General features: G+C 30.7%; 4 protein-coding genes, 3 non-coding genes and 1 pseudogene across 8 annotated transcripts; 4 read left to right on the top strand and 4 right to left on the bottom strand.

Annotated features, from left to right (window-relative positions):
* Positions 1 to 1,467: 1,467 nt before the first annotated feature.
* Positions 1,468 to 2,258, bottom strand: LOC130976897 (auxin-responsive protein SAUR24-like). Its single transcript, XM_057901854.1, has one exon. It carries the CDS (start codon positions 2,194 to 2,196, stop codon positions 1,900 to 1,902), a length of 297 nt encoding a protein of 98 aa, XP_057757837.1. The 5' UTR covers positions 2,197 to 2,258; the 3' UTR covers positions 1,468 to 1,899.
* Positions 2,259 to 4,784: 2,526 nt separating this feature from the next.
* On the bottom strand, positions 4,785 to 14,824 carry LOC130975554 (disease resistance protein RUN1-like; annotated as a pseudogene).
* A 15,941-nt stretch (positions 14,825 to 30,765) lies between these two features.
* LOC130973060 (uncharacterized) lies at positions 30,766 to 35,667 on the top strand. Of its 2 annotated transcripts, none has more exons than XM_057897435.1 (13): positions 30,766 to 31,145; positions 31,639 to 31,730; positions 31,853 to 31,872; positions 32,202 to 32,418; positions 32,494 to 32,589; positions 32,698 to 32,813; positions 32,920 to 33,000; positions 33,519 to 33,642; positions 34,171 to 34,220; positions 34,409 to 34,499; positions 34,738 to 34,773; positions 34,976 to 35,073; positions 35,158 to 35,667. In XM_057897435.1, exons 1-13 carry the CDS (start codon positions 30,823 to 30,825, stop codon positions 35,272 to 35,274), a joined length of 1,461 nt encoding a protein of 486 aa, XP_057753418.1. In that variant the 5' UTR covers positions 30,766 to 30,822; the 3' UTR covers positions 35,275 to 35,667. The 2 variants fall into 2 exon arrangements, with proteins under 2 accessions (XP_057753418.1, XP_057753417.1); XM_057897434.1 differs by having other exon boundaries at positions 31,853 to 31,899.
* Positions 35,668 to 36,282: 615 nt separating this feature from the next.
* Positions 36,283 to 36,366, bottom strand: TRNAL-CAA (transfer RNA leucine (anticodon CAA)). Its single transcript has one exon. It is a non-coding gene; the product is annotated as a tRNA-Leu (tRNA).
* Positions 36,367 to 37,233: 867 nt separating this feature from the next.
* On the bottom strand, positions 37,234 to 37,850 carry LOC130976672 (uncharacterized). Its single transcript, XM_057901584.1, has one exon. It carries the CDS (start codon positions 37,844 to 37,846, stop codon positions 37,673 to 37,675), a length of 174 nt encoding a protein of 57 aa, XP_057757567.1. The 5' UTR covers positions 37,847 to 37,850; the 3' UTR covers positions 37,234 to 37,672.
* Positions 37,851 to 38,724: 874 nt separating this feature from the next.
* Positions 38,725 to 38,798, top strand: TRNAV-AAC (transfer RNA valine (anticodon AAC)). Its single transcript has one exon. It is a non-coding gene; the product is annotated as a tRNA-Val (tRNA).
* A 10,039-nt stretch (positions 38,799 to 48,837) lies between these two features.
* Positions 48,838 to 48,911, top strand: TRNAV-AAC (transfer RNA valine (anticodon AAC)). The gene has a single exon. It is a non-coding gene; the product is annotated as a tRNA-Val (tRNA).
* A 13,902-nt stretch (positions 48,912 to 62,813) lies between these two features.
* LOC130975553 (zinc finger BED domain-containing protein RICESLEEPER 2-like) lies at positions 62,814 to 65,998 on the top strand. The gene is made up of 5 exons (XM_057900330.1): positions 62,814 to 62,906; positions 63,206 to 63,266; positions 63,783 to 65,407; positions 65,488 to 65,806; positions 65,895 to 65,998. Exons 1-5 carry the CDS (start codon positions 62,814 to 62,816, stop codon positions 65,996 to 65,998), a joined length of 2,202 nt encoding a protein of 733 aa, XP_057756313.1.
* The last annotated feature ends 6,091 nt before the right edge of the window (positions 65,999 to 72,089 follow it).

Below are 72,089 nucleotides of genomic sequence, written 5' to 3'. Positions count from 1 at the left end.
CTGTGTATGCTAAATGCTACCACAAATTTTGGATAGTCTTACTGGATTTTATAGCCTCTATAGTCTTTACTCTTCTATCATATTGCCTTAGGGGCATAGAATAAACAAGAGAAACCGAAATAACAGAAACACAATGAGCTTAAATAATATTTTAGATTTTTATTAATAATAAGTAATGAAACTAATAAACACATTCCACTTTTGCATGAAAGCAAAGGGAGAAAAAAATCTACCAAAGCACTATTGTACACTACAAAATTGGTTTCAACAAAAATATGTTATGTCAGTCTCTTTGCTCCGATGAACAACTTAAGCCAGAACTGATATGATATCTAAGAACATATTTTCTCTGCATGGAATTGTGAGGCCACCCATCGGATGAACATATCCGAATTCTTCTTCTGCTTTACTCAACAAGTCTTGAAAAGAAGGTTGGTTCAAATATGCTATTGGAATCACAAACCTCTTCATGTTTCTTGGAAAGATCTCAAATTACTTGTAGAAGAAGCAAGTTTTTTTAATTCTGATGTTTTAGTTTGTGTTTAAGAACACAGAGTTGAGTGTATATATATATAAATATAGAATCTGAGGTACTTGTGTGGATACCGCTCCTTACGGATTTGAACGGTTAATCAGTTACTTGATGATGGGGTCTGCCGGTTTAGTGAAGAACATGCTCATGAGCCATCACAAGGTGTTGTAGAAGATTTGCTAACAAGATCACTTCTTGAAAATGAAATAGCTTTGCACAGCTAAGAACTTAGTTATTATTTAACCAATGCAATGCCTTGCTTCTTAAGTTCAAGACATGATCAAGACATGTAACATTTTCTATAATATTTATATGCTAACTGAGCTATAAGTATTATATCTTGAAATTTGAAATCTGATATACAATCCATTAATTTGGTTTGTAGCTTTTGGATAATTTCATAGAGAAAGAGAAATAATTGTAGTTTTTGGAGGCAAGAAGGGACAACCCTATTGATGGTTGTCTACCAATCAAAATCAAAGGTGTTATTTGTCACAACTCACAACAGCTTGCATGACAAGTCTTGTGAAGAGTACAGAAAGTACTTCTGAATGTAGTCTCCATCTACATCCTCATATTTTTTTAATCTTCAAAAACATAATTAAGCACATAATTTAATTGGGGATTGAGACATTGCAGCAAGGTAAACTCAGATACTGGCATATCCCTTTTTTTTTTTTTTTAAGTTTCACTTTGATTTCTCTGCTGGGAACCATAGAAGAAAATGAGTTTGATCACTTTTATGAGTTGTACTTGTTCTAAAATGTACCACATACTTGTAATAAACCTTAAACAAATCATCAACTCTTCTCAAATCTTGTCACAATTTAATCCAAATAGCAAATGAGTACTTTATTTGATAAAGCTAGTCATCAGAGAAACATAGCAAAAAGAGAGACACTATGCTAAATAAGAATTCACATATTGCCATCAACTGATGATGTTTATTTCATAAATATAAAAAAATGTTTATAATATTTCTGGAACAACTCAGTGCTCCTATACAAAATTACATAGAGCTGATGGTGCATTTTCAGCTTTTTGATCATCAACTCAAATTCTCACAATCAACTCTATCCATTATGGGATTTTGTGTGATCATCAATTGGATAAAGCATGAAGTGATATCCAAAATGCTTGGTCTCCATTTCAGCAAGATTCAACAGCAGAATGGATTGAAATCTTTGGTTCTAGTCCATCTGAAATGGCTGCAAAGATCATAACCTGATCAATTTGCTCTCAAGCTGTTGTGATCTGCTACTAACTACCACTCGATTCAAGTCGCTTTTGCATTTTTGGTGTTGCATGCTTTTGGCATATCAGTGGAAAGAAAAGCATGTGAAATGAATGATGAACCTGCTTGCTTTCTAACTTTTTAACTGAGAAGTCACACTGCAAAAGATGTCTTCACTGCAAGGAATTGTTAGACCTCCCATTGAGTGATTAAATCCGAATTCTTCCTCTGCTTCACTTAGCAATTGTTGAAAAGCAGGTTCATGCAAGTATGATATAGGAACCATATATCTCTTCTTTTGCTCCTCTTCTCCAACATAGACTGCAAGATACCCTTTTTGCACATTTCCAGACACTTTTTTGCCACCTGAAAGAGAGCGGCCAAGGACACGTTTAGCATGGATCACCGAAGAAGGCAAACGAATAGCCATAGTTTTCTGAGAATGTGGATTTTTTTCCTTTTTTGGAAGAAAGTACTTGTTGATGGATAATGTTGTTGTGAAAACTTGATGAAAGATTCTGAGATGTTGCATGCGTATATATAGAGATAGATTTACTCAGCAAGATTTAGAGATAAGCAACGACATGAAATTTGGTGAGACAATAACATTTTGATGAATCACATGGTTCTGTTGTTCAAAGCACTGTCAAGAGTTAAATTATGATTGAAACTAGAAGTATACATTGGGACATGTACCCAACAATTTTAGTTAAAGATGGAATACTTGGCACCCTCATGTTCTACAAATCTTGGTACAATAATTTGTGGATGTAGGAATTTCCTCTAGACATGGTGGACAGAAACTATATTTTGGATCAAGGGTTAAGATTTTAATTACATGATTTTCCTTTTGTTTTGCTTTCTTTTTTCCCCAAGCAATTATGGTTAGCATTATAGATAGATTTGGCATTATTAAAGCATACCAAACTACTTGATTATAAAAGAGGATATGGTGGATATACATGAAGAGCCTAAGTGATATGTTTTGAGCCTGTCTATAGCATAACAAGTAGGCCATGGCTTTATTTGCATTATATTGGCTTCAGTCTCTAAAAGTCTCTTTCCGAAGATAAAACTATGTTGGCAAGAAACCTCATTGAAGACAAGACAATACCATGTGATCTCATTTGCCATTGTCTCTCCCTAGACCCCATCAAATAGTACATTTACCATTCATTTCTGAAGAGAACTACCTCCACATAACATATATCTGTTATATCTATATATACTCACCAATCACTATGCCATTCTCAAGCAACACAAATCAATAGCAACCATCATTCTTCTTTACACACTTTGAGATCATTTTTATTGTTGTTTGTGTTAAACAACATAAAACAATGGGCTTTCGCTTACCAGCTATTAGAAGAGCATCATCTGCTGTTAGCCAAGAATCTTCCAAAGCTGTGGAAGTTCCAAAAGGCTATCTCGCAGTCTATGTTGGAGACAAAATGAAGCGGTTTGTGATTCCAATTTCATATTTAAATCAACCTTTGTTTCAAGAGTTACTAAGCCAAGCAGAAGAAGAATTTGGATATGATCATCCAATGGGAGGTCTCACTATTCCTTGCAAAGAGGATATCACTTCTTGCTTGAATGGATTATAAGTAATATTAAAGGAAACTCACATAGGCTAGTTGAGAGACAGTTTTGTACAGAAGGCACTTAGACATTTCTTTTTTATCCTTCTTTTGTAGTGGAAACTAGCATCTCAGTGAGAGGTGAAAGATGTAAATATTAGAAATTTCTCCCTCACAATTTCAATGGATTGATACATTTTATCAACAAGTATTTCTAGACTGCTATTGTTTTGTAAGTTCCATATGTTCTTCACATGTTTTTTTTAGCTGCTACTATTGCAGCAAAATAGTGTTTATTAACTAACAATTGAAATTGGAACTGAATTTTGGGATATATTAGCTACCTGGCCTCAATGTTTTCAGCATCTAAATTCCCCTGAATATTTATTCTTACAAATTTAGAAGTTTTTCTTCCAAAAATCCTTAATAATGTGTAATGTCTGAAACGTAAGTATACCCATTGTTGGTTGGATCCTTTAATTGCTTTTATTATTAACCGTTTTTGTTATCAATTTGCTAAATTTCAGAACAATAACAATAATAATAATACCTGAGACTTCATATTTACATGCATGTGACCATTCTTTTCTTTTACTATGTAAGTATATGAATATATCCTAAAAAGACCAATAAAAATACTTATCGAGGATATAGTTAAGGATATTGTAACCAAAATTTAACCAATGTTTTATAGGAAAATTTTTAGCTTAATATATAGAATTATATTATTTGAAATGAATAAACTATAATTGAATATTAAGTTTTGAATCCAATATTTTTAAAAATGGCTGAAAAAAGTATGCACCTATCGAATTAAGGACTTGATGATTGATTTATTTTTTTGTTGAAGTGGCTTAATAAAAAACATCTAAACTACAAGAATAATTTGAAAATGTAAAGCAAGAGCCTCTAGAAAAACTGAACCATTAAACAATAAGATCAGAGAATGCTTTATATTTTTTGGAGGTGTTAAAAACGATACAACTTACAAGAAGTGTTTTTTTTTAAAGTTAATTTTTTAAAGTTTTAATGTATTTATATATTGGAAAAATCAAATTTTCTTCTTTTACTGTGTCAACCAATATCCTTAGGACATTTTTTTAGCTTAATTTTTTATAATTATATGATGTGAAATGAATAAATTTTAATTGAATTTTTTAATCATTTTAAGACCAATATTTTTTAAAATGGCTGAAAAAAGAGTATATACCTATAGAATTAAGGACTTGATTGATTTAGTTTTATGTTATAGTAGTTTAATTAAAAACATTTAAATTACATGAACCCATTTGTAAATGTAAAGCAAGAGCCTCTAAAAAACTGAACCACTAAACAGTAAGAGAATGCTTTATATATTGTGAGAGGTGTTAAAATGTTACAGTGTAGACAAAATGCAGATGCAACATTTTGATTCATTCATCAATTTAAGAATTGCAGGCTACATTAATTGCTCATCTTGAATTGCCAAAAACTTGTGCTTCTTATTGTGAGATGAAGAATTGGCGCTGTACATCATTGTTGGGTTAAATGGTTGCACATCTTCCTTAAATACCCAACAGTAACCACAACTCTTCACTTCTACTACTTCTGGATAAGAAGAAGTCTCGGCAGCCAATTCAGTACCATCAAGATAAGATGCTCCCTTTGAATCCCTTGGACAAAAACCATTGATATTTTTCCGGGATAAAAACATTAGCAACAAATGATCCAATTAAGTTGTGATCAAGTCTTGCTTAAACTGTATTGGAAAAATACAAGTAACGGCCCCCGACCGATTACTACGAAAACAACAATCTAAAATACAAGTAACAGCCCCCGACCGATTACTACGAAAACACCAATTCTACTATATTTCGATGAATTTTATGATACGAAAAATCGATCACTTCGTTAATAAAAAATACATACATATTTTCTGTATTTTAAAATATATTCTCTATCGAGATATTTTTGTACTACATTTTACATTATATAATTTTTTTCATAGTTTTTTAATATTATATATGTTATTGGCCCTATGATAATATTTTTGGATCTGTCCCTGCATACAGTACTCCAAGTTCAACCAAGTTAGCTTGGGAAGTTCCTTGATGCAATGAGGTAGCACAACAATATTGTTTCCACCTATGTTTAGATGTTCTAAACAATGTAACAGTCCAATAGCATCAGGGATTTGAACTAGATTACAGAAACTTATGTCAAGATATGTCAAAGCTGGGAAACGGGACAAACAAGGCACCAATGAACCAACTGAATTGGAACGCCTTCTAGAAGATAAAATATGGAGAGGCCTTGTAAGAGTTTTGCATATCGACGATGTCGTGTGGCTTGTCACACTTTGACCTGAATTCAACTGCTCGTTCTGTCTTGGTTTCTCTAACAACTGATACTTAAATAATTTCGAACATCCAGATAGATTTAAACGTTGAAGAGAATTAAGATGAAATATGCTATTGGGAATACTAACAAGATTTTTGCAGTTTTTCAGATTCAACATACGAAGCTTTTCTAGAGAACCAATAGATGCATCAAGGAGAACAAGTTTATCGCATCCTCCAAGATTTAGCTCCTCAAGATTTGGGGTCCGAGATAAGATGGGTATCTTTACAAGGTTTTTGCAGTTTTCCAGATTCAAGAAACGAAGCTTTTCTAGAGAACCAATAGATGTATCAAGATGAACAAGTTTATCACATCCTGCAAGATTTAGCTTCTTAAGATTTGGAGTCCGAGATAAGATGGATATCTTTACAAGGCTTTTGCAGTTTTCCAGATTTAAGGAATGAAGCTTTTGTAGAGAACCAACAGATGGATCAAGGTGAACAAGTTTAACACATCTTTTAAGATTTAGTTTCTCAAGCTTTGGGACCTGAGATAAGTTTGGTATCTTTACAAGATTCTTAGAATGACTTAGTACTAGTGGAGTGGATCTTACCAGTGAAAAAAAAAAACTGAATGGTGTCAAGTGTTTAATCTTACCTTTTATTGTTCTATTTTTTATTTATTTTTAGTCTCACTTATAGAATTAAAGGTGAGAGATTACCCTTCATTACTTATACATTATTTTTATCACCTATATATATATATATATATTCTCTTTCAACAATTTACACCTTTTTAATATATCATTTAGTTATAATAATATTGTTAAAAATACATAGTGTTGTGATTCATAAAAAAATAAAATGAAAAATTAAATGCTATTTTCGGCTATTGAAACCTTAGCTTATATTCATACTTATATATTTTGCCTAATATTTTCATTTTTATGCTATAGTATTTAAATGTAACTTTAAAAAAGACAAAAAAAAAACAATAAATAAAAGTAACTACTTAAAAAGAACAAAGATAAAGATTATATGAAATCAAATAAATAAACTTTAATTTAATATTTTTATTCAGAAAGAATGTATTCTTTTCAAGTTCTTGAAAATAATCATTATTAACACATTTATATTTACTTGAAACTATATTTAAATTCACAAATAAGTTATTTCATGCAATGGTTGACATACTTTTTTCATCAATTTTTTTAATTTATAATCACAAATATAAATTAAATACAACTCAATTTTTTTCGATTGTATTCGTATATTGATATTATTATTAATATTTTATGAATATCTGTATATAGTTGATAATATCCATCTATCTAATTATAATTTTCTTTTAAAGGGAGATTTATTCTTGTAAATAGAGATTTAGAGAATACGTTACAAAAATCAATAGCATAAATAATTACTTTTAAGTTTTAACTCATAAATGTAAATAATTGGTTAATTTATGCAAGTAATTCTAATTAAGTACAATTTTATCAAATAACTTAACGAATATATATATATATATATATATATATATATATATATATATATATATATATATATATATATATATATATATTAATACTACTTTTAAGGTTTTCTTATTAAATAATTTTTTATATATAAAATTAATTCATTTTAATTCTTTAAAATGTGAGGTCTAAATCTAGTATTAACGAATTGCTTACATTTATAAGTTAAGGATAATTACTTTTACTATTAGTCTTATGTAATTTTTCGTCTAACAAAAAAAAATAATTAGATAGATATTTTTGTGACTATAATTAAATGGATATTATCAATATTTTTGTTATTCATATACAAAAAATATCAATAACAATATCAATAAATGAATGCAATTAGAAAAAAGAAATAGAGTTGTATTTGTATTTATAATTATAGATCCAAAAATTGAAGAATAAAGTATATTAACTATTACATGAAACAACTTATTTGTGAATATAAAATTGGTTTTAAGTAAATATGAATATGTTAATAATGACTATTTTTCAGGATTAGAAAAGAGTACATACTTTCTGAACAAAAACTTGACATTTACTTAAAATTTTACATTTTTAAATTAATTTTCTCTTCCTTAAAATTTTATATTTTTAAATTAATTTTCTGTTTTTAAGATTTTATTCTTCTACCTTAATGTATAAGAATTTAGTTGAACATTTTTAAATTATAAGGATCTAATTATAAATTTGATGATATTATAGATATCAAAAAAATAATTTAATTATAAAATTAATACGAACAAAGACAAGGATATTTGCCATACCTTTATTCCCTTCCAGAGTTCTTTGATGTTGCAGGATTAGTTTAACGAATTTATTTGGCTGAAAGTTTGATGGCAAACATGTGAAAGGATATTTTTCCCATTCAAGATATCCCAACTCATTAGAAAGAAAATGCAGGTATCCTGAGAAATTTAAATTTCTAATTGTAAGTATAAGCAATTTCAGGTTACTCATTTGTGATAAAGCTTCAACTGGCAACTCTTTCCTACTTTCACAAAATTCTTGCAGAACTATGGCTTCAAGGTTTTCTGCTATCTGAAATATTAGAGGTTTTAAAATTATTTAGATTCTAAATAAAAGTGGCAAACTAGAACAATTTCAATAACTATTTTACCTTGTTTTCTCGTAAGACATTGCTTAGATCCTTTTGATTTCATAACCGGCTCCACTTTCTTGGTTCGTGGCGTGATTTTTCTCGAACAATACTTCTACCCAACTCTCTTAACAGATCATGCATAACTATCACCCTTCCAACAAGAGTTATGAGTGATTTATCAATGAGAATTCTTATACCAATATCAGGATGAAATCCTCGAATACATAAAATATCTTTCACGTATTCTTCACAGTTATGTGAAAAGAAACAAGCAATATCAAGAAATATTTCCTTTTTCATATCCTCAAATGCATCAAAACTGATTCGTAGCACATTCAGAATATCTTTTGTTGACTTTTCTTTCAATTTAACCAATGCGCTACTCCACTCTGACACATTTCGTCCAAACAAATATGAGCCCAATACTCTGGTTGCTAATGGAAGTCCATTAGCATATCTTAAGGCAGAATTTGTGAGGCAACTTGACTACATTTGAAAGCTTTTCTGCAAAACAATTGGAAAGCATTCTCATAATCTAAGAGCGGAACTTTGAAAACTTCATCCACTCCATGTTCTCTCAATATATGCTCATCTCTAGAAACTATGATTATTCTACTCCCCCTACCCAACCTTTTCCGTTTTATAGCCAACTTCTCCAATTGAATCCCCTCATCAACATTATCAAGAACTATCAGAACCTTTCTATGGCGTAACCTAGTTTGAATCAGATTATTTGCCACTGAAAGATTGCATGTCGAAAAATTTTCTTCCTTAAAAGCTTGACAAAGAAGTTGCTTTTGTACACCAACTGCACCATCACCTCCGTAAATTTTACTGACGTCATCCACAAAACACGAGGCATTTTTCATATAAAATGATGGTAAGAGTTGACTTTCCTGTGCCGCCCATTCCACAAATCCCTACAACTCGGACATCATCTTTTGAGTCCAAAACTAGAAACTTTTTTAATTCTTGTCGAGGAGAATACATCCCAACTATATCATTAGATAGACTTGATGATGGTTTGGGACTCACTATGCTTATTACCTCTTTCACAATATTTTCAATCTCAGCGGATTGTGACCTAAAACACATCAAGAAAAAAAAAATAAAATTCTCACATAAATCAGCACAAGCCTACATATATAAGGGAAGATAATAGATTATATCCATCTACTTATAATATCTATTGTAATATTTTAAACAGGAGAGACTATAGTTTAACAAGATAATAAATAATAACATCTAAATTTTTAAATTGTCTATGAATTTATCATGTTAACACTAAACTTAGTTTATACAGCAACATAAAGAAAACAATTTATCTATATATCACATTTAGAATATCATAATAACTAGCATCTATATATATGTATGTAACCAATTTATCATCAATTTAATAATTTCTTACATTAAATTCTTCAATTATATAAAATAAATTATATTATAGAAAACATTAGTTTATATAAAGGGTTAGTTTAAATTCTAATTTAGTATGTCATATTTGTTGAATAAACTTTATTTTATAAAATTTTAAAAATTATATAAAAAAGAGATCAAAATAGTATTAAAATAAGATAATGACATAAGTTTTATATGTAACTAATCTATCATTAATTTTACAATCCTTTAAATTAAATTTTTCAATTATATAAAAAATATTAATTTATATCAAGAGTATAAATTCTGATATTTTAGGTCCTATTTGTTGAGTAAATTTTATTTTATAAAATCATGGATATATAATTGTATAAAAGAAGAAATCAGAGCTATATTAAAGTAAACTGATTACACTTAAATTTTTTAAGTTTATATAAAAATTATCGTGTTAATACTAAATTTAATTTGTAACAACATAAGAAAATATCAAATTTATTTAGAAGCATTTAATAATAATGATAATAAAATTTGAAAACCAATTGCATTAATAAATGTGAAGATTGAAAATAATATATCTGAAAAGTAAAAGTTTTATGTTTATTCATAAAAGAATAGAATTCAAAAAAAAAAAAAGTGTTACATATATATTAGTTTCTTCCCCATTATTATAAAGAAATTAAGATCAAAATCTACATATTTTTTGGATAATTTCTAAGTTAATATTTAGAAAGAAAATAAAGCCAAAACACGTTATAATGTAAGTTTATACAAAGTATAAGAATATTTGTATATTATAATACAACAGTATTATACATTTTAAAATTACATTAAACAATTCTATTAGAAAATATATTTTATAAAAATTTTAAATTATTTTATTTCTTAACACGAAAGAATATTTTCATTTATATTCTTGTATTTTTCGATGCATCGTGCAGATTTAAATAAAGTATAATCTAGTAATTTGTAAAAAAATAAATAAATAAAATAATGTTATATTAAAAGCTTGACACATAATGCTTCGTATTATTTGGACATTCATAATCTTACTATTGGCAATCTCTTATTCTCTCATGCTCACTCTTTGTTGTTATACCAACAATTAGAATTTGATAATTAAGTAGCATATTAAAGATAAACAATGATTTTTATGTATGTTATAACCAATTTATTTTAGACACAGAAATTAACAATACTTAAATATAGTTAAAAAGGTCATTCAATTAATTCTCACACTTGATAACTATATAATTTAGTATGGTTATTGTGATAATATTTCCTTATAAAAATCAAGTGAACAAATATAATCAAAATAATTATTTTTTAGGTAAATAACATTAAAGAAGAGATTGTAAAATTTAATTGCAAGTGAAAATATTATTTTATTCGTTGATAAGTAGAGTTAAAATTACTTTATTATTTGATAAAGAAATTAAAAAATAAATAAAATAATATAAAATTATAGCCATTTTCATAAGGACAATCAAATAGTTCTTTTGAAAAGGTTGTAAAATGCAAAAAAGTGATCGAAAAAATCTTGATAACAAGTTAAAATATAATTTTATTCCTTAATAAAAATGCAAAAACACGCAGTTCAAATGATTTTTTTAAAAGGTTGTTTAAATTGAAATGCAAGAAAAATTGCAAAAATTTAATTTTATCCTTTGAAAATTATTATCACAACTTTATTTATTAGAGAATATTAAAAAGAAATAAGGAGTTATATGAAAACATATAAAACTATCTTACAACACAATTACTTACATTTGTGAAAGAGAATATTAATTTAAAAACTTTTAGAAAAAAAAATTATTTTTTAAATTCGTTACTTTGCAAAATGTGAATATATAGTTGTCTTTTACAAGTGATATGCTTGTTTTTGCTTAAAGTTGTATTAGATTATAAATTTAGATTGCTTGGGGTAAAATTTAATAAACTTTAATTTCGTGATTTTAATAAGAACTTTAGCTATGTTTTAAATATTTAATTAATATATAATTATTTCAAAATAAAATTCGTTAAACTATTATATAATTAATATATTATGTAATTTTAATTTAAATAAGTATAAATTCACACACACAGAGACAGAGAGAGATATATAACTTAATAAAAATAGACTGTGACATGTGTTAATTAATGTTAAGAGTGATGATGATCAAATTATTTCAAATAAGGAATAAATAGCAAAACATGGAAGGGGTAACTCACTTATCCTTGAGATCCCAGCCAGCGAGACTGGCTACTTGTGTTAGAGCTGCCCTCCATCTTCCCACTTGCTCCATCATCTCCGCATCTTCTTTGAATCTTTCTTCGTGTTCCACAAAGGCTTTTTCGTAATTTCCTCTTTGCTTTCTGACCTCAGATGGACTCACATCACAGAAAACAGGCAGAACACGGTGTCCCGGTATGTTCATGCAATCAGCTATCTTTGCCAGTTCTTGCAAGCACCATGTGGAAGAAGCATAGTTGATAGAGAAGACAACAATCAGAACCTGTGATCCTTCAATAACTTCCAAAAGCCCTGCTGATATAGGTCCTCCTTTCTGGAGCCTAGTATCATCCCTGAAGGCAACCATGCCGTGTCTGCGGAGAGCAGCATAAAGATGATCGGTGAAATTGAAGCGAGTCTCCCCTCTAAAACTCACAATAACACATCATATTTCCAATTCTTCTCAAGAGACAAGGTGCAATCCATTGTATGTGAATAATAAGGATTTGTTTAATCTGTATGGAAATGAGATGCATATCGAGGACTCGAGGGTATATATATATATATATATATATATATATATATAGTGGCGTCATAATCATTATTTAGCTGAAAATTCTTGCATTTGGATAGCGTAGCACTGAAGCATGAAAAGAAGAGAACACTCCAGTGGGAGTAAGGGTGGCAAAGGATAGGGTAGAATTTGGATACAACTCTCATCTTATTAGCAGGTTGAAATTTTTATATAAATTCAATCCTACTCAATCTGTTGGTTGAGAATATCTCAACCCTAACTCTACCTCTCTTAACCCGCAGATACCTGATCTTATCCACGGGTTATAGAAAAGATACATTATTATTATTATATAACTTGATGATAATTTAAAATAAAACTGATTTTTATGGTTTAAAAATATTAAATTAGCAATTAATTATTTTTTTAGTGGCTAAAGATTTTTTATATTTAGTGAGGGGTCTTTAGTTCAACCTTCACTTAAAACATATTTTTATATAAATATATAATATATACATATATAAAGTGCAGGTTGGTTGAGTAAGATTGAAACTTAACCCGCACCCTACCTTACCCGCTGAAAATCGGATTGACAATCCTACCCAACCGCATAGGATCGGATTAGGTACCCGCATATAGGATACATATTATTACCACCCCTAATGGGACGCAAGCTTAATTAACTTCGAACTACTTCACGCGCATTCTTTCAATTAGGGCGAAGAGAAAGTCTCTAGGCACCACTTTCATTAAAATCTAATAAATATTTAATCATTTAAAAAAAGTATATAATTTTATACTATTAAAAGGATTAATAATAATTAATTAATAATTATAAATTAAAAATGTGTTAGTCTATAATACTACTGTTATTACCAATTTCCCACAAGATGTCAACTCATCTGATGTGGGGACAATATATATGACCATTTTTTTCATATATAAAAATAATTATTTATTAGTAGATATATACATTTTATACATTAAAATAAAATTTATTTTCGTTAAATTATTTGTAAAATTTTACTATCTTTTTTTTCTAGTGAGATTACATGGCAATATTCTAACTATGTTGTAGTTTAAATTAAAATATAATATAATATCTTAATATTGTTATATCTTTTAATCATTAAAATGCATCTACTCTTACTTAAGCATTTTATTATAAGTTATTTTTTATTTTAAATTATTAATTTTATTAGTATTGGGACTATACTAAAAAAAAATTTTAATTTTTGAAGATTAGATTTATGGTAATAAATGTTAAATAAGATAATTTTTTGTTTTTTTTCTAGTAATTATATTACCGTTAGGAATAATAATACAACTATGATGGTTATCGGTAGTTAAGAGAAGGGGGTTGAACCTTTGCCCCTTTTTTCGCTGAATAAATCTTGTTGCCCGTTTAGAATACTTAAGGAGATATTTCTACTTTTTGTCTCGTCACTAGTCAAGAGACTTTTTCTTTTTGTCTCGTAACCAATGAGGAGATATTTTTCAATTTTATCTCCTTCGAACAGAATCAGAATTTGAGTGGAGTAGAAAGAGAGAATCACACCCAAAAGTATCTTGGTTCAGCTGCTAAGTGTAGTGTAGCCTACATCCAGTCTCCATCATAACAATGACGGAATTTCATTATAATCAAACACATTACAGACACCAATTCTCCCTAGGAACTACCCTTCCTATCCGGGGCAAGTCAAGAGTCTAACCCCAATCCTGAACTTGACTTGGTCACCTACCAAGCTTTCAACTGCTAAGTGCTAACCCAACTTGGAAGGGGATTCCCACAGAATCATGAAACACAACACAGATGTACAAAGGACCTCTATGACATCTATGATTTTTTCTTTTAATTTTGTATACTCTGTATTTTTTCGTTCTATGACTTTTTATACAAATCTCACTATTTGCCTTTTTTCATGAGACTCAAGACAGACAAAACTAAACAAAAAAATACAAAATAGAAAACATTGAAGGAGAAGAACTTCTGTTAGCTTGGGTAGCTATGAGAACTCTGTGCTTTCACTCTTTTCTCCTTACTTCAAGCCCTGCCTGTTCTCCCTTATTTATAGAAGGGGAAGCCTCCAAGGTTGAAACTGTTGAACCGAGCTAATCTTCTTCTTCTTCAAACAAAATCGGTTCGGCAAGAGAGAGAGGAGAGGAAACCAAATATAAAATCCAACATGCAATTACCTCTGTGTCATCCCTTCTCACAAAGATTCATCAATCCGGGCCTTTCATCTTGACTTGCTCTCCAAGAAGGATTCCTGACCCTTGATGAGTTCTTGATGATGACAGCTCCATCTGCTCTTACTTCTGCCTCTTCCTCCACGTAGCTACAGTAGCTACCTCATCTGGTGGTTGATCAAAAGTAGAGACGTGTCATGCTTCCAAGGGATCTTCTTCCTCTGACCGAGTTGGATCTTCTCCATTTTTGGGTATGGAGAGTTTGAGACTTCCTCACCACTTTTTACCATAAGTGGAAAAGATCTCAGCCACACCCTACTGTGGATCTTATTTTTCCTAATGCCATCATCACAATGGCTTCTTCCTTGCTACAGTGCCTTATTTCTGATAGCTTGTTTATTCTTCTTCTTTGTGACATGGCCAAGAGTGATGAAAGAAGAGAGAGAAGAGAGAGAATGCTTCCAAAAAAAATAAAGAAAAAAATTAAAATCAATTACACTCAATTAAAGTCCACTTCCCTCTTTCGCAGTAACGTGTGAAGTAATAATAGCAATCAAATCAATTTTAAATTTTCTCTCTCATGTTATCAATGTTTGTATTAACTTCATTTAATCAAATTTTGAATTCCATCAAATGAAGGGTGTAGTAACAGTGAAAACATCCAACTTTTGTTTTTCTTCTTTTTCAATTTTGGACCAAATTTCGTTGATCTTGCACCAAAGAAACAATTGGGCTTGTTTAAAGATTTTTCTGGCCCAATTCACATAATAATAAATTTCAGCCATGTATATCTTCAAATTTTTGCATAAGGCTGATTTTCTTCAACATGTTGGACTGGATATTTTTTCGGCCCAAAACAAAATTTGCACAACAAAATTATTAATTAATAAATGTGAGTTGAAGATTAAATTAATTTAGAGTTTTCCAAACTCATCAAAACTACAAAAATAATTTTAATTGCATGCATTTGTCCCGCTAAAATTTAATCAACTAAAGAGTTTATTTTACAGTAATAATTGCAGTAAACAATTGATTTGTGAATCTAAATATAGTTTAAGCAATGACTAATGTTTTGACAATGATCATTTGTAAAGAAAAAATTGAGAGATATTCTAAATTACAATCTTTCGGTCGTTATTATATTTTTCTAATAAAAACTTATAAATGGATATTCTTTTATTTGAGTATTTTTCCTAATTTTGTTGATAAAATTTCAAATTTAGAATTAAAAATAAAAGAATAATTTTTCTTATCAAAATAACAAATTCATACATGTAGAGAATTCTTTGTGGAAATTTTTAAAAAAATCATATACGCCTATGTTGTCCTTTCTCGATTAACCCATCACCTATGTGAAGCTCTTAGTGGTAAATAATATGTGGAAGGTGGGCACAAAGCCCTCAAGATTTTACTCTTTTTTTTTTCATAACATATCATTTAACTACTTTAAAGAATATTAATATTACTATATATATGTAGAGCAAAAAATAGATGAAAAAATTATACAAAATTCACCATTAAGCTAATGTGACAATAATATTGGTTCGGTGGGTTTTGTAGGGATTTGGATGAGGATTAATAATATGTATGTAATTTGGAGTGGATGTTGGTGAAATTGGAGAAGAAGAGAGAAGTTTTTTGAATTTAGAGAGAGCATAGAGGTTAGCAGAAATGGTGTTGTTATGTTTAAAAAGGGGAGAGAGGGTGAATACACATGGTTACTGGATTAATATATAGCGCGTTTCAAATTCCAATCGATTGGATTATCATACCAATCGATTGGATGCAGATAAAAACTTATTTACGTCACATTTCAATCGATTGAATTCTCATACCAATCAATTGAATTGGAATATGCCATTAGTCACGTACAAACTTTAAAACATAACCAATCAATTGAATTCTCATAACCAATCGATTGAATTAATTAAACCCAGATTGCTTTAATGAGTTCAATTGATTGGGTAATATGACCAATCGATTGATTTTTGGGCAAACCATACTGTCTTGCAACTTTCAATCGATTGTTTTGTAACAACCTGAAGTCCAATCGATTGAGTTATGGAAAACCTGAAATTCAATCGATTGTTTTGTTAATCTAATCGATTGATTTACTAAGAAACACGATTTCACAATCCTCGACGGATGTAACGGATCAAAGATAAATATTTAATCGATTGGGATTGCCAAAAAGTTATTACGAACAATGGAAGATATAATTCGTTATTGTTTTTGTTTTTTATTGTTAATAAACATAGATGAATGATAAAATAATAATTTATAAAATAAAAAATAGTTTTTATAATTAAATAAAATATATAGGGTTAATTTGTAATTAAAATAAGAAAATGACTATTTAGCAACTATTAAAAAACTTAAAAAACATGTTTTGTTATGGGACCATTTAATGGTCCAAACGTTTTGGGACCATCGAATCCGGTACCAAGATATATTTATAATTAATTCGTTTACACTGTAAACGAAATATGTGTTTGTAAGTATAAAAATATAATTTTTTAAAATAACAAAAATATTAATAATTTAATTTTGATCGATTTAAAAAATAAAAATTGATATCTTTTTTTACTATTTAGATCAAATAGAATATTAACAAATATTATAGTTGCATCATTAAATTTGAAAAAATTCAAATATAGGAGCAATTATAGAAATATCCTTTTCTATATGGGTGTTCATAGATAGGTTTGGTGAAATCGGGTTTGTCCTGACTCAGATTTGTCTTAAATATACCTTAGATCTATTTTTTAGACTCTAATATGATCATAGACTCGATGAAACCTAAACATTTTTGAGCCACAACTATACCGAGTCCAAATTGGGTGAAAACCGGGTTTTTAAAGGTTTAACAATAATTTATAAAAAAACTTTTTTTAATAAAAAAAACTTATTTATGATGCATTTATTTATAAAGAAGAAATTCGTTACCGAAAAATTGATATCTATATTTGAATTTGAATTTGTCCATAAATTCTAATTTGATGCTTCTTTGATCTAATTTCTAATTCAACAAGTGTGATTAAAAATAAAACAATAATCTTATAATTAATATAATATAATAATATTAAAATTAATTTAAAACATATATTATTTTTAGTTCCTTTAGGATGTATATGGGGCAGGTAAAATCGGGTTCACTTTGATCGGAAATCGATCCAAAATAATGACCAGGTTTATTTTTAAAATCCTTACCCGATTCTAGACCCGATAAAATCACACCAAATTAGCCCCTAAAATGTTCAAAACGAAATTGAACTATGAACACCGCTACTTTCCAATTATGCAGATTTTCATGTTTTACATTTCCTCTACATGTCAACTAATTTAAACAACCTATGTTCCTTTTTTATAATCCATTCAAATTTTTAAATTCTACAACTTTTTTAAAATATATTTTTATTATTTAATTAGATTTGAAACTGCTCACTATTTTCTAGAAAAGAAAGTGGGATAAGTATTGTTTTGATCCCTCACGTTGAGGGTCGGAATCGAACCCGTCCCTGATGTATATTTTGATTTAAAATCATTCTTAACGTGTTTTTTTGTATTAAAATCGTCCTTTTTTTAAAAAAAATTAATTTTATTTCAAAAATACCCTCTATTTTAATAATAAAAAAATTTATAAAATTAAAAAAAGAAGAAAAGAACACGTTGGGGGAAAGGAAACACGTTTTGGGGGGGGGTGGGGGCTGAAAGGAAATGCGAAGGGGGGAGGGGAGGGAGAGGGGGAAGGGGAAGGGGGGGGAGAGGGGACGGTGCCGGTGAAGCTTGGAGATGTCATCGCCGTCGCTGGAAGAAAGAAGAAAGGAGAGGGGTTGCGACGGGGGAGAAGAGAAGAGGGGAAAGAGAGAGGGAGCGCCGGGAAGAGGGGATTCCGGGCAGCTCTGGTGGCAGAATCCCTATTCACAGAACCGCCTCACGCGTTCTCCCTCACAGGCAGCGGCGACCACCGGCGTCTTCAGTGACGATGGAGGCACGGCGACGGCGCCCCCTCCTCCGACGCAGCTTGACGGCGACCCTGTGGCAGCTGACCCTGACGGATCTGGCAGCATAGGCGGCGATGGGCGGAGCAATTCCCTCCTTCGCAGCCCTCTCTCACCTCAGTCCTGGTTCGCAGAAGAGATGGCTTCTCGGGCAGCAGCAGCAGTGGTTTTGCATCTGCTTCTTCTGCTTCTTCTGATGCATCTGCTTCTGCAGCTTCGACTTCTACATCAGCATCTTCTTCTTCTGCATCTGCTTCTGCTTGAGTTTCTGTTTCTGATTCTATGACTGTCTCTGTTTCTGCATTTGTGATTGCCTGCTTCTGATTTTGATTTGTTATTTTTTGATTTGGTTGTTGAGTTTGGGTTGATTTGTTGAATTTTTTATTTCTGGATTTGTTGAATTTGTATTGATTTTATTGATGTTGTTTTTCTTGGTGGTGGAGGTAAAGGTGATGGTGGTGGTGGGAGTAAAAGTGGTGGTGGTGGTGATGGAGGAAATGTGCTGATGGTAGTGGAGGGCATTTTTGTCCAAAAAAATTTAAAATTGACGATTTTAATACAAAAAAATACGTTAAGGACGATTTTAAATCCAAAATTACAAGAGGGACGATTTCGATTCTGACCCTCAACGTTAGGGACCAAAATCGTACTTATCCCAAAGAAAATAGAAGGAAAAAAAATGAGAGAAAAGAAAATGAGTGAAAAGAAAATAAAAAGAAAAGTAGAGTTATTTGTATATTGTTTGGATTAAGAGAAAATAGATAGAAAGAAAATAGAGAGAAAATTTTTTTGTTTGGATGAAAAAAAAAGTGAAAAGAAAAAATCATAATAGTATAAAATTACATTAATACCTTTATATATTATATGTAAATTATAATATAATAATATATTTAAATTATTTTTTTAATAAAAAAAAGTATTTTTAATTATATTTTAGAATTTTAATATATTATTATTATAAAAAATAATATTTTTTAAATTTACTTTTTTATTTTCTATTAAATATTATAAATTTTGTTTTTAATTTTAATAATGGACATATTAGTAATTTTACTTTTACTTTAAAACTTTCACCAATTTTCTTCGCAAGTTGGAAAAGAAAACTTGGATGTGGGCCCTACGTCACATTTTCCTTTTTCATCCAATTTCTGTGCTGATTCAATCAAGAGAAAATTTCATTTTCCTTCAATTTTTCTTCCTTCAGTTTTCTTTCCTTCTAATTTCCATTGATCCAAACATAGTGTAAAGGAGAAAAAGTGGGAGTACAAGAATTTGAAACACTATTTTTCTAGAAGAGTAGAATCTCTACGTTAATTCAATAGGGAATAATGTGCGAAATCAAAAATCAATAAACGACAAATTTAAATAAACGATGGAAGAAGATGCCAAATCAAAGGACTGAAAGTTAAATAAATTTAAATAAAAATTTTATGTGCTTTTTTAAGTATTAAAAATTTAAATATACGTATTTTTTTATCCGGTACAAATTTAAAAATAAATTTAAATAAAAATTTTTATGTACTGTTTTAAATATTAAAAATTTAGATTATTTTAATTGTATTTTTTTATAATAATAGACATATTTCATTTATACGGTAAATGAGATATATATTTTTTTAAACTCTAAATATCTCATTTGCAAATAAGATACGTGCAAAATAAAACTTTACCGTATAAACAATATACATTCATAATTATCTCATTTATATTGTGAATAAAATAAATCATGTATTACAAATTGATAAATATGTTACAAATTATATATTTTGATAAATAAAATAATTAAATTATTCATTAAAAAAATTCCCGTCATATTCACTAAAATAGTAATAGTTCATTAATATTTTATTGATGAAATATAATTTTAAGGACAAATTAAAACTTTTGTTTAAAATTAAGATAAAATAGGCTTGTAATCTGAAAAATAAAATTAAATTTTACAATAATAATAGTAATAATAAAAAAATGGATAAAAGTATATTCGAATTTTTATAGGTAGACAGATATACTTCTCAATTTTTTAACGAGTCATCTGTACACACGAATATGAAATTTCGTTGTCAATTCTACCCTTTTGTGGTCTGAATAATTTTTTCGAGGTGGAAACCAGGTGGCACGGTATTGTGTGATATGGCCAATTCGAAATGACACAATGGAAAATAGAAATATTACATTATGAAATTTGTTGAAATATTTATAAGAGAAGGGTATAATGGAACCACTGTTCATCCTCTTCCTTCTCCAATTCCTTCGAATTCTAACACAGGATGGAAAAAACCAACCAAAATTGCAATCAAACTCATAAGCCAACATCTCCAATCCTGCTCCTACAATCCAATCAATGCCACAACCCGAAATCCCAAACGTCAACTGAAACATAACTCAACAGAAAAGTGAAGCAAAAGTCCTACCTCCTAATGGTTCCAACAAGAAGGTCAGAATGAAGTGCCCACCCACCAATCTAAGAATAGTCAGAAGAACAGAAAAGCATCGAATAAGAGGCCAGCACCGACTGGTCAAAGGTTTGTGTAAGGAGAAAGGAATGAGGCACCAAAGATCTTTGTTCCTCCTTTGGAACCTGATTCTTCTCATTCATAAACAAAATCAGAATTCACATACCTCAATGAAAAAATAATCTTCCAGAATTTCACTCTATAGACCATTATTGTAGTTGAACTTCTGTTTTTTTTTTTCTATTTTTTGGGGCAGAAGACGAGCCACCACAACCACTGGCACAAAAGTATGAGGTATATTCTTTCTTCATTGAGAGTGTGACATTTTGATACATTAGAGTTTACAAACCCCTGTTACGACAGGCAGATATATAGAGAAAAATGAAGAGAATGAAGGAAGAATTTTTTTTCACTCTGTGTTAGGATTTTTAGGGTTCGAAGAAATTGGAGAAGGAAGAGGATGAACGGTAGTTCTATTGTGGCATTTTCTTATATTTATTTCAATAAATTTAATAATGTAATAATTCTATTTTTCCCTATGTCACCTCAAATTGGCCACATCACACAATACTGTGCCACCTAACCTCTACCACCGTTGGAAAATTAAAAGGGAAAGTATGAGGAGCCAACGAAATATTTATACAATGTGTACAATGGAGGTTTATGGAGTATTAGAGATATAATTATTAATGTTACATTTTTCCATCAGCTAAAGCTTTTGGAATGAGTGGTATCATGACATGGTATTAAAGCGCTAGATCCGAAAGGTCAAGAGTTTGATCCTTGGTGAACCCAAAAATTAAACTAATTTTTCGAGAAGATGTTTATTATCCCTTGTACTCGGATGGTTATTCTAAATAGTATAGGAGATGTTTATTTTATAACTCAATAGCCATTGTACACATTGTACAAATAGTCCATTGTCTCCCTAGCAGGATCCAAATTAAAATTACTAAGGCCACGGAAAGGTAGAATTGACAATAAAATTTTATATTCATGTATGCAAATGACTCATTAAAAAATTGATGAATACATCTATCCATCGTGTAAAAATTCGGATGTACTTTTGTCTATTTTTCTAATAATAATAACAACAACAATAATAATAATAATAGTAATAATAATAATAGTAAATTTGGTCAACGAATTATAATTCAAATGACATAATAAACTTTATTTTTTGTGACTTTGCTTTGTTTTTGTCTGATTTTTTATTTTTTTATTTCTGAATCTTCGCTTTCGAATTTGTTTTTTTTTTCTTTAAAAGAAAAATAAGTAAACCACAAATGTTTTTGAATGATCAAATTGTTCAAAATAAATAGTACTTTTCAAATTTGTTAGTAATAAAATATACTTAAAATATTTTAAAACACAATATTTGATATATTTTTGTAAAAAAAAATTAGAGATAAGATTTTGATGTAATGTAATAATTAGAAGAGAATTTTATTCAAAAAATAATTATATGCGAATCTTTTATATTTTGAACAATGCTAGGGAACCAAAAGGGTATTAGTAAAAAATTAGGCAAATATTTTTGGGTGAATCCAAAATCTCTACGAGTTAATATATATAGATGTTTCTTCTGCTAAGTATCAGAATGTTTCTTTTTCATACTAAATGAATGTTCTTTTATATATTTTTCAAATTTTTTTGTATTGCAAATGTGAATGTCTCTATTTCTTTAAGAATTTCATATTTATTTTTAAATTTAATAAATATTTAATTTATTTTGCTAAAATATAACTAGATATTTCTTTTGTTAAGCATTAGGATATTTTTTTTCATATTAAATGAATCTTTTTTTATATTTCTTGTATTTCTTCTCCAATTAATCCATACATCATTGCCATTGTTTCTCTGGTCCAATACAGTATATCTTGAACTAGTTCACTTTCAGGAACACCTTCTGGCTACATTGGTATTACTATGTACACTGCAAACCTCTCTTTTGCTTTGATCTTACTAACCACCTTGAGTGCAACCTCAACTAAAAATCAGATTTCCATAGCCACTATAACTATCTTTCTCCCACAACTGGCACCCTCCAATGAAATAGTGGTTCTCAATATATATGAACTTATCGGCGCGCCTAATCGCTTCCACATAAGCCTCATGTGTGCTTCTCTCAACAGTAAGCTTTCTAAATATTTGACTAGCAGATACATGATCAATTGACCGATATACCTGAACTTTTCAATCCCTCTCAAAGGGATTACTTCGCGCACCCAAGAGTAAACCACACGCTTTTTCCCGGCGCGTAAAGATCCATGAGTCTCGCCGCTTTAGGGATCTAGCTCAAGTTCAACTATAACTGCAACGGCGGCTCTGATAACACATCTGGTTCACGAAAGGGAAGTGGTTCTTGTCGACGGTGGCGAATTCGACGAGCTAGATGTCGGTGATAGAAGAGGAGTGGGTCGCGGTGGGGAGACAGAGAGGCCTGACAGTGAGAGAAAGAGAGGTCTGTTTGTGTGATTATTGGAGGTGGGTAGGTTAATGTGAGAGAGAAAATGAAGATTTTTATAGGTTTTAATTAGGTTTAATTAATCAATTTTAAATTTTTAAATTTTGAATTAAAAAAATTTAAAATTAATTATTAATATAAATTAATGTGATTTTGTTTAGTTTTTGGCTGATAACCTCTTAGTTTGATATACTTTTTCTTATAATTTTTATAGTGACGTAACAATTGAAAGAGTGGTTTATTCAAGAAAAAAGATCAAATGAAAATGACTTTTTGGTTGGCATAATTTACTTTTAGTTGAACTTAAATTTAAACACTAGTAAAATTATCGACTAGAGTATGATTAACTTCATACGATTTAAAATTTCACTAACATTTAAAAGGACATTAAATATTTTTAGAATAAAATATTTTTTTGATTTCTGTTCTTTTTTAATTTAGGTAATTCGTATACTGTATCTTAATTCTTAATGATTAAAAAATGACAATCTATTTTTTTATCTTTTTTTATTAGATTTATGAGCTCTTATTCTTTCTTTTTATTAGACGCATGAGCCTTTCTGTAAGAATTTTTGGCAAAAGATAACGAAAAAATATTTGTGTATGATGTAACTTATATGATCTAGCCATAAGTTTTATGTGAATGATAACCATTCGATTAGACTATTTAGCTCTTATATAATCATCAAAAGGATGTCCTAATGAAATGATTATCATCTTTCTATAGCATTTTGATGATTATATAGGCAATAAACAGTCTCAATCAAATGGTTATCATCCATGTAAAATAGGTGAATGTCAGATTATACAAATTAATGTCATACGTAAGCATTTTTTGCTATTTTTTAATCATAAATTATCATAGAAGAGCTCATACGTCTAACGAAAAAAAAAAGATAAGGAGCAGATTGTCATTTTTCAATTGTTAAGGTGTAGGTTGTCTAAATTAAAAAAGAATAGAAACGAAAATAAGTTTTTACTCTTTTTTTTTTTATTTAATAATCAAGTTCAAACAAGTAGCAATTAACAACATTATTTTTTTTTACGGTATCCTCTAGTCCGAGTATCCAACAAGTCCCAAGAAATAATCTATCATGACCTGAAGTTCCATTTAAGAATTTGTTGTTAGCTAATGGATTGCTGCATATACAAGATAAGATTCGAACTCCAATATTTGATTAAGCAAACTAGTAAGTTAACCACCAGACAAATACAATTCGTTAATTATTGTTAATCATGATTTTTTACTCATGTAACAAGAAATCTTACTGTTTATACCCTGACCCAATGCACAGTCAGACCCAAAGTAAGTAAAGCCCAATTAAGATATAAGAGCTTCAGCGGCACCTATCCGACCTTATGGAGGTCGGGCCCAACAATGCCATCATCAACCCTACCTACCCGAATTAGTAATTAACTCATACAACCTCTCTCATTTATTTAGAAGGGAGATCTTAACAACCTCCCTAACAAAAGGGGATAGTTATCTACCATTAAAAGTGGAATTATTCTAAAAGGTGGTTATTGACTCTACATCTACGTGTATAAAATATCCTGACACCCTCCTGTATACTTTGAACCCAATCTACTAAAAATCTGTTTAAATTCTTGCTAATTTAAACATCGGAGAAGTATACAAGACGTCAGACGACGGCACCACAGCAGAGGAAGACGTCGAACAAACCACCCAAAGATGTTTGGACCTCACATTCAAGTCCAAAACAACCAATTTCAAGGAACCTTCGAAACACCTACTCTTATGAAAAAGGGTGAAGTACTAAATTGGTCCCCACGTTTAGGTCTAATCTTATTTTTGGTCCCTAAGGTTTTAATTGTCCTATTCACATCCAAAAAAGTTTTGATTAGCCTCAATCAAGTCCTGCCATCAAGTCATGGTGAAATAAGTAACAGCGTGTCCGACGTGGCCGTTAAAAAGGTTTGTAGTTAATAGATGTGTAAGCATTTCCGCGTTGAGACTCAGAATGCATACACTCACACTAACTCTTCTTTTTCTTGTCAAGAACGAAAAAAAAAAAGAACTACAAACCCTATCGATCATCATTCAAGGGTTGTGATTCGAATGTAGAGTGGTGGCATTGGCAGTCGCTTGTATACAAGTAGTTTTACCCGTGCAGTTAGTTTGAAATCCTTCAACGCCTGAAGAACGACGTGTCAGGTAGTTATGAATAAAATCTCCTCTACCCTTTTGGTTCCTGATAAATCTATATTTCATGGTATTTATCTACTTTAAATGAGTGAAATTCATCAAATTTTCTCACGTTTATTAATTAAAATTGCATGTTTTTATGATTTTCTCCTAATTGTACTTAAGTGACTAAAGCATGCTTTTTGAGGTCTTTAATTGATTAATTTATTTTATTTTTGACTCCATTCGATGTCTTGATATGTGTATTCAAGTGTTTCAGGAGTTCCCATCTTAATGCATGATGTATGTGATGTTGTTGTGTGTATGATTGTATTTTTTTTAGGGTTTAATATTCGTTTCTTGTTTTGTTTTAAAAAAATTTATTGTGAATGAGTTTATGTCTTTCTGTTGTTGTTGATCAATATGAGAGTTTTATTGAGTGGTTTATATTTATCTGACAGGTTGTTAAGGAAAATAGTTATTTTAGTGTCAAGATACATCATGGTGGGAGGTTTGGATTTAATGGTGAACCGTTACATTACGTGGGTGGTGAGACTTCCATTATAGATTATTGTGATGAAGATAAGTGAAGTATAGGTTTGAGGATGCTGAGATAGTAGTTGAACATGGCTATTTGGCAGAGAACATTGCTGCGATGTGGTACAAGTCTCTAACAGAAAAAATAGAGGAAGGACTGAGGATGCTTCGAACAGACAAGGATGCAATGGAGATGGCCAAAATTGGACTAAGGGACAAGATAGTGAAATTTTTTGTTATTCACAAAGATGGTTCTACTGCTAGGAGAGCCTGTACCATTGAAGAAGTTGAAAAGGTAGATGGTGGTGATGCTAGTGAAACCATTGTAAAGACTGTTGGGTCTGGTCCAATTGTAGTGCATAAGGCCTAATCTTTTGAACAGGCCAAGGTAGGTTAAGAAGGCCAAAGCTGTGAAGGAGGCCCAAAAACCTAGAGATACTTTAATGAGTGTGGGGACATATTCTATATTAGAAGAGGATTGTGTAGAAAAAGAGAGTTTAGAATCAGCAAGTGATGATGAATTTAAGGACGATAACTATCAGCCAAACAGTGATAATACCAATAGTGATAAATAGTGGAGTGAATTCAGTTCTGAAGATAATGCAATGAAAGTTGCTTTTGATGACAGTGATGATGATTGAAATAGTGATGAAAATTTGTTTGATGTTGATATTACAACTATGAAGGAGTCTCAAAAGATGAAAGAGAGTGTTGCAGTTGAGAGAGTGGAAGGAGAATTTAGTGCAAGTGTTACTAAGGAAAAAGAGAAAGTGGTAGTTGCTAGATTAAGGGATGAAGATGATGGATATGACCGTGAGTAATTATGAAAAATTCCTGTAAGTGATGATGAAGGGGATCTCTCATTTAGGAAGTATCCTTTGCACAAAAATTTGAAAAATATGAAGGAGTATAAATGGAGGTTGGCACAATGTATGTAAACAAAAATGCTTTTAAGGAGTGTGTAACCATCTATGCTAAAAGGGACAAGTATGAAGTATACAACCCACAAGGTAATAGGGACAAATTTATTGTGAACTTAAAGAATCATGAGTGCTCTTATAGGAAGTTTAAGCTAATGATGTGTGAGCATCTTTCCTATCTTTTTCTAGTGAATTTGCATCTAATTTGTTGAGTTTAATAAAGAATTAATTATCTTTTAGCCAATATGGATGCTACTTTGAGTCTTTTGCAATTTTGTTTATTTTAGGTAGCATTCGACTGGATTTGATGGAGTTTCTGCAGCACAAGAACAAAAGGAGATGGCAGCGAGGAGCGACGCGTACGCGTGACTGACGCGTACGCGTGATTTGGAGTTTTCATGGCGACGCATGCGCGTGACTGACGCATCCGCGTGACTCGCGAAAAAGACCATCGACGCGTACGCGTGACTGACGCGTACGCGTGACATACGCCACGTGCAGAAAACGCAGAAAAAACGTTGGGGGCGATTTCTGGGCTGTTTTAACTTAGTTTTCAGCCCAGAAAACACAGATTAGAAGCTGCAGAATGGACAAAACATGTGGTCCCCACTCATCAACTGAAGACTTGTCAATTAAATTCAAATTTAAATTCAAATATTATTTTTAGGAAAAGATATTATTTTTAATTTTAGATAATTAGATTTTAAATTAATTAGGATTAGTTATAAAAAGGGGATTCCATTAGGGAACATGGTCCCATTCTATTCCAAAATTTACATTCCGTATTCTATAACATTCTACTCTGAACAATGAGCAACTAATCCTCCATTGTTAAGGTTAGGAGCTCTGTCTATTTGTATGGATTGATTTTATTGCTTTTTCTATTTTAATTTATGTATGGATTTATAATTTAAGAATTGTTTTTGCTCTTTATTTTATGAATTTGGGTGGAACGGAAGTATGACCCTCTTTCCATTTGAGTTCCTGTAAAACTTGGAAAAGCTCTTTACTTGAACAACAGCTTGAAAACATATTCTCCTAAATTTTAATTTTCTGGATTTAACGGGATACGTGACATATAATCCTTTTATTTTTGGGTAATTAGAGTTTTTGTGGCATATAAACTAGAATTTGATCATGTAGCTTCTAATTGGAATTAATTGACCAAGGAATTGGCAGTTAATGAATTTTAGAGGAGACTAGAAAGGTCTAAGGAATTAGGGTCTAGTCACATATAATTTACCATAAATTAAATCCTACATAATTAAAATAGTTAGTAAGAAAAGTAAATCCAGAAAAATAGATAACTCTGAAGCCTTAACCGCCTTCTCAATATTTTATTCCCAACTTATTTATCTGCCTATCTTTAATATTCTAATTTTACTGTTAATGCTTTTGAACTTCCAAACACTATTTTCTGTTTGTCTAACTAAGCCTATCAAACACTATTGTTGCTTAATCCATCAATCCTCGTGGGATCGACCCTTACTCATGTAAGATATTACTTGGTACGACCCGGTGCGCTTGCCGGATAGTCTGTGGTTATAAAATACCCCACCAGCTAACAGGTTATTCTTGTGAGTATGTCATGAGTTGCATTAGAAAAATATGTTTAGATGTCAAGAATTATGTGAATAATTACTATAAGAAAGAGACCTATGTGGACTGCTATCAATATGTAATCTACTTTGTTAATGAATCAAATTTGTAGAAGTAGACTCAGAATGATGATGTGTTTCCACGAGTCTTTAGAAAACCAATAGGACGCCCTAAATTGAGCAGGAACAAGACTAGTGATAAGCCAAGAAATATTGGACCACTGTCAAAATTATTCAGGAAAAGACAACAACAAAAATGCTCATACTATTTTGTGTTTGTTCATAACAATAGAACCTGCCCTAGAAAGTGAAAAGTAGAGGCCTCGACAGACAAGGTACAATTGAAACTAATGGTATGGATTGGAACTAATTTAGTCTATGTATTGGATTAAAGTCAATTATTGAGATCTTTGTTTTGTGTTATTAGTGGTAGAAAAATGCAGCTCAACCTTTCAAGAAGAATGCTGGCACAACTAAGACTAGTATTGGCACAACTAGGGTTGCAAATCGCATCAAAGCAGGATCAAAGACAGAAACAAGAATTCAGCCAAAAAAAAAAGAACAATGCACAAGAGGTAGGAATCTAACAGTTACATACCTCCTCCAAGAGAGCTAAGTGCCCCAGTAGCAATAGTCAACTCCAACCATCCACAATAACACATCATAGCCCATCTAGAAAAACCTTGAAATACATGACTAAAATACTACCTAAGGCTTGAAAAGTATTGGGATGATTTTATAGTACTATATTCTATGAATATTTTGTAATGAAAGTGGCAATGACCACCTGAGAGAAGCTACTTTAAGACTTCTATTTTGATTATATTATTATGTTTAGATCGTTATATTAGGACTTCTTTTGATACTATAATGCTTTAGAGAAGCTACTTTAAGACTTCTCGTATAAATGATTATAGTTATTTTCAAGAGTATTATTATGTGAGTTGCTTCTTGTTATTGGTTGACAAAGTAATTTAAAATGTTAGAGTGTCAAAAATGTATGTCAATTTTTAAGAACTCATTTTTTTCATTTTAATCAATAGTTAACCATGTTTACCGTATATATATTTACACATTCATATCAAAAGAGGGACAAATTCAGCAAAATGGATACACATAATTGTTAACACTCTAAATCACAACTTTAATCCAAGTAGCAATTCTAACATATGATAGCTCATATGTCTTGCATAATTATATCAATCATATAGCAACAACTCAACCATTATCTATATAAGAACTCCGTAAGTGTCACTGTGAATTTTCTTTTAGCCTTGTGCAAAATTTTCTTCAACGTACTTGCTTTCTTCTTCCGTCTTTAAATTTGTGGGTATTGTCGTTCACTCTCTATCCAAGCAAAACTAAAAATAGGATACCCAACCGTTTAAAAATTTTATACACTTAGTAACCATTGATCAATCGAAAGAGGAGACTAAAAATAAGATACTTACCTGATAGTTGACGCATCTCTAGAATCTTCTTCCAGGATTCTTTACCGTAGAGGATGTCCACAGCACTGGTTTCTCCCTACAAAAGCGCATGCTCTTTTTTTTGCGAGTTTTGCTGCTGCTACGCGAATTTCTGAGAAGACGATGAAAAAGCTATTTTTAGTAGTTCAAAAGACAAGAACATGAACAACATTAAAAGTTTCTTGTTTCTAACAGTAAAGTCTATCATATGTGTTAGGTTAGCCATGTAGAATATATGGTTACTTATTTCACCATGATTTAACGGTAAAACTTGATTGAAGCTAATTAAAATTTTTTTAAACGAATATAAAATAATTAAAATTTTAGAAACCAAAATAAAATTATATCTAAATATGAGAGATTAATTTAATATTTTATTCTATAAAAAATTATCAAAAACATAAATTGACAAAATTTAATATCTTAAAAAAATTTCAAGAATCAATATTTTTACTAAAATTTAACTAATATTTAATTATAAAAAATATATAATCTTATAATATTAAATATAATTTTATACTATTAAAAATATTAATAATAACTAACTAATAATTATAAAATATACTACTCCTAGCAATACTGAAATCTTAATTCAGCTTCGCACCAAAAATGATCGCTTTTATCATGAAAATCGCGTTTAGCAATTAGCAGCATGAGCTTCCTTCAGGGGATCATCGATTCCTTTAACTCCGTCTTCTCTTCTGATCCTTCTTCTTCTTCTTCTTCTTCTTCCTCTTCTCAATCTCACCTTAATTCGACGCCAATGGAAGCTGCTTCTTCTCCTTCTTCGGTTTCGAACGAGCGCGTGGCTTTCAAGCTCAAAGGTTACTACGATTTGGCGACGCAGGAGATCGCAAAGGCCGTTCGGGCCGAAGAGTGGGGTTTGGTCGACGACGCTATTCTTCACTACAAGAACGCTCAGAGGATCCTCCTTGAAGCCCATTCTACCCCTGTCCCTTCCTTCATCACTTCCAGGTTCCCAATATTTTCCTCAACTCTTCATTTTCTTCAAATATTGCCTCTTAGGGATTTTTCTAGGGTTTTCAATAGTGTAATCGTAAAAGAGTGCAATTTTTATGATTAAATCCTGTGTCAACTGCATTTTTTTTTTCTTTTTAGCTTATGGCAGCTCCTATGTAGCTCATCACTTAATTTTTTCTATATACTTGGTAAGTTGAGGATTTGATAACCAGTAGTGCTAGTTAAGGAAGCATGAAAAATATTGATTAGGGTTTTGATTCATTTATTAGTTAATACATATTAAAGTTCTTTGTAAAACAAACAAATAAATGAATACATTGAAAAGTTAAATTAATAATATTTCAATGCAAAGCCTCCTTTTATAATTCCTTAATCAGTGATCACTGCCCTTTGTGGTGAACTTACAATTTAATGGCAAAGCAGGTTTCATATTCTCTGATGTTTTTGTTGTTTAATTATTAATGAAAAGCTATGGTTTTTTCAACAGTGAACAAGCAAAGGTGCAATCTTATCGTCAGAAGATATCGAAATGGCAGGGCCAAGTCTCTGAGAGATTACAGGCTCTAAGTAGACGAGCAGGTTTGTATTGAGCAACTGGTTTATTTTTTGCTTTTTTCCCATTCCAAAATACGAGTTTTTCACGTTTGCTTACTGTTTCGCATTATCCTCCACGTCCCTTATTTCCTTCTTTATCATTTCAGGGAGCTCATATGCCAATCAGGTATGCCGTGATCTAGCTAAACTAGAAGTACAGATCTTTCTGTTTTGAAAATTTTTGCTAAATGCAACTATAAGCTGCTTAAACAGAAGCTGACGTTAGCATAATACTTGTTTATTTTCTGATTATAAAACCTAAACATTGTTTAGTTGACAAATGAGTTCTTCCAAATATCATAACGGGAAATACCTTGTGTTGGGACTTTTCAGCATGCTTGTTAAATTAACCATGAAATGTTCTCTTATGACTGAATATTGGAGATAGGGTACTAATTTTATGATTGTAATGAACCAGTTACATGTCGTTTTTCTTATCCCAAAAATTGTTCGCAGAGCACCTCAAACGTTGCACAAACTGCTGCAGTTCCACTTAAGCCATCAAATGGTAGAAAAAATATGGTACACAGGTATTCTCAACCAACAGGGCAGGTGAATAAAGTTGGAAGCTCAAATTCTAGTCAAGCTGGTGTAAATTATGATACAAAATTGGTTGAAATGATTAACACTGCAATAGTAGACAGAAGTCCTTCTGTTAGATGGGATGATGTCGGTAAGAATCCATTTATTTATGCTTATCTCCATTTTATTTGATATCAACTGTTTAATTTTTAGCATGAAAATGCAGCGGGGCTTGAGAAGGCAAAGCAAGCTTTAATGGAGATGGTTATTTTGCCAACTAAGAGGAGAGACTTATTCACTGGTCTTCGAAGGCCGGCCAGAGGTAAGGTTGTAGAACATGATGAGATCTGGTTCTCTAAATGATGGATGATGGTAAAAGTTGTAGAATAAATATGCCAAAGTTGAGAAATGATAAACCTTGTTGTTCTAGGTTTGCTACTCTTCGGTCCACCTGGTAATGGAAAGACCATGCTTGCCAAAGCTGTAGCTTCAGAATCAGATGCAACATTTTTCAATGTGTCTTCCGCATCATTGACATCTAAATGGGTACATTTCTTTATGTAGCTTAATTTGTTTGTGTTTAGTTTTGGTTCTCATTAAATGTTTGCATGCATGTTAAGAATTAAGAAATTTAACTTGGCTTGTACTCTAGGTGGGTGAGGCTGAAAAGCTTGTCCGGACACTATTTTCAGTTGCTATATCCAGACAGCCATCTGTGATTTTTATTGATGAGGTCTCTCTCTCTCTCTCTCTCTCACACACACACACACACACACACTTATAATTACTCTTCTTCAATCCACCCTTCTCTTTTTCAATAGAAAAATAAATTAAGAGAGAAGGGTAAAAAATGGTACAAAAGAACATGTATAGAGGCAATCACAATGCAACTATCATTGCTTTAGAAGCAATTGACTATTTCATAATAATTCTTTGTGAAACATTTTTAGTAGCTTTTTGATCTAATGTATTCCATTTTTGAAGAAACTTTTGCATCAGGCTTGGTTGATTTCAGATCATAACTAATTGATTTGTATTCCAATTAAAGTAGGTTATTGACTTGAAATCTATTTTGACCATGCTTTTAACCTATCTACTCAGAAATCATTTGTGGTGGAGATCATTTCTTTATCACATTAGCCTATCTGGATTCAAAGCATATTCTGTATGGCCTGCATCACTCGACATGCATTATGATTGATTGTCCAAAAAATATTTACTTTCTACCTCTTCTTCTCCTTCTGGTTACAGATTGATAGTATAATGTCAACAAGAACGGAAAATGAGAATGATGCGAGCAGACGGTTAAAATCTGAATTTCTTATCCAGTTTGATGGGGTGACCTCCAATAGTAATGATATTGTGATTGTAATTGGTAAGTACTCCATCCATATTACTTGATCGTTCTCTTTCTTGGAATAAGTTGAGCATGATTTGGATTTTAGATCGAATATGCTGTTAATTAATTATGCTTAAATCAATATTTTTATTTGAAGGTATAGAAGTCACGAGGATCAAACTCTAAAGTCTAAACTACTCGGTTATATAGTCTTTGACATTGTGTCCTAAACCAACTATCCTAAAGCATAGACTATTAGGTGAAGAAGGCAAACATTAAGAATATGGTCTTATTATCATACAGATATAAGCCTGAACTTCAGCCATACTAAAATTTTTCAGATACTTTTGTTTAGGACAGGTAACTTTGCTAGATTACATCATGCGAGCTAGATTAAAGATAAGGTGCATCATTAATTTTTTCAAATAGATTATACACTCCTCTTCATTCTCTCCACACAAAAACCTCTCCATCATAGAATTGTCCTAAAGATAAATGGCTTCCTGATGGTACATCTATGGTCCCAGTCAAGTAATATAAATTTTCTTTCCGTTCTAAATATAGGTGCAACCAACAAGCCACAGGAATTGGATGATGCAGTTCTTAGGAGGCTGGTGAGAATGACTTGATTTTTCTTTATTTCTTTTTCTTTCTCTCTCTCTCTCTCTCTCTCTCTCTCTCTCTCTCTTTTCTCTTTCTTTTTGTGTTAGGTCTCATTTGGGTGATTGCCATTGTCTTTGAAGTACATTTTTGGCGGCTGCTTTGCAAACTCCTTTTTTGATTTCCTGTGAAATTTGACCAGGTAAAGAGAATCTATGTGCCTTTACCTGATGAAAATGTTCGGAGACTTCTGCTAAAACACAAACTCAAGGGTCAAGCATTCTCGTTACCGAGTAAGCTATGTGCTTTCCTTGTTGTTTCCCTGCCAATGCAAATCCTTTTGATTTGTATATCTATGGTGCAACTGCATATGTTTTCTCTTGTTCAATAATATGCTGGGGTTGTATCATTCCTTGTCTTTTTGTAGATTTAAATGACTTTGTTGACATTTTTCATCAAATAACTTGTATATTGCTTGTATTATTCTATTACTTGCTCTATTCTAACATATTTAGGATTTATATTTTACAGGTAGAGATCTGGAAAAACTTGTCAAAGAGACAGAAGGTATTTATTCTTTGAACTATTGATTTAATCAGAGTTACCCCCAATCAATAAAAAGACATAACCTCCTTACATGATGCGGAAAATCTATTAGAATGGAAAGATATTCTCAGGGATTCTCTCTTCTTTTTTCTTTTTTTCCCTTTTTTCCTTCTTGTTTTGGAGAAAAAGAATGACGCCAATGCTTGTTAATTTTACTTTTCAGGTTATTCTGGAAGTGATCTTCAAGCATTGTGTGAAGAGGCTGCAATGATGCCAATTAGAGAGCTGGGATCTAACATTCTTACTGTTAATGCAAATCAGGCATGCTAGTTAGAAGTTCTTATCATTATAAACTAAGTAAAAATCCTCAATAAGTTGTGTAATGATGTTTTTTGGCTTTACCAGGTAAGAGGATTAACTTACAATGATTTCAAGAAGGCAATGACGGTCATCAGACCAAGCTTAAAGAAAAGCAAGTGGGAAGAGCTGGAGCGCTGGAATGAGGAGTTTGGCTCTAATTGAACTTGCTTTTATTCATCCTCTGGTGCATCATCATGCATGAATGTGCATATAAACCTCTATACTTTAACGGAAACAAACATGACAAGGATATCAATTATCATGGTTGGTAGCTAAAATCATTGATCAAATCAGGGTGCTGCTAATTTTATAAAATGGCTACCCTAAAATGGAATAGATACCATTATTATTTCAAGCTTCATTTGTACATTTGTACAATTTGTACATCTTTCTAAGGACAATAAATTTGGTTTTTAGGGCTCCAAGGTTGCCCATCCGAGCATATGAACTTTGAAATTATTATAGTTGATTTTATTGTAAACCAAGCCAAAGTATATTAAGTGTATTTTCTTATGGCAATAAATAACTTTAATACTCGTTGATTCTTTATCTTTAGCATGTGCTTTTTTCCCATTCTTTTTTCAAGGAGCAAGTGTCCATTTAACAAAATTGTTCATAAATATTTATGTGTTAAAAGATGTGATTAAAGTGTGATTTCTAAATTCCATTTGTCCTTTGAGCATTTTTTTTAATCGACGTACAATAATTATTTTATAACTTTTAGTATAGGTAATTCTTCTAGCTCAGACCTGCCAGCATATCCCATATACAAGGTGGATTAGATTAACCATTAATGTTTCTAGCAAGGTTTCGATCTCCTGATTCTATATTGGCAGCTACCTTGCTAAAAACTCAGCTACCATTTTACGTTGTTGAGAAACATCTATTAGCAATATTACTAATTACTAAATACTAATAATATATGTATTTAGACAGAAGTCTCTTTTAATAGTTTTGGACGGAACAATAACACGTTGACTCTTATTTTTTGGTCTTTTTTTTTTTTCGGTCGGGGATTTTGTGGGTCTTTTCAACGACATCCTATTGCTTTCTCTGTGCAAATCTGGGCTAAAATTAAGTCCAATTCAACAGATCGTAGAGTATAACTTAAAAATGGATAAGTTTAAGCCCAATATATCCATAAAGTAAAAAAATTGAGATGTTAAAATATGTCAGAAGTGGGATTTGAACCCACGCCCTCTTTCGAAGACCAGAACTTGAGTCTGGCGCCTTAGACCACTCGGCCATCCTGACTTCCTGTTTGAAGTTTTTCAATTTTAATATAAATAACGTGTTCAATTGTTTTTAAGTTTATTTTTCATCCGTCCTCAACCGTGTATGTACAATTGTACATGTTTTTAAAAGGTTATGTATTCCTTTCTTGTGATCGTATTATTTGTGGGGAAAATAAGAAGAAAATATTTTATACTGACAGATAAGATGAAGAATGGATACACCAAGTCAACTATTTATCATGCCAAGGTTAACGATTATTAATGTGTTATATTTTGTCTGTTTATGCACAACATTGCACTTTATTTATTGTTTACCAATTAATACTCATCTTATTTATCTAGTACTTGATAAATAAACTCGAGTAATACGCCAAATCACTCTAATGAATTTTGTTTGGGCATTTTAATTTTCTATCAATTTTAATTACCAAATAAGGCATCACTATTTATTTTATTAACCAAATCAATTTTCTTGTTCTAAGTCTTCTGTTACAACTTGACAAAACTTACTTGTTTAGAGGAGCATTTGATTAAATTTGTGAACATGTAATAAAAGAAACTTGACGTAAAAAATAATGTCTAACATAAAAAATAGAAGTAATTTGATAATTAAAATTTGTGAAACACAAATTTGACTAAAAATTCCATTCTATTACTCTAACTCAATTCAATACTAGGCACCCCTACTAGTTTTTTTTTTTAAATGAAAATTACACATTTTAATCATGTTTAGATACTTCGGAACAACATCACTTTTAACACAATAGTGATTAGCGTCAACACTAAATTGAAATTTGCAATCACAATATTGGACTATCAAGGACAAAGAAAACAATTTTGGCACAAAGTACCACAGTAACCTAAAACAAATGTAAAGCAGACACAGTTAACTTGAATATGCTGATAGGTAAGTATTAACTATTAAGTACACCGTTACAGTTATTAACGGATTCAGTAAGAAAATTTAACTATTCCGGTAAGCAAATCATTCATTTTCTTTGCACAGTATACTCAGTGCTATTTGTGTTCAAAATCCACAAGAACTGCATAGAAGTAGCACTAGATTCTCTGATTTTACATGTTTGTCTTCTTAAAGAAAATGGGAGAATAAATCCATCACCATTGAACAAGATTGAAACATCAAACTAGAAGATAATACCAAATCCTAGACCTTCAAAAAGTCAAGGAAAATGTACACAAGGCAGAGAAGTAAAACACACAGATTGGCATGATTCAAAGTCACTGTTTCAAAGAAAACAGTACTAAATTGTTCCAGCTACAAGAATGGAGCCATGATCATCGAAATGAAACTGAAAGGTGGTGTATCACTTCATCTTAGCCTCTGTAAAGAGAACATGGCGGTTAACCCTTGGATCGTATTTGCGAAACTCGAGCTTCTCTGTGAACTGCCTTGGCTTCCTCTTAACATAGAAAAATCCAGTCCCAGCAGCAGACACTAGTTTTACAAACATTTGAGCCTTCTTCTTCTTGTCCCCCATTCCTTACTCTAAACACAACGAAACCATTTAATTCAGTTTTTTTCCCTTCTCTTCAACAATTAAAAATAAGAAGTTGATTTTAATGAAATATAAAACAGATTCACACTTGCATTTAATTATATCTCGTCACGTAAATAAAAAACAACTATCTTTTACAGCTACTATGTGAATGATAATCCAAAAAGAAGATTGTAATTATATGATTGAGAGGTGAAATAATTAATAATGCACCCATTTGGTAAAGTCTATTTTATCTTCAGATCCTTTCTTTCCCTCAAAGACCCTAACTCAAGAAGCACACTTTGGAAATTTGATACAGCAGCAACATAATACCTTCAAATACAATAATTTCCTATGAAATCAATGTACAGTAGATAATGAGTTCCACAAGATACCACATCAAATCTGAGTATTTTGGGGGGAATATCATGAATTTGATTCTGTTTCCATCAAACACAAAGGCAAACGGTAATTTCTAATCTATTTTTTGTCTGCTTATTTTTCTTTCATAAATTAAAATTATTAAAGAAGGTTAATATGTTTATTATGATGACAATCACAATATAAACATGTTCGTAATGAGAAAATTACAAAAGCATGATTTCCAAACGGTCAATCCCAGTAAATACTCTATAAAATATGCTTAGAAATCATGGCTTCAAAAATTACAGATACACTAAAGCCCAACGAGAGAGAGAGACCTTAGTTGTGTGAGGCAGTGGCGTGAGGTGTTGGCGCAACTGCAATGTGCGACGGCAGAATGAGATGTTATTTTAGGGGTTTTCCATTTTCACTTTTCAGGGGTTCCAAAAATTGAATTCATGGATGCATTTAATATTTGTTTATATATTTTCAAGTATTTACAAAGGGTATCAAGTGGTGTCGTGGTGTAGTTGGTTATCACGTCAGTCTAACACACTGAAGGTCTCCGGTTCGAGTCCGGGCGACGCCAATGTCTTTCTTCTTTTGCTTTTTGACACACTGAAGGCATGATGATGTGTTACACTTACACTGTTATTATATTATATGTATAAATTTAACCAAAAATAACCAATTAAGTATAATTAACTATTTTTTGCTGTGATGTACGTCCTAAAATTGTAGAAAGAAATGAAAAACCCAATTTTCAGATATGAAATGAAGAAACTACTAGGACTATAAAGCTTTCCTTCATTCAATCTTCAATTTTGTAGTAATAGTTACTATCTTTGTTGATAAATTTATTTTTTAATTGATTTTTTGCTATTTTTTCGATTAAAAATATGAAATAGAAGCACAAGTATAAATTTTATTGAGAAAATCAAACAAATAATATGATCTTTTATAAAATAATTATTTTGTTTTCATATGTTAATGTGTTCTGACTTCATTTAAGTGAATTTTATTGAGAAAAAAAAAATCTACTTTATTTTCAAAACGGGTTTTGAAGCTTAACTTATTAGTTATTACTCTGTAAAGTTTTTGCAATTACCAAAGAGTATTAATATTTGTTTCTCAATATCTATTGATTAGACAAAAATGCTTTTGTTTTTATGATTTTTCTTAGGACTTTATATTTAATGGGTTAGTAGTAGTTTGAGAAAGGTGTATATTATTTCTACTGAGACTTTTTTTGGGTTTTGACATTTTTTTAAGTGTAATGCATTTTTTTTATTAAAATATCAATTGTTGACATTTTTTATCATTCAATAAACTCCAAAAATATACTTTTATACATGTCAAAAATTTTCTCTTCTTTTCTAAATAAAAAGTGCTCTCTTCATTTCTGTGATAGTAATAATGCTTTTTCTTTCTTTGAATGCATGTAATATTTTTACTTCTATGTTCAAACGTGCTATATAGGCACAACTTTAAAATAGTATTTTAGACTCATAAATTTTCAAAGCAATGATGTACTCACAATCATGTGCAGGACTTTGAAATTATCCATAACAATATATAAACAGAATATAGAGAGAATAATGTCTAATTTTTGTATTTTTATTTTAATTTTATTAATAAATAATAATTGACGTAATTGCATTTTAAAAATTAGTATAAAATGTAATTATAGTTAACTTTTCTTCATTTATATTACTGTTATTTTCTTATTTTACGCACAATTTTTGCTTATGGTATTCTCTTTTTCGTTCTACTACAAAGTACTTTCTCTTATCTTTTAGATAATTCTATTAACTTCATATTTACAGAATATAATTATTAAAGTTAGATCTTTTACTGTAATTAATATATAAGTATTAATTGTGTCAATATTTACATAATTTTTTTTTGTCTTCTTCTATCTCTTGAGTTAGATAAATTTTAATTTTTTTTGTTCTAAATATGGATACAAAACCTTTTTAATATTGAAAGAGAAAGTCCATGCCTATTATTGGAGGTGGTCATAAAACTTTGAAATATATTCACTTTGAATAATATCAACAATTTGAGAGAATAAATTTAAATTTAAATAACTATTTTTAATGAAAAGCATTGGGTATATATTTATTGAATTTAAAAAAAAAATTGTATTTATATGTCATCTTTTATTTTTGTGGTGGTGTACAGTAGTAATGCTTACATCATAATTTCAAAGCTCATTTTATATTTATGTCAATTTATAAAGTATTTTAAAAAAATTATGTTTAAGTAAATTTTTTTTGATAATTATTTTATATTTTGAAATTTAAAATTTTGTAATTTTATTTTTATTCAAGAATTATTTTTCTATTTAATTTTAATTCTGTTACTAATATTAATTTTAATTTTTTAATTTTTAGAATAGATAAAAAGATTTAATTTTTTTTATAAATTAGATGATTCAAAAACTACTCATTATAAAAGAAGTTAAGTTTAATTCTTGACATGTTAGATAAAAAATTGTTTAATTAGATAAAAAAATTATAAAAAAATTAAAGAACACATATCAGATAAAAAATATTTTTGTTTTACATCAAATTGATAACATAAATTTTTTTTTACATTAAATTAATAAAAACAAAAGACAGAACTATTTTTTACGTGATATATAAAGAGAATATATAGAGAATGGTGTTCAATTTTCGTATTCTCATTTTAACCTTATTAATAAAACTGGTATAAAATGTGATTACCATTAACTTTTCTTCATTCCACTAAGTACTGTCTTTTATCTTTTAGATAATTCTATTAGCCTCATATTTACAAAATATAATTATCAAAGTCAGATTTTTTACTGTAATTAATACATAAGTATTAATTTTGTCAATATCTACATAATTTTTTTTTCTGTCTTCTTCTATCTCTTAGGTCATGTAAATTTTAATTTTTTTGTTTGTTCCTAACCATGGATGCGAAACCTCTCAATATTGGAAGAGACATAAAACTTTAAAGTATATTCAGTTTGAATGTTATCAATAATTTGAAAGAATGGATTTGAACTTAAATAACTATTTTTAGTGAAAAGTATTGGGTATGTATTTATTGAATTTTTTTTAAAGAAAAAAAATTTGTGTATTTATATATCATTTTTTTTTGTGGTGGTAGACAGCAATAGTGCTCACATCATACTTTCAAAGTTTATTTTATATTTATGTCAATTCATAAAGTATTTTACAAAAATTATGTTTAAGTAAATTTTTTATTTTATAATTATTTTATATTTTAGAATTTAAAATTTTGTGTTTTTATTTTTATTCAAAAATTATTCTTGTATTTTATTTTGATTCTGTTGGTCTAAAAACACTAATATTAATTTTAATTTTTTTATTTTTAAAATAGATAAAAAAATGTGATTTTTTTATAAATTAGATGATTTAAAAACTACTCATTATAAAAGAAGTTAAGTTTAATTCTTGACATATTAAATAAAAGATTATTTAATTAGATAAAAAAATTATAAAAAAATTAATTAAAAAAATTCTTTCGACATCAAATTGATAAGATAAAAAAAATTTACATGATAAAAGAAAAAGACAAAATTTACAACGGCAGTGAAGGAAGGCAATGAAAGACGCTGGAGGCAATGCAATTGAAGGTGTTAAGAAAAAAGAAAAAGGACAATAGTAAGAGAAACACATAAAAATGTGCATAAAAAATAAAATTAGTAGATTTTTCAAAAAAATTAAAAACAAAACTTTAATAGAATAATTAGAGTGAAATCAAACTACTGTTGAGAGTATAAGGGCAACAAAAGGATTGCATACACTTTGTATTTTTTTTTGTTAGGAGATGTGTTATCATAGTTATAGGAGTAATAAAACTGTTTTTATTTTAGTGGGAGGTTATTAGATTTTTCAAAATAAATTTTATGACTATTTGGTCCTTATAATTTGTTTTATGAAATGGTTTACTAGAGGATAAATATAGTAAAAAAAAATTGAAAACTAAAGTCGTGGTCAACTCTTTGAATTGGCTTTATGGATTTTCACCTTTTGTTATATAGTACAAAGATGATATATAATATAATAAATGGTACATGCTCTTATACATAAGAACATGGGTAAAAAACACAAATAAACCAATGGAAGATAGTTGTTACATGAATAAGCCAAATTGAAGATTGATTCACGAATGAGTCAAAGCATACTTATATGTAATTCGAACTTATTTGGTTCGAACTCCAATTGCATATAAATCGAACCTATTTAGTTCGAACTAGACACACATAATTCGAATCTAATTGGTTCGAATTATACCCGAATTGGGCTATCTCATAATTCGAACATAATTGGTTCGAATTACTAAGGAATAAGTGTGAATATGTTACGTGCATGGGATTGTAATTGATGAATATGTTTAGTTTAAGGAGTTTTAAAGAAGATGTCTGTTGAACACATATGGAAATAAATTAGTCTATGAATTAAATTAAGCAAGACATGATGTGAAAATTAAATAACATCAAAACGCAATTATTAAGTCACCAACAAAAAAAAACGCAATTATTAAAAAAGATTTGATTTTAGAAACATTTTTTAACAACGCAGAAAATTAAAACTAAACAGAGACTAATATATTTAAAAAAAAGGTCTAATTTTTTATTACAATAAAGTGATAAGTAAAGTACAAGTAATATTAGAAATCAGCAGAGTACACTAACTATAATTTAGAGAAGTTTAGAATTGGTCTTAAAGATATTTTTTATAAACTTTATATAATAAATAATTGTTTCGTATATATTACACCATTTTAAATTTGTTCCATTTCAATGAATATATAATTTATTACAAACATTTTTTAATGTCAATAAAAAATTTGATTTTTATCTTTTACGTGTATATTTCTTTAGTTCACCGCTGTTTTTAGAGATTATATAGTTAAATATTGGAATTAAATTAAAAATACACTTTATATATACAATTTGAATATTATTTTAATTTTATTTTTAAATTTTATTTTATTTAACTTTATTTAATTTTAATTTTATTTTATTAGGATTTAATGTTCTTTAATTAAATTGAAGTAAGGATAAAATTAACACAAAATAAAATATAAAAGTAAATTGAAACGAAATAAAATTTAAGATTAAAAAACTAAGACAATTAAAGATATAAAGTATTTTTTTCTTAAAAAATTTGTAATCAAATTATTAAAAAAAATAAAAAGGATTTGATTTGAGAAGATTTTTTAACGAGGCATACAATTAAACCCAAGCAGATACTAATATATTAAAAAAAATTATTTTTTTACAATAAATAATAAGTAAAATATAATTAATCTTAAAAATTAAAAGAGTACATTAATTATAATTTAAAAAAGTTTAGAATTAATTTTAAAGATATTTTTTATAAACTTTATATAATAAATATTTTTTTTTGCATATTTTACAACATTTTAAATTTGTTTTATTTCAATTACAATCCCATGCACGTAACATATTCACACTTATTCCTTAGTAATTGAAACCAATTAGGTTCGAATTATGAGATAGCCCAATTCGTGTGTAATTCGAACTAATTATGTGCGTCTAGTTCGAATCAAATAGGTTCGATTTATATGCAATTGGAGTTCGAACCAAATAGGTTTAAATTACATATAAGTATGCTTTGGCTCATTCGTGAATCAATTTTCAATTTGGCTTATTCATATAATAACTATCCTCCATTAGTTTATTTGTGTCTTTTACCCTAAAAACATGGGACTTAATATCATCCTTTTTATGGAGTTTCTCTCCCTTAATAAAAGAACTAATATCATTTAGGGTTAATGTTTATCTGTGTACTTAATAAAAAAAATTAATATCATTTAACTTTAATTTTTAATTTTTAAGATACATTAAAAGTTACTTATTATATAGGAAGTTAAAAATATTTTAAACTTAAAAAATTATTTAATAACAAAATTAAATTTGTTCAAAATCGTATGAAGAGTTAGAGAGAAAAAAAAAGTTGAAACTTTTTAACTAATTACAAAAAATCACCACCATCAAAACTATTAAAATTGAGTATATTAAGTGAGGTTTAAGAAGCAAACTAGAACGATAAATCTAAAAGTTTTATATCTCTCTTTATATAGTGCTTCACTTTAACTAATTTTTTTTATGAATAGTATTCAAATGACGAACAAAATAATAAGAAGATTCGTATTAGATTATGAAAATTAATCTCATCCTTGTTATACGATGACATTAGTTCGAAACATGTAAAATAAAATAATAAAGTATAGTTTAATTGATGTGCACAATAAAAAATATAAAACTTATAAAATAATAGTTAAATGTGGATAGTAATGGTTACCTTCTGTTCTAAGGTACTATATTAAACTGCGACTTAAATTTATAATTATTAGTTAAAAAACTTACAATTATGTACTATTTTTATTATTTTGGTTGAAAATAATATATTTTGATATTGGTTTTTAGGATTACTGACATAAAATCTTTTATAATTTTAAAAAATTTTAAATGATTTATGTCTTAATTCTTTTAGCAAAATTTCAACAACTCATAAAAGTTAATACACTAGATAGTTTTAAATCAAAGTGATAGACAAAAGTAAAAGTTGCGATGATAATACTTGCTAATAATTAATAAGGATTGGAAGAAGAGAATGTGGAAGGAGAATAAAAAAATGAGAAATGAGAACAAGGTAATATAATAGTGAAGATGAGACAATGACATATATGTGTATAGAGAACAATATATAGTAAGAAAAAGAATAATGTTTGATATAGTGAGGCGATATAATAAAAATATAAATTAATAATTAAAAAAATGCAATTAAAGATAGTTTAAAAAATTAAATATAAAATAAAAAATATTTTTTTATTAATTGAATTATGCATAAAGATAAAGAGTGTTTTGAATATAAATTTTTATCTCTATTTTAAATTAAATACTATTAAAAATAAATAAATAAACTTAATAACGTTTTTAAATAGTTAATTGTAAATAATATTTTTAAATTTATATTTTTATTTTATTACACATAATAACAACATAATAAATTTGTTTAATATTTTATTTAATTTAAATTTATAAATTTTATACCTTTTAAAAGTTAAATAATTTATAAAATTTTTATTTTTGTTTTTAAATTTTTTATTTTTAATGTTTAGATTATTTTATTAAATTTATAATTTTAAAAATAAAATTATAAAAATTAATCTTTTTACAATAATTAAAAAGCGGCTCAAAGTACCTATTGAGCCGCTAGTGATAATAAAATGTGATATATTTGTTGTTTTTCCTATGAAATGTGATATATTTTTTTCTACAAGATGCTACACATTACTTTACTATACTTAACTCTCATTTTGCAGCCACTTCATGCCCGAGCCAGAGATAAGAAGGAGGAGATCTTCTCCCTTTGGAAACAAGAAGTTGTTGCCTGTATAAAGGTGTGGAATATATACATGTATGAAAGATGCATCTAAATTTTTTTTAACTCCAAAAATTAAATGAATTTATTTGGATGCAGTTGCTGCAGATATTGAATGAAAAATGCAATTTAGAAAGACAATTTTTTGAACTAATAATGGTTAGTTAAAGTCTTTGTTATTTATATATAGTTTAATTTCAGTAGTTTGTTGAATTAAAAAAATTTAAAATTAATATAGCTGATCAATTTTCAATCTTTTGAATTTATTTTTCAATTGGTCAGAATTTGTCTGAAATTCTGAAATATTGGTTAATTTATCATAATTTTTTTTAAACGAATGAAGTGGCTTTAGAATTAAAAAAAACTAATGAGAAATTTAAATAATTTAAGGTGGCTTCTCTTGGAATTTAAATATTATTTTATTTGGTTTTAATATGTGTATATGTTTGAATTTTTTGAGACTTTGCGGAATAAACATATATCTATTTAGTACTTAGGGACTTTAAATTCTCTTATTGTAAATTTTAAACCGCATATGTGAATTTAGTGGTATTGATGATTTTAAAGTTTAATTCTGTAAACTAAGATTAAGGTGTATTAAGTCTTAGAATTTCACATATTACTTTGATTTACACTCATCTTAGGCTACTCATTATTTGATATACTTGATTAGCTTATTTCTACTCATCTGAGATTGACTATTAGATGAAATAATATAAATACAACTTATCATCAATTCATATGTCGTATAATAATAACTGCATAATAACATTTTGAATTTGATCAGGTATTTTTTGTTTCCTATGAATTTTTGTGAGACTCAATTATTTGATAATAACATTTTGAATGTGATCAGGTACCTCTTATATGAATACATCTATAACTCTTGATGTTTCAATTAGTGCTTTAAGTAATTTGAATAATCTCCTACAACCTAGTTTCAGGAATTTCAACTCTTAAAACATAGAGAATGAGCTTAACGTAACTATCATTATAGTGTAGAGGAAAATCACACGAATGAATAACATAAATCTAGAATATAAGAATGGAATTAGAGCAGCACTAAAAAATTGGTTTCCACCCTCAGTAACTGATAAATTAAGTGCTGTGAAGAGTTATCAATCAACCAAGTATAAATATATAAGACTTGAAGAGAATGATGTTCATGCTCTCATGTAAATAAGGTGGATTACAATGTCTTTATGTTCATAGTTTTCTCCAAGAGATTATGAAACTTCTAAATACTAATGCCAAATTAATGGGAAGTTACACGATGAAAGAGTTGCCTTATTGAACATCACCGGCCAAGAGAACTACAAAAGGGGAGGGGAAGGGGGGGGGGGGGGGGGGGGGGGGGGAGGGGGGAGTATGTCTTAGTAATGGTGCATTTAGCAGCTAAGAATCAAGATTTGAAGCAACATCTACAACCTACTTGAGTTTTTGTGTACAAGTTACAGACAAATTCCCTAAACATCATGTCATTGATCATTAATATTTCGTTGAACAAGAGCTCCCGCAAACATGTCTCCAATAATCTTTATTACATTTCTTCCATATTCAAGTAGACAACAGATATTAACAAACTAAATGAAAGATGCACAAAAATTCCCATATATTTGGAAGTAAAGAGTAGGGCTTGTGAGTGTTTCGATTCATGTTAATACACTATTTGAAAGTTCTTTTAAGATTTAAAATGAAAGGATAAAATGACGAATTATCATGTAAGGTTATTCTTTATTCATTTCTATAAACAATAAAGTATAGTTAACTGGTATTCTTAATAATATTGCATACAGCAGAGCAAATTTTTTAAACCTCATATCCGTATGAGAAAAGCTGCAAGATAATTTGATAGAAACCTTAGCAATTTTTACTCTCTCTCAAACTATATTCCGATTTTTCCGATTTTGAGTCTCCATCATTTCCCCATTTTTTAAATTTTCACTCATTCACTGTCATTTCACACCCTTCCTCCCATTCTGGCATTCTCTACTGATTCGTCGTCCTTCGAAGAGTCTTCAGGTCACTCCTCATTCACAGGCGATTGGAGGAAGGAAAAGAGTCCACCAGCAGGGTTTATGAGGTTCTTCACGGGCCGTGCACAACTGTTCCATAGGTTGTGTAAGCTCCTTCACGGGCAAGTTTCTTGTAATAAGGGCATAGTTGTCAGAACCGAATTGATAATCGAATCGATTAAACTATTGATTTATTAATTTATTAATTTAATTGATGAGTTACTAATTAAACCGATAGAACCGATTTTATATAAATAAAAAATATAAAATAGTCTAAAACTTAAAATTAAAATTTAAAATATATATATATCTTCACTAATCTTTTAAAAATAATTAAGTTTCAACAAATTATAATCAACAACTTATAATTTAGTTATTATTGAATAAGTATATAAAATTTTAATATTTTTTCATAATAAAACTTCTTTAATTTTATGTTTATATTAAAGTAAATATTTTTTATTTTAATAATTATTAATATAAATATAATTAAACATGTATAAATAAAAAATATCAAATATTTTTATTAATTACAATATAATTATTTCTTTCCCTCGAAGACCCTAATTCAAAAAACACACTTTGAAAATTTGATACAGCAGCAACATAATACACCTAAATACACAAAGGCAAACGGTAGTTTCTGTTTTATTTTAAATACACAAAGGCAACATAAATTAAAATTATTAAAGAAATGTTTATTATGATGACAATATAAACATCTTCGTAATGAGCAAATTACAAAAGCATAATTTCCAAACAGTCAATCCCACTAGAGTAAATAAAATATGCTTAGAAATCATGGCTTAAAAAATTACAAATACACTAAAGGAGAGAGAGCGAGGTTTGTATTTTTCCAATGTTTTTTGTATTCAGTATTTTGTGAAAGAAAAAATAAAAACAATAAAATTTTGCTTTTTGATTTTATCTCCTGTCTTTACATTTTTTTATAAAATCAGAGAATATTAGAAATAAAAATACAAATCAAATGCACCCTAATTTATGTGAGGCAGTGGCGTGGGGTGTTGGTGCAACTGCAAAGTTCGACGGCAGAATGAGATGTTTTAAGATGTTAGGGGTTTTCCGTTTTCACTTTTTTTTCAGGGTTCCAAAGGCCAAAGCCACATTGATACATTCAATATTCATGGACGCACTGTAATACTCGTTTGTATTCTATAAGTATTTCTAAATAACAACAAATGGTGTCGTGGTGTAGTTGGTTATCACGTCAGTCTAACACACTGAAGGTCTCCGGTTCGAGTCCGGGCGACGCCAATGTTTTCTCTATCTTCTTTTGGCAATCATTGCCTTTTAAGATATCTTAAGTCAGTGAAGCCATGGATCACCCACCTCTGTTTACATTTCATTCTTTTCTTACGGTAATACTTCTCCAATTAGAAAGACAACATTCTATATACATAATATTTTATTATCTTGGAAGAATCCAAAACAGTGAAAGAAACCAATAATTGAATCATTCATTAAATCATGTGACTTCTCATAAATAAAATTCAGTAAATCAAATTTGTCTGCTGCAAATGCAATGGTCTTAATCATATGATACGAATCAGATCCACGCTAAAATGTGTATCCCAGTTCATCTTCGCATGGAAGAATTCATATTATTTTCTGTGCATCTCCAATAATTAACAACTCACCCAATGATTGATTTTAATATCTATTTAACTAATTTAAATATTTACATTTTTAGTATAATTTTTTTTATAGAATTACATGTTTCTGCATACTCTTAAACAACGCTTCACGTTAATTACTAAATCTTATACTTTTAAATTAATAACATGAAACAATTTGATATTAATAGTATCTCAGAATAAATTCAAATGTTACCTAGAAATAGAATATTGTAATATTGAATATATATATAAGATTTTTATACATGGGCAAATAAATACAATTGAAAGCATATATAGAAAAAGTATAGGGAGTCAATGGCCTAAGCGTATAATATATACAATTGAGGTTTAGAAAGTATTAGAGATACGACCACTAGTATTATATTGTCTTGTCAAGTTACGTTTTTGAGACGAGTGAATACATGACATGATATTAGAGTTTTAGATCCGAAAAGCAAGGGTTCAATTCTTAGTGAATTCCAAAATCAGCTTAAATTTTTAGGATGAATGATTTTATGACATGAGATGTTTATTAATTTTTAAGATAAGTGATTTTATGACATAAGATATTTATTATTCCTGATATTCACATAGTTATTCTGAATAATATGAGTGATGTTTATTTTATTTATGGACCAAAATTTAGCCCATTATACACATTATATTCTGAAATAGAAGATGCGCACGGTTCGTTGTTATTAAGGTAGCGTTTGTTTGTAGAGACAGAACAGGACACTGAGACAAAGACAATAGCACAGAGACATTAAAAATTATGTTTTGTGTATCGTGTTTGGATACGATGGATAGGACACTAATGTAATGTCCAGTATTATGTTTGGATACACATGGACAATACTAAAATATTATATAAAATGATTAAAATAGCCATGTGATTCCAAATTTTTTAGTATAAACTAATTTAATAAATAATGAGAGTACGTAGGAGTACAGACAGTGGAACTTGAAAAAAATATTTGAAGCAGTCAAAAATTTTAATAAAAAATTATATAATAGTATTTATATTAAAATAAAATTTATAAATATAATTTTTTTAAATTTATTATTAATATGTAGGAATACATATAGTTAATATTAACAATAAAAATCTGAGTTTGATTAATAAAAAATTTCATTTAGGTTAATAAGCCAAATTAATTTTAAATACAAAATCAGTTTTAAAAAAAGAATCCATTTTTAAATGGAAAAAAATTAATTTTTGCACATAAAAATCTATTTTTATTTAAAAAATTAATTTTTTTATCTAAAATTTTATTTTTCTTTTCAAAAAATTAATTTTTCTTTAAATTATATAAAATCAATTACAATTTATAAATTATTTTTTAGTATTTTAAAATATCAATTTTACCTTTATAATATTTATCTTTTAAAAGTCTCTAGACTAATTATTTTTGTTATTATTTTTATTATAAATCAAATAATATAATATAAAGTTAAAATGATGTTGAAGTAAGAATGATAAGAAAAAAGAAATTATTCAGTCCAATAAAAATTTTTATAAGAAGGAGAGAGTACCTGAGAAAAAAAGAGAAAGAAAAAGAACGTAGGGATAGAAAAAGAGCATGGAGTAAAAAAGTACTTTCTGAGAACAACGCAAAATAGGAAAAATAAGAAGGGGTAACAGTGGAATAATAAAAAATAGCACCATGGACAAAAAAGAAAAAAAATTCATAAAAACAGTCCGTGTCCCTCTTCCAAATCCCGTGTCCATCATTGTCCTTCCTAAAAAAGTGGACACAAAAGTATAAAAAACTATTCCGAAGACAATATGTTCAGTGTCCATATCTTTGCTTCCAAACGTTTTTTAAAAATGTGCTGTCCATGTCTCCGTGTTCTGTCTCCGAAAACAAACACTACCTAACGGACTATAAACACATACACATGGCATAACATAAAACAGCTTCACATTTTTTCATTTTTGCCAAGGGTGTTACTTTTTTTTTTTTGCTGACTAAGGGTGTTACTTTGTTGCCGACAATATCCTAATTCCTAAGACCCAGTTATCAACAATCATTTTTTTCTGCCCATTCCTTCCCCAAATATATATATATATATATATATATATATATATATATATATATATATATTTAAAATTTAATTTTAATATACTATCTTTTATATACCGTCGTTGAATTAAATTTATTCGTTTTTAAATAATTATTTATGTAATTAATAAAAAAAAATTTATTAATATAATATTACATAATTAAATATACGTATAAATTATTTAACTAATAGATATCAAAATTAAATTTTTCTTTTTATGTCTTCGTACCTTATATTACAAATATTTTGTAAACAACAAATAAAATAATTATGCTTTTTAATATATTTTAAAATATTATTAATTTTTTGTCAAAATAATTCTCTTTTAATTGTGTATTAAAACATTAAAAGAATACAAGTTCTTTTTTTTAATTTAAACTAAAAAAAAAATTTTACTTTTCACTCCTAAATGTTTCGATGTTTGTATATCCTATTTAAATTCGCTTAAAACATATTTTTATTTATATTTTTATTTTGAGGTTAATAAAAAGTAAAAAAAAATGAAGACAAGCATTAACATTATAAATAAACAATGGACGCAGTTACCTCCCACATGCACGAAAAGATATATAAATCATGTTTACATATATCACTTGTGTGCTAGTCTCGGAGTAAAGACTAATTTGGTTTTATTTCGTCTGTGGATTGCCCCCAAAACAAACACATAACACACATTTTTGCAAATGTTACACGGCTTTCCATTGTTGTAAATAATGAAATTTTTTGTTTATTAATAGAAAAATATCATAATAGGGTTTTTTTTTAAATATTGTTATTGTAAAATTAGAAAAAAGTATAAACAATCAACTCTATATACAGTTAGCTCGAGCCAGTGACGGACCCAGAAAATTTTAGGAGTGGGGACAAAAATATATATATTAAATAAATTTTATTAAATATTATTAATTATATAGAGATATAAAAATTAAAAAGAGTTAATGAACACTTTTATTCTTAAAATACTATTCATTATATATAATTTATAACAAAATATTTTTTATTTTTAAAACTTGAAATTAAAATATTTTAATTAAATTATAGATAACTTATTATCCTAACTAATCTTTTATAGACATTTAATAATAAAAGACTGAATTAACTGGCACATTAACGCCTAATAATACATTACTATTTATAATTTAAAATTAGAATTATATATAAATACTAGAAAAATTAAATCTTTATATGAAAAATATGTTTATATAAAATAATAGAAACATAATTTACAATTTTTTTCTTTCTTTTTTTTAAATAATTAAATTTGTTATATATTTTTTTAATTTAATTTTAATATAATATTAGATAAAAGATTTTATGCATCTGTTTAATTATATATTGTAATTAAAATATTTTTTATTATTATTTTTAAAAATAAAAAATATATTCTAAATTAGTAAATTAATCAGTTCATTTTAAAATTTTATATACAACATAGGTACATATAATAGAATAAAAGATAAAAAATAAATAATAAAGATGAATAAATTGAGAATAAAATAAAATATATAAAGTCACAAAAAATAAAATATTAGATTAATACCTAAACTATAATTGTTTAAATTAAAAATTACAATTGAAAATATCAAAAAGAAAAACAATGAAATTAAAAAATACATAGAGTCATGAAGAGTTATATAAAAAAATTGGAGAATTTAAAATTTACTTTTTGATGAAGAGAAGATAACCACTAGATAATGAATAGAAAAAGAATGTTAAAAATATAAAAATAAGAAGAGGGTTTAAGAGAATAAAAGAGTGACGGTACAATAATTAAATTTGATTAGGTTAAATAATAGTCAAAATGATAGAAAAATAAAAAAGTAAACTTAAAACTTTAGCTAATTGAATTTATTTTATTTGTAGTGGGGTCATTTAAAATTTAAAATGGGACATATTATATATAATTATATTTTTTAAAACAAAAATTAAAAACACCATGGGGGCAAGTGCCCCCTCATTATTGTGCCCGGGTCCGTCCCTGGCTCGAGCTAATTTTTAAAAAAATATAGTTTTTAAATTAAAAAAAATATGTTTGCTATAAAAAAATACGCGTCCTCCCACTCAATCCCTCGTACTATTTTCAGTAGAAAACTCATCTCAATTCCTATTTATAGTCCACATGTCATAAAAAATAACTTTACATCAGCTTTTGTGTCATAAACATTAAATAGGAACTCAAAATATCTCTCTTCTCCATTAAAAAGAACCAATTTTAGTCTCTCTTGTGGTCCCATTTAATTAATTAATTAATTAAAATACTTAAAATTAATATAATCATTATTTTTTATAATAATATTATTTAAATTTATGATTTCAAATAATTCAATATTATAAAATATTAAAATAGATAACTTAAATTTGATTAGTATTTTAAATTTTACAAATAAAAATAAATAATTCAACCAAAAATTATTTTATAATATATAAAAATTAAATTTACTTTTTTATGTAAATAAATTTAATTAATTATGATTTAATATAACAATATAAATAATATTTGATATTGAGTTAATATAATTATTTATATTAATTATGAAATAATTAATATAAATAATTAATTAAATATATATATATATATATCAAATATGTTTTTAATTTTTTTTATTAACTTACCACATGTCATAATTTTATTGACTGCTGCAAGTTCCTTTTTAGAGGGACTCTCAACCTTGATCCACGTGAAGAGTCTCCCTTCCGTCTTCGCTCCAACGGTAATTGGGTCCCTATATGTTAGAAAGGGGACTCTATTTCCCAGCATTGGAGTTGCTCTCACGTTGCGATTTCCTCCTTCAATTTCGAACGCCACAACGGGGCCACTTGTCACGTACAGTCTTAGACACATCGTAACATGCTGCTCCGTTTCGCCGATCATCGTCACCCAGCGCCCGTCTGTCACCGGTAGCCGCAAGTTCTCCACCACAAACAACGCCTGAAAATCCCATTGCAGTGACACCAGAGAGGAGGGTCGTGGCTTGTGCCACACCGCGCCACACACTTGCAAATGAGAATCGCAATTCGTCCACCACCAATGATACCGTCCTCCCGCAGTGAACAACGCAGTACATCTTCTGTTGCTTCTAATTCCAATCGATTTTGAGCGTTTGTCTTTTTTTCTGATAGATTTTTTATGATTTTTTATTAGTTTTGGATATTTCTTTCTTAAGTTTTGGATGTGTCTTTTTTTTTATATATTTTGGATGTTTTTTTTTCTTATATTTTATTAGATTTTTTTTCTTTTAATTTTTCGGATGTATTTTAAACCAAGTTGAATTGGTCTAGTGGTTAACTCAATAGTCCACTTAAGTAAGTATCAGAGGTTTGAATCCATTTTATGTATGCAACAATCTATTGGTGCTATTTTAAACGAATTATTATTAGGTGTTCTTCTTACGCTTTTTAATTTGCATATGGATGCATGAATGGTGTTGGACTTTGATATGGGGGAGGGAAGTGCTTCACAAGTTTGTGGTGTCAGGGGAGATACAACTTGAACTCTCCGAGTTCCAAACACTACACGGACTCTCCGATTAGCATTGCTTCACAAATTTTTGGTTCAAGGGAGCTTACAACTCGGACCCTCCGAGTTTCATACATCTCACGGATCCTCCGATTTGCGTTGCACCAATCGCACGGTCCGAGTTGAGACAACCTTGGACACGCGTCGCACTGTTGCTGCTCCCCGAACGGTGTCCTGAAACCAGACAAAGACCCTTCAACCCTCTCTCACCATCCGATTACAATCAATCTCACATTTCACTCTCAACTTGAATCCCACCTTCTTCTTCCTTTTTCTGTATCTGCGTGGAGCTTTGCATGGTGGAGGAGAAATAATCATGGCAAAAAAATATAAAATTAAAGATGTTGATCGATCTGAACTTCATATTATTCATTATCTCAGTAATCCTGATTATGTAAGTTTTTTTTGAAATTTTTGAAATTTTTGAAATTTTTTATGTTTATAATTATTATTGTTAAAAATTTAATTATTATGATTGTTGTTAAAAATGCAATTTAAGAACATAAATAGAATAATTATTACTATTTTTCAATATTTGTTAAAATTTTCTAAATTTTTTTTAATAATTTTTAATTATAAATATTATTATTAAGAAATTCATTATTATTATTCTTGTTAGTTTTCGAATGTAAAAAAGTAAACAGAATGATAAGGTCTTTTTATAAAGAATGTAATTTTGTTTTTAATTTTTTATTAATTTTTAGTATAATTATGTTTAAAGAACGTTAATAATTTTTAAATTCTTTTTAAAAAATTAACTATAACTGTTATGGATGAAGTTAAATGTTATTGTTATTGTGAGAAATTGTTAGTACTGACTAAATGATTAGTAGGATTATTTTTATTAAGGCCCGTTAAATTTTTTATTATGAGAATATTTAAATTTTTTTAATTGTAGTCATCATTATTAGCAAGTTAATTATTACCGTTGTTAGAATATGAATGATGTATATACTAATTATTAATATTTTTTATTATTGAGAAAAAATATTTAACAAATGAGTAATTAATATTAGATATTATTCTAGATGTTGTAATATTGTTGAGAGTTTTAATTAGGAATATATGTATTAGTAATGATTTTTATTTGCAGTTATGAATAATTTTAAGGATTAATTAAATAATTTTAGAAGTTAGAATAATTAGTTATATAAAGATTCAGTAAAATGATTGATAATGGTAAGTTAGTAATTGTTAATTATCTGACTAGTAATTTGTTATATTTTTTGTAGAAATTAAGAATATTGACATGTAACTACCCAGTTTTTCGGAGCGGTACAACGATAAGGTGGAGGAGCATTTACGACTAACCGGTTTCTATCATGTATCTCAGATTGGATAGTGCAGTGTCAGAAAGCATTGGTAAATGCTCTAATCGAACGTTGGCACCCAGACACATATACGTTTCACCTTTCCATTGGTGAATGTGCTGTGACTCTTGAAGATGTGGCTCTAATTCTTGGTCTTCCCACAGATGGTCTCCCAGTCACATGGATGACAATGAGTAGTTTTGAAGCCATGGAGGCGGAGTGTTTGCTTCAATTTGGCGTTGCACCGCGTAAGGAGGACTGTAGATCTAGCTGCATAAAACTGACCTGGCTACGGAATCTAAAAGAAAATTTAGAGTTGACTGATGAAATCAGTATACAGAGGTATGCGAGGTGCCACATTATGTTGCTGATCGGGACGATATTGTTTGGGGATAAGTCTGGGGTAGATGTGCACTGGAAATTTCTACCCTTGCTTCGTGATTTTGTCAATATTGGACAGTATAGTTGGGGATCGACATGCCTAGCACACCTCTACAGGGCGTTATGCAGGGCATCTCGTTATAACTGTAAGGAAATAGATGGTCCACTAACACTTCTGCTCGGTTGGATTTGGATCCGACTGCCATATCTATCGCCGCTTCCTAGAGAACCCCGCGGTTTTCTGCTAGCAAACAGGTAATATTATGTTACAATGTACCCGTATCTTGATATTTAAGATTCAGTTGAGCTAATTGAAAATATCATATTAGGTGGAATAACTGGGAGCGTGGTGATCAACGATATAGATATCTGAAGCTAACTCACTTTAGGAAGGCCTTTGATGAACTTCAGGAAGGCCATGTGTGTTTTAATTGAAGAAGTATTAGTTTCGGGTTTAGGGTCTTGGACAAAACTATGAAGCATTGTTATTGATATTGGTATTATGGGTTGTAATTGTGAGTTTCCTTTATTTTTTCCAGTTTGTGTGGGTTGCTTATGCTGTGTATCGTGTGGATCCGAACATAATTCCTCCTGAAATCTACATGCAATCGGTTCTCTGGAGCACTACAGTTCCGTTGGTGTCATTTGAATGTATCGAGTGTCATGCCACCAATAGGGTTAGGTGACAGTTTGGTTTCGTTCAGGGAGTACCTAATCAGGAGCAGAATCTGGATAAGGCGCATGGAAAGGTTCTAACTGGTCCTAAGAATCTTAACTGGGTCACGGCACCGAGTCATTCAATTTGGGTGATGCATTGGACAAACAGGTATCACTACGTTCTTTCTGAGCTTCCCATGCCTTCACAACATCCATTGGATAGTTACATGAACTGGTACCGATCAAAATTTGGGGACCGCTTAGCCTTGTCGAATCTTGTGGGTGAAGAGAATGATGAAGGTAACCAAGACATGGATGCGAGTAATGAGGATATGGATGAAGGTAATCATGATACCGATGAGGGTAGTCAGGAGATGGATGATGACAATGAAGAACAGAAGCCACAAATATCACCTCCAAATCTGCTTCCACAAGAACAATCTCAGTCCTCAACCCAATATCTACCTCAGACACAGTTCACCCTATCATTTTAAATACATCAACAATATTGGGGTATGTCACAGTTTGAAACAGGAGAGGGAGGTTCTTTTAGCCAGTTGCTTGGGTTCATGGCTACAGATGCAGGACAATCACAATATGGCCATCAGTCTGAGTTCATGCCAGGTAGGTATTCGTTGGATGTGAGGTATCCAGGCCATACCTCATCCGTTGCTTCTGGAGGGTTCGTATCTGTGAACTCTAGTAGGAGTGAGGGTGGACGAGAAGTTCTTAATAGTCAAAATCCTAACCGTCTTTCCATGGGACTCATTGAGGAAGACGCTAACACACTCGAGCAAGATACCAATGCGTATCTAGTAGATGACCCAAATGACGAGGGCGATGATGAGGAGGATGAAATTGAGGAGTTCGATGAGGATGAAGAATCTTGTAATGATGGTATTATGTTAGCTATTTTGCTTTACATGTTCGATTAGTTATTTATTTTGTTTTCATAAATGGTATCTCTGATTGGGTTTTCCTTCTTGATATGTGGTATCTATGTTAGTTTGAATACGTAATGTGCTGCGTCTACTTGTTTATTTAAAATTGTATATAGGTCAGGTACGCACTCCGGATAACAACGTCAAAGGTTATAATCTGAGGATTGATCCGCCACGTCGTAGCGCTAATCGCTACACTCCTTCTGTCTTCAAAAAAGCGGCCAAAAAATGCAAGAACTTTGTGAATGATGTAAAGTGGACAATGAGAAAGTAGTTGTGGTGTAATGTATTTATTTAGGTATTAATGATATGAACTATATTTAGAGTACTTTATATGTGTTGGACATTATGTACTAATGACTTGGACTATAGTAAGATTATATTGTATGTTTAGAGAACTTATGTGTTAATGAACTTATTGATGTATTAACCATATGGACTATGTATTAATGTTTCATAAAATCTTAATATGTTGTTACAGATATCATCTCAATATACCTCATTTGGACAATTGAGGTCATATTATATAATGCTACAGATATGTTATAATACTAGATTGTCATAATTTATAAGGTTACATATATCAGGTCATGTTAACTCAATTTGCTCATTCATGTTATATTATACAAGATCATCTTATAACTTTGAACCTATGGGGAATCTCTGTTGGTATTTGCACCAGCTGACTGACGGCATCTGCTACAATTATGTCCCTAAGCCCCACATAGCCTACATCGCCTAAGACGACGTAACATTCGTGTGTCCATCTCATTCAAAAAGCGCGTCATCCTGGGGCGACCTTCGTGACCCGTCTCAGGTACGGATTCGGTACGAACTGAGGTCCATTGTAAGCAGGCCATGTAGTAGAATTACCTAGTGGCCTAAACCTTGCTCGATACACCCGCCGCACTTGGTCCATCTTATACACATCATGCACATACATTTGTCAATCCAGTCGCTGGTTGGCACAACATGCGAACACATGTCTGCAGGGGATCCGGTCCACCTGGAACTCACCACAGTCACATCGAAGCCCACGTAGATCGACTGCAAACTCCAGTCTGCTTGGCATCTCACGCACCTCAAAGACCTCATTCTGCCGGTCAAAGTAACTAACCTAAATGTTTTTTGATACAAGTTGGTTTGCATGCAACTTCGAAGTCACGATATCAGAAAATACATGGCCAGCATTGATCCGGGCTTCCGCCTCCGCTCTTTTTCGGGTGAACAACTCATTTAGCCTGTAGAATGTTGCCTTCACAAGAGCAGTAATGGGGAGATTGCGTGCACCCTTCAATACTGAATTGATGCATTCCACTATATTTGTCGTCATGTGACCCCATCGGTACCCACCATCAAAGGCCAATGCATACTGTTCGGAAGAAATTCGGTTTAACCAGTTTGTATACGCCTCGCCCTGTTCCCGTAAATGCTGGTAATGCACTTCGTACTCCCACACCGTCCTCAAATATCCTGGTGGATCACAACATAAAAAAAGAAAAGTAATAGAGCTCAATACAATTATTGAAGGGAACTCTGTTAATAACTTACTTAAATTTAGTAAATGGTTACCGATATTGACGACAAATTTTTGGAGGTACGGTACCTTGAACTTTCTCAGAAAATTAGACTTTATATGCCTGATGCAAAACATATGAAAAGCTCTGGAAGGTGACCAAGCTTAGTTACTGCGTTCCACAGCTGCATTGATGAATTCGTGCCGGTCGGATATTAGACCCACACCATCCCGAGTGACAACATGTTGACGCAGGTTACTAAGGAAAAAGTGCCATGCATCAGAAGTCTCTCCCTCCACAATAGCAAATGCAATTGGGACGATATTGTTGTTGCCATCCTGTGAAACTGCCACTAGTAGACAACCCTTATACTTTCCATACAAGTGAGTCCCATCTACCTGGACAATTGGCTTACAATGTCTGAATGTCCTAATACAAGGATAATAACTCCAAAATACTCGATGCAGTACCCGAATATCACCCACCAAGTCATCGCCTTGATATGCAGGCATAGTCTCCAAATTGACAACAGCTGATGGCTCCTTATGACACATGGCCTCAAACCATATAAACAACGCTTCGTACGATGCTTCCTAACCTCCAAATATTTTTTCTGCTGCCCTTTACTTAGCCAATCATGCTTTTCGATAACTGACGGTGTAGTTGAACTTCGATTGCACTTCTACTATAACCGATTTTACCTTTAAGGAGGGGTCAGCCTCAACCAATGGCTTTATTACTTCTGCAATTGTGATAGAATCCAGCTTCAAATGATCCTGTGAAATGGTGGCTCTGGTATAGGTGTGGCTACCATTATACCTCCTTATAACCCAACAGTACTTCCTGCTGATCAAGCTAACCCTGATAAGACAATCACACCCTAACCCATTCTGTGTACACTTGGTATAAAATGTCAACAACTCAGACTCATACACCCGGTAGTCTACGCTTCGTTGTATGGTATACTCTTTTACCGCCTTAATAACAGCTTCTCTGGAACTGAACTCCATACCAACGGCAAATTCACCATCTGCGACAATAGGAATTTCTGCTGGGACAACCACCATAGGAAAAATTAAATTAATACGCAGATATTTCAAAACTGATATTAAAGGTAAATCAAATATCACTGCATCTAGTGCTATAAATCCAAACCTTACAACATGTTATTATGTCACTATAAACAAAATAAGAACATCAGCAGCAAATGTAAAAATCGGACCGGACCGGCCGATTCGACCGGCAAATCCAACGAACCGGACCGGACCGGTCTGGTTCGTTCGGTTTGAACCGTACAACGGATCGAACCTGTGCGAATAATAATTACAAACTCATGCAATTTGTAATAACCATATTGTAGAGAATTTAAATATTATTTTCTAATAAATACTTGTAGCATATAATAGTAAAAAAAAAAACACCTGAGCGGTTCGAGCACCGGTTCGATCCTGACAACTACGACATTCAACGCATGATTAAATAATGGTAAATAAAAAGTAAATTATTCATAAGTCAATCAATGACTAACTAAAAAAACAATAATACCACAAATTACGTACCTGCAGTCATATATTCCGAAAATTCTAGAACATGCATGGCTTCCAAGTCCAAAACTCGCATGAATGATGGCTCCTTAAATGGCACTTCGTTTGCGAGTGCATTTGCCACTTCTGTCACATCTGGAGCCATGGTTCCGTCACCTTGATCTTCATCTCCATCTGGACCAACAAATTCGTAGTTGCTTTCGAACTCTTCTTCACTGTCACTATTATAATTAGGGGTGGCAAACGGGCCTTAATCCGCCGGGCCGGCCCGCATAACCCGCCAAAAAAGGCGGGCTGGGCTGGAAATTTGGGACCGCCGTAAGACAAAAGCCCGCCTAACCCAAACCGTGGGCTTTGGCGGGGTGGGGCGGGCTGAAGGTTTTTTTTTTGGGCTGAACCCATCACCCATGAACCCAGACCCAGAACCCATGAACCCACCCCAACCGACCCGACCCGACCCAATCCCCATTCCCCACCCACCTAAACGGCTGCTGAAAGCCTGAAACCCTAAATTGAATCCCTCCCCCCATTCGGCCATTCGCCCATTCCCCAATCCCTAATCCCCATTGCAGCTGCCTCACTCTCACAGTCTCACTCCTCGGTCCTCTCCTCTCAGTTCCTCAGCAGACGGCAGCGCCACCCAAGATCTCAGTCGTCTCGTCTCCACTCTCCAGTCTCCTCGACGGATCTCAGCCTCTCACTCGGTTCCTCAGTCTCAGTTCCTCAGTTCCTCAGTTCCTCACCGCCACTCTCAGTCTCTCACTCGGTCATCCTAAGCTCCTCACCGTCACTCTCAGTCTCTCAATTCCATCGTCCAGCGACCTCAGCTCGAACTTCAGAGTTACGTCCTCACCTCTGTCTGGCCGTCGTCGCTGCTGCCTGCTGGTCTCGGTCCTGGGCTCCTGGGTCTTGTGAGTCGTGGGCTCGTGGCTTGTCCTCTGAATCTGCTACTCCTCGCTCTCGGTCACGGCTGCTCCTCGTTCTCGGTCACGGCTACTCCACCTCTCGGTCACGGCTACTCCTCGAAATGCATCAAATGTGAAGTAAGAGAAAGATGGCACACTTAATTATTGTGGTTATTATTAGGATCAAGAATGGTTCTATTTTGGCATTGACATAAGTTTTAGTTAACTTTTCAGGTTCACACTAGTGGTTTTCATATGCTGATGAATAGTGATTTTTAGCTTTTATTAGTTTAAACCTGTTTTGTTGAAAAAAAATATTGAGAAAAACAATTACAATATACGGTGTTTTCTCATCATAGTATTATGTTGTTCCTAGCACTTGCTAAAGAAAAAAAAAGGTGGGGATTATGTGAATATTGGAGAGGGTGGAACGGTTGGTAAAGTATTTTAACATGATAATCAATAATTGTAATATCTCAATTAGAAATAATTATTTTCTAGTTTTGCTTATTAGAGCACTTCAATTATATTGTAGTTTAAGATTTTTTTTTTGTGTTATGTTTCCCTTTCTTATTGTATGGAGGCAGGGTGAGTCATACTGTGATATTTTTATTGGCTGCTTTTGGTGATTGATTCTGTTATTAAAGTTGGAATTATAAGACCCAAAAAAAAAGGTTGGAATTATGATTAAACAAGAATTGATGATGGAGGGTATGTGGTTACCCACTAATAACAATGGTTACATGACATGTGAATCTGAAAGTTCCAAGTTTCCATTGGAAGCTAAACAAGGCAGAGTAGAAAGGTACCATGTGCAGATGTGCTAAGGTTGCAGATTTTGGATCAATTGTTACTTTTTATAATTGATTGATTTCTTAACACTAAGGATAAAAGAGTGCAGAATCTAATGGAGAACTAGTAATAATAAGCTAAGAAAAAAGAAAGCTAAGAATCTTAAATATGTTGTTCCATTATTCATCTATATCATTATTTTGCATCTAAATCTTTTTCCTAGGCCATTTGATTAGACATTCATTCATCCTATTCTCAATTATTAAACTAAAGCTTGTTTTCCAATCATATTCTTGTTGAATAGGTCACTTCTCTGGGTTCAACACTTGCTATTCAACACTTGCAGATCCAAACTTGGCTCCAAGGTACTTAATCCTTTATGATTGTTGTTAGAATACAGAGTCTTTGAAATTTAGTTCCCAATAAATTTAGCTTTGATTGGATGTTGTTTTCATATAATTCAGTTCTAAATTTGTTAGAATCTCACAGTTGGAGATTATTTTTCTTTTAATATTTTTCTTCCTATTTTAATATTTTTCAACTGGTTGTAATTGAGATTTGAGGGTGGTACCAGTTCTTAAGAAAAATAACAGTATTTGATTATACATTGATTGCGGGACAACAATTTATTTTGTTGTTAAAATATGCATTTAAGTTAATATGCTAAATTGTTCTAACTAGATGAGTATTCAATTTTTAAATATACTTGATAATGGTTGATTGTTGGTTAAATGCTTGAATTTGATAATGGTTGAGTTTTGAATATACTTCATAATGGTTGAGTTTTGATTATGACTGAATACTTGCTGTTTTTTGTATGATTTGCTAATGGTTGAAAAACCTAGTTCATATAAACAATTTACATTTTACTTTTATTTCAGGAAATATGAATTATGAAACTGTGAGTAACCTTGTTACAACTGGAGTTGGTTCTGAGGCTGCTCTGGTCGAGGTTGATGAACCTAGTTCGAAAAGGCTGAGACCAGCAACCTCTGATGTTTGGAATTTTTTCAAAAAGCTCGGTCCAGATAAGGATGGAGTAGAACGTGCTGAGTGTAAAGGATGCAAGAAAGTGTTTAAAGCTGGAGGTAAGCGATATGGCACTTCTACTATAAAACGGCATCTTGATAGTTGTACTCAAATTAAGCATGAAGATATTGGTCAGACTATAGCAGAGTTGCAACTTAAAATGGGTTCACTTAAGATTGATTCAGGAGTGGCTAGAGATATGTTTGCTGGGTATGTAGTTGCTGGGGATAAGCCTTTTAATATGGTTGATGATAGGAGATTTAGAAATTGGGTGAAATATATTAGTCCAACTTTGAAACTTCCTTCTAGGAATACGGTTAAAGCTGACATAGTGAAAGTTTACAAGAGAGAAGCTGCGAAACTTAAAAAAATTTTAGTTTCCATTCCAAATAGAATTTGCTTAACATCTGATCTTTGGACTTCCAGTACCAATGAGGGGTTTATATGTTTGACTGCACATTTTGTTGATGAGAACTGGAAATTACAGAGTAAAATTCTCAATTTTTGTCATATGCCTCCTCCTCACACAGGATTTGAATTGTCTTCTAAAATCTTTACGCTTTTGACTGAGTGGAAAGTTGATAAAAAGATTTTTTCCATTACTTTGGATAATGCTTCTTCTAATGATACTTGTGTTGAACACTTGAAAAGTACTTTGGATGTGCATGGTTCATTGTTGTGTGGTGGTGAATTCTTTCATGTTCGTTGCTCTGCTCATATTTTAAATCTTATTGTCCAAGATGGAATGAAAATATGTGGTGATGCAGTGTCTAAGATTAGAGAGGGTATTAAGTTTCTGAGAAAATCTGAAAGTCGAATGGTTAAGTTTAAAGAATGTTTTGAAGATATTGAGGAACTTGAGTATACGACTGCATTATGTTTAGATGTTCCTACTAGGTGGAATTCACTTTATGCAATGCTTGCAAGTGCTATTCCTTATAAGAAAGCTTTTGAAATGTATAAAGTAAAAGAAGCTGGGTTTAGGGAGTTTTGTCCTTCATCAGATGAGTGGAGAAGAACTGAAAAGATATGTGATTTCTTGTTACCATTTTATGAAACTACCAAGTTGATGTCTGGAACTTCTTACCCAACATCCAACTTGTATTTTTTACAAGTTTGGCAAATCCAGCTGATTTTAATGAATAGTTTGAAGAATGATGAAGTGCTTATAAGGAACATGGGAGAAAAAATGATGATTAAGTTCAATAAATATTGGGAAGAATACAGTGTTGTTCTTGCATTTGGGGCAGTTCTTGATCCTAGATTTAAACTCAACACTTTGGTTCATTGCTATAATGAGATTGATCCTATTAGTGCTAAAGACAAAGTGGAGCTTGTGAAGAGTAAGTTATACAATCTGTTTGAGGTTTATGATCAAAATTCCTCTACAACTGTAGAGAGTTCTTCCCAACTTTCAAGTAATTTTTCTCAAACAACATCTTCTGCAATTGGAACTCAACTTATTAAAATTGTTGGTGTAAGTATTTTTATCTACTTGATTATATGTGTTTTTTATTTTTCATGCTTTTTGATTCATATATTGTTTGTAATGCAAAGGATTTGATGTCCCGTAATCAAGAAGCTGAAGTGAAAAGTGGAAAGAACCAACTGGATATTTATTTGAGTGAGGCAACATTATTTTGCAATGATGCAATCATTGATGTTTTGCAATGGTGGAAAGACAACCATCATCGTTTTCCAACCCTATCACTAATGGCACGAGATTTGTTGAGCATTCCTATTACTACTGTGGCTTCAGAATATGCATTTAGCATGGGTTTTCATGTTTTGAATAAGTATAGAAGTCGTTTGTTGTCAGATAATGTTGAAGCGGTGATTTGCACCAGAAATTGGATTCGTGGATATGATGATTTTGGTATATTATATTTATGACATACATACTTGAGTGATTTTGAACATTATTATGTACTATTTTGCTAATATATTTATTTACTTTTTTCTAGAGGAAGATAAAGATCAGGAAGATATTGCAAAAGGAGAAGGCTATTCTTCAGGAGTTGGTTCCAATGATGTTATTGACTTATATGAAGATGAAGATAAAAATTAAGTGTATTGAATTAAGTTTAATTTGCTTTGAAGACTATTTATAATTATGTTTTTGGACTTTGGATTATATATTTATTTTGTCTATGGGACTATTTATAACTATGACTTGAGTATTTTGGATAATTGGATTATGTTTATTTACTTTGAAGACTATTTATATAATTATATCCTTTGAAGACTATTTATATTTAATATTTGTATTTATATTGATTTAAATAGAAGATATTAGATATGTTCTTCTAAAAAAAACAATTAATTAGGCGGGCTTAGTCCGATTTATATTGATTTAAATAGAAGATACTTTTTCTTATTTAAAAAAAAAAACTAATTAGGCGGGCTTAGCCCGCCAGCCCGCCATTAGGCGGGGTGGGCTAGGATTTTGGGACCGCCTGAATAGGCGGGGCGGGGCGGGCCAGCCCGCCAGAGAGCGGGCTTCCGGCGGGGCGGGCTTCCCCGCCTGACACCCCTAATTATAATCTTCCCGTAGAATATTCTGGTCAGCCTCAAATTGTTCAAACTCAACATACAACTCGATGAACGAGATCTGAGACCGGTTTTCAATATACACTGAAAACAACTCCTGCATGCTCGCTTCGTCCGTCACATATTTGGTTTGATACTGGACGAATCCACCAAACACCGGTATGGGATATCTGTATAGAATACAGGATATCTTTCTTGCCTTCTCAGAATCAATCTTTTCACAGATCACACCTTTGAGCTCTTCAAATGAGATAATAAAAGGAACAACAACATCTAGCGAATTTTCACAAATAAATTTTACTCCTTCAGTCGTTTGTAACAAAATCTGTCTAAAATAATATATTTTTAGTAATACTCTGTCACTCATTTCTTTCACTCACCAAAAAAGAAGCATAACCTTAGTTACTAGATTTTCAAAATCAAAACAAGTAATGAAAAAATCAGATAGAAGAAACAGAAGAAGCAGCCATTCAAAAAGGAGGAAGACGCCACTAAACTCCCACCACTTCACTTCACACTTTTATATAGGCATCTTTAATGAACTCGCACCCTTCGACTAGGTTAACCTGAACCAAAAAAAAAAAAACTAGAAACGAATTCGAACCATGCGAGTTCGTCTAAACCCTCACACAACACGGAGGGTCCCAGTTCAATGTTCCCCAATTCAAATTCTCCGCATGGAACTCGGACCATACGATTTGCCTTCACATTTCATACTAAGAAAATCGGAGGGTCCGATTTCAATGATCCGTAATTTTAATTCCCTTAGCATACAAATCGGACCGTGCGATTTGTTATGCAAAAATTTAAAGCAAAGAACTCGCACGGTCCGAGTTCTTTTACCTCACACTGACAAAAAACTGTCCCACATATATGTCTAATCCCCCATGAATCCATATCGAAAAATAGCACACATATGCCCTCTATTTCCATAAAATTGAGCCATTTTTCTTACAATAAATTATTATTCTTGCTCTCATTAATTAATTATTTTTTTCATCAATATTATTAAAAAATAAAAATATTAGTAAAATAAAAACTAACAACAAATTCAAAAGATTAGAGAAATTTTACAAAAAGAAAGAAAATAAAAAAAGAAAACAATGACCCTTTTCGAATCTCAAATTTCTTTTATAAGTTATATGTAAAATTTAATTTAGCCTTCTTTAAAATATTTATTTTATTTTCATTTATATTATAAAATTAAATTTTGACTCCTTTCTAGAATTTAGTCTAATTCCACTCCTGATCAAACTAATACAATAAATAACTAGAGTGGGAGAATTCATTTACTCTCGAAGCAATCGAGAAATTTTCTTTTTAAACCAACTTAGAAAACAAGCAAAAAGCACATTATTAATGGAAGGATAGATCGAATAATTCATATTGAACTTTTCTTTTACAATTTTATAAAGTAATAAGAGAGATTACAACTGACATATTTGATTTTTCCAAGTCACAAGCAAAGGGAGGGAAAAACTTTTGTGAACCCAAAGAAAGCAAAATGAGCTTGATTAGTATCATTGTGTGTTGTTGGGGCAAGAAATAATTGGGAGAGAGGATATTATAAATAGTATCAAGTAGTGCTAGGCTACTATAATGCTACAACATATATAACTCCATTATGATTTGCATTATATATATTCCACATTTCCCAAGTCATAATAGGATCATATGCTAAAGTGCTAAACACTAGCTAGTTCATCAACCCATCAAATTCATACATGCTTTCCCCTATTATTGCATTTCATAATATTTTCTCTTTTTAACATTTATTATTTGCTTATCCGTTTTTAACATGACAAACACATTAAGATGTGGCTTCATTGGCCAGCTCTTGCCAGCTATGTGTTTAATTTATTCAACATTTCTATGTATATGCATATAGTGGAGGAGGCATAATTCTTATAAAGATAGAAATTAAAGACACGTCACATGTGAAGAATGTAAAGTAGTGTGTAAAGATACGGAAGGAATATATCAAATGAGTACATAATACAAGTATACAACTACAAAAATAGGTTTCCAAATGAAGATTATTGGGAAATAGAACTTTCCTTATAAATAAAACATCATGCATTACTTAGAGTTTGAAAAAGAAAAATCGCACTAAAAGAATGAAGTTTGAAGACATTTTTTTTGTTGACTAAATTTGAAGAAATTTGATACAACACAGAACTCAATCGCTCTCAACATATTATTTGAAGAAATTTGATCTCAGCTAGATAAGTTTAAAAAATATCTCTTTATTTAATTTTATATACTGACCATCAATTATACGAAAAATAAATGCAAAACCTGCCGGTTAATTTTTTTAATATGAAGATTTTGTGTTATGCTAAGATATAGAGGTGAGAAGTGTTATACACCGTTGTGACGACTCTTTTTTTAATTAATGGAAGAGAAATTAGACTGTTTAATTTTTTTATGTAGAAGATATATAAAAAATGTGTAGAAAAATTTAAAATTTTTTACGCAATCAAATCCGATTTGATTCACTTCAATTTTCTTTTAATTTGAAAAAATACAAATCGGACTATTATAAAAAAAAATTTAAATTATTAAAAACCAAATTGAACCGTCCGTTTATTTGATTATATATACCCACAAGTCTACTCCACTCTACTTTTGTAGAACTCTCTTCTTCTTCTTTGTCCCTCAAGCTCTTTTTCTTTAGAAACTCTCTTCTCTCTTACTTTATGTCCAAAAATAACAGTGAGATTGAGCGTTTTTAATGTGAGTACTAAGTAAAAAAAAATGAATAATAGAGTTATGTTAAAAGTGTATTATCATGATCAAATTTTGTTAAAAATATCTAAATTAAAAGAGTGAAATTTATATGTGAGAAACTATTAGATATTGTTATTCTGTTCACACTCTCATTTGAGAAACTAAAAGATGTGATTTGTGAGAAGATAGATATAGAAATATCCAAGAGAGTGTCATGTATTTTGCACAGATATTCTATATCAGTATTTGGTGGGTTCGTTCCACTACAAAACAAAGGTCTATGGTCAAGGTGAAAAATCGTGACCATAGCTAATGAAAAGGATGACCATAGGTCTATGGTCACGGTTTTTGACCTATGGTCACGGTTTTTTCACTATGGCCTATTCTTCCATGGCCATAGACCTATGATCACGGTTTCTATGGTCACGGTTGTAGTTTTCAAATTCTAGTACTTTAGGCCACGTTTTTCTACTGTAACCATAGGTTAATCTATGGTCACCCCACCTTAAAACCGTGACCATAGATTAACGATTTTAGCGTGACCATAGGTATCTATGGTCACCCTACTTTAAAGCCGTGACCATAGCTTAGTCTCTGGTCACCCCACTTTAAAACCATGATCATAGCTTATTTTTGTTCACCCTATTTTAAAACGGTGACCTTAGCTTATTTTATTTCATGAGATTTAATTTTTTGAAAGCATAATCACATCTCAAAATGATAATCACAAAATAAATCTAAAAATGAGAAATTTAAGAAATCTAAATCATAAAAGTTACATTATAAGCTAGATATACTTTTAGTCCAAACAACACAAATCAAAATAGGGTGTAATTTAACCATTACATGTAATATCGGATAAAGTCTCTTTTCAAATAGTACAGAACATATCAAAATATTACATTTAGATAACTAAAATCATTATAAAACCCATTCCATCTCATATTTATATGGAACATATTTTCTTCACATCATGTTCTCCTGCTAGCAAAAGAAATAAACATGTTAGAACTATGGTTCTGAAAATTGAATCAGATCGGCCGGTTCAACCGGGTTAACTGGTAACTGGTCAGCTAGCCGGTCCGGGTAAGCCGAAAAATCATCTGACAAAAAACCGATCAAAAATTGGTCAAACCGACGGTTAACCGGTGAACTGGTAGAATTGTCCGATTTTTTAGAGGGTTTCTGGTTTGGAAACACCCCCTCTAAAATGTCGCCGTTTTGTGTATAAAAAAAAAAAGAAGAAAGGCAAGTGCTGAAGTGAAGTCTGAATCCTAAATCACCAATTCAAGCCATTCATCTCTCCTCTCTTCTCTAAGAAGTGAGAACCATTGCAGCCACCACCACCAATCGAGCAGCCCATCACCACCGCGTCCAGCAGCCTCCGCGTCTAGCAGCCTCCGCGACTCGCAGCCACAACAGCGACGGGTTTGACCATCGCAGCCTCCACCACGTCCCGCAGCCGGTAAGTAATACTCTGTCTTTCTGTTCCTTCTCGCTGCCTTCTGATTTTTTGTTTCATGATTTTCTGATTTATTTATTTGCTGGATTCATGATTTGATTTATTTGTTATTTGTTCATGAGGTTATTTCTTTATTTTTGATTTTCTGAGGTTATTTGTTCATGATTTATTTGTTTGCTAGACTTCATGATTTTGGTTGCTGAAATTCATGATTTTCTGAGGTTATTTTGGATTCATGATTTGCTGTTTTCTGAGGTTATTTTGGTTGCTGAATTTATTTGTTTGTAAATTTGTATGTTATAGACGGAACAATCACAAAGTAACCCACAATCACAAGATAATGCTGTTCAAGATTCTTAAACTGGTTCTTCTAGGAGTAAATCTGATCTAGCTTAGCAATATTTTACAGTGGAGTATGACAAAAATAACAAGGCTCAATATACATGTATTTTCTGCTTGAACACTTACAATGGAGGGGGATATATAGAATGAAATATCATCTTGCAAAAATTCTTGGACAAATTAAAGTTTGTAACAAAGTAACGGAGGATGTTGAAGTTCAATTCAAAAGGCTTTTGGAGGAAAACAAAAAAAATAAGGCAAAAAAAAAAAAAGAAAATTTGCAAGTGATTGTTATGATGTGGAAACACAAGTGGAAGAAGAATGTGAGCCTAATCCTGTACAACCTCCGGTTCCTGCAACAATGGAAGACAAAGGAAAGAGAAGAGCTATTGTTGCTACTCCAAATGGAAGTTATTTTAAGGGAAGGACTATGCCAGGCTCTCAACCAACTTTGAAAAGTGTCTTGGCCAGTAAACAAGTTGTGCACAAGGTTAATTTGGGGCTTGCAAAATGGATCGTTGATGCACGTATTCTATTCAATGCAATTCAATCACCTTACTTTTAACCTGCTTTGGACGGCGTTGCTGCAATTGGACCTGGTTTCAAAGGACTGTCATATGATGAAATGAGAGTTCATTTGTTGGCTGATCTTAAGAAAGAGTGTCAGTTGCTTGTTGAAGGCTATAGGAGCTCGTGGAAAAGCATTGGTTGTACATTGATGGCAGATGGCTGGATTGATCAAAGACAACGTACATTAATTAATTTTCTAGTTTATTGTCCTGCTGGTATATCATTTGTTAAGTCTGTTGATGCTTTTGATATGATAAAAACTGCCGATACCTTGTTTAATTGTTTGCTTAGGTTATTGAGTGGGTTGGGTCTAGTAACATTGTGCATGTGGTTACTGATAATGCTGCGAATTATGTATTTGCTAAAAAACTCATTCATGAAAAGTATCCAAACATTTTTTGGTCTCCTTGTGCCGCTCACTGCATCAATCTTATTTTGAAAGACATAGCAAGTATACCTCACATAGCTGACCTTGCCTCTCGTGCTTCAAAAGCGACTGTGTTTG

Source organism: Arachis stenosperma, chromosome 4, assembly GCF_014773155.1.
Source record: "Arachis stenosperma cultivar V10309 chromosome 4, arast.V10309.gnm1.PFL2, whole genome shotgun sequence".
In the NCBI taxonomy this organism is placed as follows: domain Eukaryota; kingdom Viridiplantae; phylum Streptophyta; class Magnoliopsida; order Fabales; family Fabaceae; genus Arachis; species Arachis stenosperma.
This window is presented reverse-complemented; position numbering and strand designations above follow the sequence as displayed.

Excerpts from the sequence above, each read along its gene's own strand:
- LOC130976897 (XM_057901854.1), bottom strand. The coding sequence starts at position 2,196 with ATGGCTATTCGTTTGCCTTCTTCGGTGATCCATGCTAAACGTGTCCTT.
- LOC130973060 (XM_057897434.1), top strand. The coding sequence starts at position 30,823 with ATGAGCTTCCTTCAGGGGATCATCGATTCCTTTAACTCCGTCTTCTCT. Across the intron at positions 32,419-32,493 it reads TGTTAGATGGGATGATGTCG|CGGGGCTTGAGAAGGCAAAG; the intron begins GTAAGAATCCAT and ends ATGAAAATGCAG. Across the intron at positions 32,590-32,697 it reads TCTTCGAAGGCCGGCCAGAG|GTTTGCTACTCTTCGGTCCA; the intron begins GTAAGGTTGTAG and ends TTGTTGTTCTAG.
- LOC130975553 (XM_057900330.1), top strand. The coding sequence starts at position 62,814 with ATGGAGGGTATGTGGTTACCCACTAATAACAATGGTTACATGACATGT. Across the intron at positions 62,907-63,205 it reads TGGAAGCTAAACAAGGCAGA|GTCACTTCTCTGGGTTCAAC; the intron begins GTAGAAAGGTAC and ends CTTGTTGAATAG. Across the intron at positions 65,408-65,487 it reads AACTTATTAAAATTGTTGGT|GATTTGATGTCCCGTAATCA; the intron begins GTAAGTATTTTT and ends TGTAATGCAAAG.
- LOC130976672 (XM_057901584.1), bottom strand. The coding sequence starts at position 37,846 with ATGGGGGACAAGAAGAAGAAGGCTCAAATGTTTGTAAAACTAGTGTCT.